The 71,323-nt window shown below is 44.5% G+C and overlaps 2 protein-coding genes across 2 annotated transcripts; both read left to right on the top strand.

Annotated features, from left to right (window-relative positions):
- Positions 1 to 7,230: 7,230 nt before the first annotated feature.
- ETFB (electron transfer flavoprotein subunit beta) lies at positions 7,231 to 24,061 on the top strand. The gene is made up of 7 exons (XM_070949875.1): positions 7,231 to 7,339; positions 9,676 to 9,834; positions 15,107 to 15,265; positions 16,627 to 16,689; positions 18,366 to 18,524; positions 20,036 to 20,215; positions 23,816 to 24,061. The coding sequence occupies exons 1-6, from the start codon at positions 7,277 to 7,279 to the stop codon at positions 20,204 to 20,206; spliced, it is 774 nt and encodes a 257-aa protein (XP_070805976.1). The 5' UTR covers positions 7,231 to 7,276; the 3' UTR covers positions 20,207 to 20,215; positions 23,816 to 24,061.
- Positions 24,062 to 27,421: 3,360 nt separating this feature from the next.
- Positions 27,422 to 60,858, top strand: VSIG10L (V-set and immunoglobulin domain containing 10 like). Its single transcript, XM_070949957.1, has 11 exons — positions 27,422 to 27,488; positions 37,166 to 37,495; positions 39,369 to 39,632; positions 43,382 to 43,669; positions 46,453 to 46,710; positions 48,709 to 48,984; positions 51,039 to 51,326; positions 56,036 to 56,149; positions 56,985 to 57,043; positions 58,028 to 58,156; positions 60,775 to 60,858. Exons 1-11 carry the CDS (start codon positions 27,422 to 27,424, stop codon positions 60,856 to 60,858), a joined length of 2,157 nt encoding a protein of 718 aa, XP_070806058.1.
- Positions 60,859 to 71,323: the final 10,465 nt, after the last annotated feature.

Here is a 71,323-nt window from a genome sequence, read left to right as displayed (position 1 = left end):
CTCACGGCTGAGTCTGGAGGATCATATCATGGCCGTGACCAGGGGGCGTTTGCCCAGGTTCACCTGGTGCGCCCATACTTGGACCGAGATGCCCTACACACAGTCACTCATGCGCTAGTCACCTCCTGGATCGACTACTGCAATGCTCTCTACCTGGGGCTGCCCATGAAGACCACCTGGAGGCTTCAGCTGGTGCAGAATGCGGCCGCATGGGTTATTGTGGGAGGGACCCGATACTCCCATATTACACCACTCCTGCACGGCTTGCATTGATTGCCAGTTGCCCTCCGGGTGAGATTCAAGGTGCTGATGTTAACCTATAAAGCCCTTCATGGCTTAGGTCCAGGCTATTTGTCGGACTACCTGCAACCAGCGTCAGCTTCCCATCGCCCGGTACGCTCTCACAGAGAGGGCCTACTCAGGGTGCCGTCAGCGAGACAATGTCGGCTGGCGACCCCCAGAGGTAGAGCCTTCTTTTGAGCACCCCCACCCTTTGGAATCAACTTCCCTTGCGGCTCCGGTTGGCCCCTGACCTTCATACCTTCTGCCGTGAACTGAAAACCTGGCTATTTATGTTCCCCAGTCTGGACTGATCGGGTAGTATATTTTAATTTTTTAAAACACTTTTTTGATATTTTTTATGTATATTTGTCATTTTTAACAGTCGCTTGGTCGATTGTTGTTGTGAGCCGCCCTGAGTCCTTGGAGATAGGGTGGCATACAAATTTTATAAAATAAATAAATAAATAGTGGCAAAGCAGCCAAAGCCATAGATGCCCATGCTGGAAGGAACACGCCAACCAAGCTTCTTCAGAACTTCCAGAACACTGGGGTTACTATGGAAACCTTGTCCTGCTTTACTACGGTACATTTCTCAAGAAAGGTTCCGAGTGAAAACCTGTGGAGATGTGGGTTTTATATGGTTCATCCACAAGGAAGCACCTCCTGAGGTTCAGAAGAGACCGTATTCGGTCTTGATCCTTTCATTGACCCATCATTATGGATCGCTTCAAGAAGTCCCTTTCCAAGTGGCCCATCATTGTGTGGTTCAAGAACTTGAAGGCCTATGACTGGGTCTGCCTGGGTGGGATCTTCTTCTCTTGCGTAGCTACTTGTCTACTGATGATAGCCATCTGCACGGAGTACTGGGTCAAAAGATTTGTCCGGGGCATCTTTGTCTTCCGGGGATTATGGACAGATTGCCAACTAGGGCATTGTTCCCTTCTGGGAAAAGTACCATGTAAGGCTATGGAATCTTCAGAACTTACGTTGCCACTAAAGAAGCCCAGGTTGTGCCACTACTCGGTTTGAGCAGGCCCTGTTCGGGGTGTTCCCTCTGCCCCTTCTCCTCTTTGGATCGCTCTCCCATCAGCTATTATTCTTTCACTCAGCCATGGGAAAGGCAGAGATGCCAGATTGCCTCAGAGCTAGCATGCTCTACAAAAGGAATGTGTAGCCAGCCAAATGGTCATGACTTCACCAACCCAGCCACTCCATGTTTAATAAATCACTTGAAATAACCTCCAGGTTTTCTAGGAGAGGTTTGGTGATAAAAGATGAAAAGAAAAAAATAGTTCCAGAGCAACAGATGGAACTAATCCAACTGATTGTTGGTTTGGACTGAGGTTGCAGATATATCTTATAAATAAATGTACAGTAATCCTCAATTTACAACCAAAATTGGGACCAGAAGTTCTATCACTAAGTGATGCAGCTGTTAAGTGAGTTACATCTTATTTTAGGACCAATTTCCCGTGGTTGTTAAGTGAATCACTCGGTTGTTAACTGAATCTGGCTCCCCCACTCATTGCTTGTTGGAAACCCCCTGGGAAAGCTTGTGAATGGCAACTGTGTGATCCTGAGTCACTGACACAGTCATAAATACATCAGTTGCCAAGTGTCCAAATTTTGACCATGTGACCATGGGGATGCTATGACAGTCATAAGTCACCTTTTCCAATACTGTTGTCATTTTGAATGGTTGTTAATTGAATGGTTGTAAGTCGAGGACTACTTGTAATAACAGTAAAAGCATTGGACCTCGAGCACAGAGATCCAGGCTAATGTTCTCTGTAACAATGGAGTTTACTGGGCAACATTGGTCAATCTTTTTCAGTCCACTCTAGGAATTGTTGTTTCGGGAATCTAATGAGGAGAATTGTCCCCTCTCCAAAGACACTTACCACCTTTTGCTTAGAGAAAAGATGGCAAAGGATCACAATAAATAAGTGTATTAATAAAAGTCAGGAATTAGAAGCAGGAGCATGGGCAAAAGGTAGATGCTTGCCTTGTTCAATGATATCAGAAGTGGAATCACGCTGCCTCCTTCTCAGAAAAAAGAACTTTTAAACAAGAAATTATGCAGTCACTGCTTTTTCAACATGTTGCTAGACTCTGGTATAGAGTCTGCACACCTTCACCTCATGTTTATAGTCTGCAGCTTCTGGTTCCTCTATCATTAGACACACTGCATTTGCAAAAGGGAGGCCCAAGACTGCCAGGTTGTGATATGAAAGAAAACAGTCAGAACACTGAAGGAATATGGAAGGTGATCTGACCACATATACATCTCCTTGTTTTATAAACAAGACATATTTCTTTCTTCCTTGGATGAGCTCTGAAGAAAGAACATCAGTGGGTACCATAAGTTTTCAAAGTAGATCTATTGAATAGGTAGGCAGAAGGTGCCAACTACTACCTACAATGCCATTCACATGCCCATCTAGTAAATCTGTCGGCCAATGTCGCATTCGTTTTAAGGGGTGCACCTATATATAACCGTATAGCAATCAGTTCTGACATTTCAAATAAGAAGCATAATAAGGCTCAGCTGGTGTTTAGTTTGCTGGTGGCATAAACCGGAGGGGTGGGGGAAATCCAAATATTTTTATTTGGGTTTACTAGAAAAGGTGAACCAGAACCCCAGTAAGTTTGTCCTTAAAATCCTAAACTTGCTGATAATCAGTTCATAAATTTATAGTCTTGCCTACTTCTCCATGAGTCTTTATCTCCATCTGCTGGTTAATTGGTAACATTCAAGTAAGGAAGCATTAGGAATTCATTCTGCAACTTTTGCTGGTGACTCTATTCTGTAGGTCCCTATTTTTAAACCAGAGGTGTTAGCAGCAAACTGATTACTTCCAAATGACAGAGATATGGGGACATCATGGCACAATCCCTATCCTTATGTCCTTCTGATCGCTGAGATAAATGCACAAATCACAGCTTCAGCATTATGACTTCCCAAACTACATTTCATCATCAGCATGCCCTGTGGGAATTTGAACCTGATTCCCCCATCACAGTAATTCTTTGCCATGCATATTCTCTTCTGAGAAGCTTTCAAAAGAGCAGCAAGAATCATCCAGTATTTCCTAAAAGCTTCCAAATAAGATTTTTATTTGGCCTAGAAATAGAAATAGTGTTTCTGCAGGCAGGAGGAAGTAAATTGATGCTCAGGTTAGAAGGTAAAGGAAAAAAGATTGTGGGTGCTCCATCACTGGAGGTTTTTAAGAAGAGCCTGGACGAACCATTTGTCTGGAATAATATTGGGTCTCCTACTTAAGCAGGGGGTTGGGCTGGAAGACCTCCAAGATCCCTTCCAACTCTGTTATTCTGTTAATCGGATTGAAAGCTGCAGGCCTGCCTGTAGTGATTCTAGAAGGCAATTCTAGATTTTTTTCACAATTTGCTTCCTCTTTCTTTTTCTCCTAGTCTATATTGCCATCTCTATCATTTTAATGCTGATCTCTGCTATAGCTTGCTATTCGGCCGTGATCTATGGCACACGTTCACTCGCTGCTACCGAGACGTCACAGAAGCTCTCCTACGCTGATTTAGCCATCACTCTGAGTTTCTTTTCAGGTAAGAAAAACAACAGCACACACTCCATTTCATTTTCCAGATGTTGCAGGAAGATGGAAGTGATTTTAAACTAGCTTCAATCTCAAAGGAGGAAAGACAAACTCAGAACCTGAAGACTAGATGCCATCCTTTCAAATGAGGTACAATAGTCATAGATAGATCCCACTAAGTTGAATTCACATCCACAATCTCATTGGTGATGTTTGATTTGGGTTTAGCAGAACCATACTATTAGAAATCATGGATATTTGCAGCTGTTCAAAAAAGCAGCGGGGGAAAAAATAAGTGTGAAAGAAAGGAAATGATATCCCCACCCCTGCCCTTCCCCGAGTTAAGGGAAAACACTGAACAAAAGACATGTAATTATGATGGAGTGTTGGTGGGAGGCTCAAAACTGAAAATGGTATTAGCTGGGCAAAAAGTTGAACCACAATGATCTTTTATCCCAGGTTACACTCTTGCGGTTCCCCCTTTCCATGTCCAGTTTTGGTAAGCATGATTATTGTGGCCATACAATTGAAAAAGTCAAAATCCTGACTATCGGATAATATCGGAGTTGGACTTTGGAGTCCAACTTTTAAAGACCTCATCTTTTGACCTTCATCCCTTTTTGTCTTTTAGGCTGCATAGGAGGAGTTGGACTGTTCATCTTCATGAGATTTGCAACTGATGAGCCCAATACCTTCCTCTCCTGGTCAATGGTCCCAGGATGGTTATCTCTTGTGGTAGCTTCCATGGCAGGTATGAGAAGCAGAGTAACAGAATAAGAGAGTTAGAAGGGACCATGGACATATTCCAGTCCAACTCCACTGCTCAAGCAGGAGACCCTATACCATTTTAGACAATGGTTGCCCAATGTCTTCTTAAAAACCTCTAGTGTTGGGAGTACCCATAACTCCTGGAGCCAAGCCATTCCACTGGTTAATTATTCTATCAGGAAATTTCTCCTTAGTTTCCATCCATTGCTTCTTGTCCTCCCTTCAGGTGCGTTGGAGAATAGGTTCACCCCCTTTGTGGCAGCCCCTTAGATATTGGAACACTGCTATCATGCCAACCCTAGTCCTTCTTTTCATTAAATTAGCAGCAAAAATCAGAATAATGGCCAAAGGTGAAAGGAGGGAAGAGGCCTGCACAAAGCCAAATAGAGAATGGTTAAGGGAGAACAATCTCTCATTTTGGCAATTCTTACGTAACACTTGGCCTCTCTTCAGGTTTCAGCATTCTTTTGAGCATGGCACAAGAAACAAAGCAGTGCAGCTCTTGAAGTGTAATAACCATTCAATTCCTTTTTATTTGTGTTTCCATGACTTTAATCCGAATATGAAGGTCTTCAGTTGATATTAGCACCCCAGGTGAGTTTGGCTGATCCCAAGAAAACAAGCTAAGCAGGGTTGTACTTTGTTACTGCTTGGATGGGAGACCACCAAGAGCTCTCAGAAGTTTTATGTTAAACTGTGAGTTGGAGAAAAAACTCTGAAAGAAGTTAATAGCAAATCACTTTCATATAGAGCAAGTTTGGTAAAGTGATTAAGCTGTTGATATAGAAGCCATGAGATGATGAATTCTAGGTCTCCCTTAGGCATGAAAGCCAACTGGGTGACTAATCACTCTCTCTTAGCCCAACTCACCCAACAGGGTTGTTCTTGAGGAAAATAGAAGCTGCAGAAGTATCAGGTATGTAGCCCTAACTTGATTGAATATAAAGATGAGTATGTTTGCTAGCTTAAATTGACCAAATATAAAGGTAGCATAAAAAAAATCTAATAATAATTTGCCAAGAAAACCACATGAAATCCTGAAGTATTGATCTCATTTCAAGGAGTATCCTCCTTTTAGGTTGATAAATATGAGACACAGAATCTTACTGGAAACTAAAGTTTGGGTGTGGTTTTTTTTTTTTTTCCTTTTTACTTTTTAGGGGTTTGCCACTTTGTGGCAAAACGATGGGAAGAGGAGGAAACCGCAGAGGCTCTGACGACTACAGAAGTATTTACACCCTGGGCAGAGGACCCTTCCAAGAAGAAAGCGGACTCCAGTAGCCAAAAACGGAAGTAGGAATAAAAGCGGGAATAGGAAAAGTAGGACTAAAAGCAGGCACCAAGCACCATGGGAATGGCATACGATTAGCAGAGTCTGATCAGGCACAGCATTTGTTCGGAACAGAGACAATTTTGTTCGTGCTGGGAGATGCTGTGATGTCCCCATGTGGGGTGACATCCCGAGTTTACTATTCCTAATCCTCAGTGTCATCAGGGCGGATGACGACATGCGGGTGCAAGCCAGGCTGCTGCCACAACAGCAAAAGAGAGATGCAGTCTGTCTGTCCAGGTTTTTTCTTTCTTTCTTTCTTTTTCTTTCTCTTTCTTTCTTTCTCTCTCTCTCTCTTTCCTTCCTTTCTCCCTCTCTCTCTTCCCCTCCTGTTTTCGTTTTTTCTCATACTTCCTTTCACCTAAACTACAATAAACTCATTTCATGCACTTGACTGACATTAATTCAGGTTCTTTTGCTCAAGGGAGAAAAAAAAAGATTCCCGTGGCTAAGGATGATGGGTGATGTAGTCCAGCCGCGGTGCAGATCCTTCATCTGAATGCGCTCTCCAGTGGGCTCTGCAGCTCTCCCAGAAACAGCATTTTCTGAAATCCCTCGGTTGTATTTTTATTACTGCCTGGGGGGGGGGAGGAGAAAATAAGACAGAACGCCAGCGAAGCAGAGAGACGTTTCTTGCCATCACGTACAAATATCCGGGTAACGCATTCAGACGTGCTTTGGGTGACGCGAGTTTAGAGGCTCGCACGGGCAGATGGTCCTAAAGAGTCACCAGAGCGTCAAGGAGACTCTACTAGTTTACAAGGGAGACCGCCAGTGCCAAAAAAAAAAATGCACGCCCCGATACGAAGCGGGTGCGTCAACAACCTGCCGCGCGAGACGTTTCCCGCCCTTTTGCCACTCTTCTGGGACAACGTCTCCTTCACCTCAAGAAGCCGCGGGGAGATGTGTGTGTGTGGGGGGGAAAGAAGCCGCACTTCCTATTGGCTACCTCTACCGGGGCGAAGAATGATTGGCCAAGAGGTTGATTACCGTCCTTTTCTTCCCGCCCTCCGCCACTCGCAGAAGCCCACTAGAATTGGCTCATCCTTAACGCCAATCATTCCCTTTCGGCGTTGTCCCATTCTCCCTGTTTTCCCCTCCCATGAAGTTGTTTTGCCGGAGAGAGACCGACCCCCCCCCGCCCCCAACTGTCTTGCACTGGGAGTAGTGGATATTGATCCGCTTCCTCGGATTGGCTGAGCCCATAGAGGGGGCGGGGAGTGTGTGTGTGTGTGGGGGGGTGTGAGTGAGTGACTGAGAGAGAGAGAGAGAGAGAGATGCGTGCGCAGGGGTGGGCGGAGCCGCTGACTTCAAGAGCGGCAAGATGGCGGCGGCCGGGCTGAGGGCAATGGTGGGAGTCAAGCGGGTCATTGACTATGCCGTTAAGGTGCGCGCTTGCCGGGCTTTTCGGGTTCTCCTCTTCCCGGACCGTGAATTTCGAAACTGCACACCCGAGTTTCGTGTCTGTTATTATTTAGGACCTGTCTCATCCCCCACAAGCCGCTTCTCTTGAATTAGGCCCCTCACAGGCAGCATCAAATCTCCCTCCTGCTTAGCCGTAGTTTCGTGTTGCTTCCTTGGCAACCATGAAGAAGCCGGTTTGCTGCACTTCTCTATCCCGGGGTTGTCTATAGGCGTTGTTGGTGGTGGTGGGGAGGGGGGGTTGTCTCCTATGGTGGTCTTTAGCCATCAACTATCGTGAACATGATGACGTCATCTGTTAGGGACTCCCAGAATTCCTCTTGCCTCTGCTCGCTAGGAATCCTGGGATCTGTAGTTCTAACTGCGATTTAGGGGGGAAAGTCTGGCTTTGGAGCCTCAGAAAATAGGGTTTGGGAAGATTTTTTTTTAAAGGGCCTAGTTTCTTGCCAATACTTTTTTTATTTTCTGTTAGCCTGATGAAGAGTTAGAAGGGATTCTTTCCTGCTCTCCCTTTCCGACTTTAGACAGAAAAGTAGTCCTCAATTTAACGACCGTAATCGAGACCCCAATTTATCTTACTGGGTGAGATGTTTGTTAAGTGGGTCTTGCCCTGTTTTACCGCTTTTCTTGCCCGAGTTGTTAAGTGGATCATTGCAGTTGTTAAGTTAGTAACCCGGTTGTTAAGTGAATCTGGCTTCCCCGTTGACTTTGCTTGTCATGAAGGGGGACAATATGACCCCCTTCAGACTTTGCAAAGGGGGATCAATATGACCCCTGGGACAAATTGACATACTAGAATAGGATGGTCAGAAACTATTGTACAACATTAGCACTGTTTAAAATAGTAAATGTTATTCCGTTTTTTACTTTTGTTTTATGGTAAGTGGAATGCCAGGACAATTACACTGTATTCAATATATTCATATGTAAACAATAAAAATATATCTTAAAAAAAATGACCCTGGGACACAGCAACAGTCGTAAATCTGAGCCAAATATGACTTTTAATCACGTGATCATGGGGATGCTGCAATGGTTGTAAGGGTGAAAAATTTTTTCAGTGCCGTTGTAACTTTGAACGGTCACTGAACGAACTGTTGTAAGTCGAGGACTACCTGGTTACCTTGCTCTCCCTCTTGAGAATGTGTGGTAGTCCCTGCTCCTGTTTGTGTCCCCGCCGCAAAGAGTTCTGTTGAATAATAGGTTGGGGTGACTAGCCTTGAATCACCAGGTGAGCTTCAGGACAGGACAGCACTATAAGACTACAGGATGTACTCTGGCTTGCAAGTGCTGCCTGCCACAACATCCACTGTGGGATAGGTTGTTCTTAAATATAGCATGTGGCTCAAACCAGGGGAAACCTCCATGGTGGTCGAGAATGAATTTAAATTTAAGTATCTGGTCCTAGTCCTCCGTGAGTTACACCTTTGTGACTAGTTTTGTTTTTTAATGTGCCACATCTCCTTGCCCATTGTGGCTCTTGCTTAGGGGTGTTGCATCACTGCACAGTAAATAATGAGAAGGAGAAGATGGGCTGTATTGACAGGCATGGTGTTTCGTGTGCATCTTAGTGTAATTTACTGTAATTTTCATGCCTGTTCAAGGATAATTATGTAGAAAAAAAGCAATAATCAGAAATAAATGCATAATTTAAAGAATGGCTGCAGATAAGTCTTGAGGTTAATTTCAACTTTACCCATCTACCATTTGTTGCTATTTTTAAAAAGATACTTTTATTTCCATACTGTAAAATGTATCATTGTGTGCATCTATGGAAATTTGACAGCTTTGACCTGTAAACTAAAAATAATACAATGAAATGAATCAGCTCTGAGGTTATACCAGAACTGTGTGTTTCTAGTAAACTGACACATGACCCAGATGGAAAAAGAGTCTTGCCTAAGAAATTTATTCTCGGTTAATTTAACTGAAATCTTCAAGGTGCTGTGCATTGTACATGCTTAGATGATCGGAGATCTGGTGAAATAGAAACTGCTGATTTTTCAGCTGGTAAAATGTGTGGTTTGTATTCTTTGGGCCAGACAAAGCTTGCATTAAGTTACCAAATCTCATTCTCTTAATGAGGGGGTTTCAGCCGCAGCAGATTTAAAATGAATGCAGCTCAACTCCCAGAATTCCCTAGCCAGCCTGGGGGATTCAGGAAGTCGAACTCCATACATCTTGGTGAGTTGCTAAGCTTGCTGAGAAACACTGCCCTAGAGAACTGGAAACGTTTTCTAAACGTTCTCTATTTTTGTGTTTCCCTGAGATTCTTTCTTAATAGATTGTCTCCTTTCGCAGGTACGGGTAAAACCAGACAATTCGGGGGTGGTGACCGATGGGGTCAAGCACTCAATGAACCCCTTCTGTGAGATCGCTGTAGAGGAGGCTGTCCGTCTCAAGGAGAAAAAACTTGTCTCGGAGATAATTGCTGTAAGCTGTGGCCCACAGCAATGCCAGGTAAGAATGCTTTTCCCTTGAGAAGGAGGAGGAAACAAGTATCAATCTGAGGTTCTCGAAGAGTAATTACCTGTAATTTGGTCTGCTTTGCCAATATGAAAAATATGAATGTTCCAGTTTGGTGCCCATCTCTTTAATAATATCTAGAAACTAATTGCCATGCTCTGGAACTGCTGCAGTTCCTTTCAGTGTTGCCCATCAGTTTTTATTTGCATAGTGTTGGGTGCTGAATTAAAATTCTGATCATCCTGTATGTTAAAAGAACTTAGCTTATATGAATGTTGTAGTCAATAATTGGAGGTTTTGAAGCCATCTTTATCCAGAAGTTTATTGTGCCCTCATTTGCGTTTTCCAAAATTTTAGTTTATTTCTGGGATAGAAGAGAGTGAGCAAAGTATTTCCATGTCACGTCATTTGGATAAATATTTTGGGGCTCCTGCTTCATTTGGGCAAGAAGGCTTCTTAGCAAGACAGGTGGATATAAGTCTATTTTCCACAAATCTTCTTGCTAAGACATTTGCTTTCTCAGGGTCCCTTGCGCTGCTGCATTTCAGATCAAGAAGGAATTGAATAGGATAAAGTACTTGGCATATTAATGATCAACCATATATAAATAGTTTCAAGAAGCAGGCTAAAAGCAGCAGATTGAAATTAGGAGCTTAAAGAAAATCAAATGCATAGAAATCTGCTAGGGAATGCATGACTCAGCAGTACTCTACATGACTTGGAACCATGACAAGCTGAAGATGAGTCAGCAGTGTGATGTAAATGCAGAAAGGCAAACACGAGTTAGGATGCAGCAATAAAAATTCTCAAAGCACCAGAAATAATAGTTCCACTATATCAGACTGTCCTGTACCATTCCTATTTCTGGGAATCTGACTTTTTAAGAATCGTTCAGACAAAGTGAAACAGGTGCAGAGAAGGACAATGAGGATGATCAGAGCACTGGGAACTAGGCCTCTGGGAGAACTCTGTGTTTAGCCTAAGAAGTGATGCATTATTCCTCAACTACCTAAGAAAGCACAGTCTATTATCTATTGTTGTAGAGCTCAGGGTACAGAATAATGGATCTAGAAAGCAGGATTCTAGAAAGCAGCCATGTGCAGCAGCTGCCAAAAAAGCTAAGACAATCCTTGGTTTTCTAAACAGAGGCATAGAATCAAAATCACATGAAGTATTAGTATACTTCATGTGATATACTTTATAAAGCCTTAGTAACACCACACCTGGAATACTACATCCAGGTTTGGTCACCACATTACAAAACAGATGTTGAGACTTTGGAAAAAGTGCAAAGATGATTAAGCAACTAAGATGATTAAGGACCCGGAGATAAAAACATATGAAGAACGGTTGCAGGAATTGGGTCTGGCCAGACTAGAGAAAAGAAGGAGTAAGGGTGACATGATAGGGGCTGCCTTGAGGGACTGCCACAAAGAATAACTTATTTTCCAAAGCACCAGAAGGCAAGGCAAGACAAACAATGGATGGAAACTAATCAAGGAGAGAAGCAACCTGGAATTTAGGAGAAACTTCCTAACAGTGAGGACAATTAACCAGTGGAACAGCTTAATACCAGAAGTTGTAGGTGTCTCACCACTGGAGGGTTTTAAGATAGTGGACAGCCATCTATCTGAAATGGTATAGGGTAGTGATAGTTAACCTTTTCGGCACCGAGTGCCAAAACTGGAGTGCGCATGTGCACATGTATGTGCACCCCAGAGGGCCGGAACCCGGAAGAGCAGCTGGCGATGGCGTGCGTGCCCACAGAGAGGGTTCTGCGGGCCATTCTGGCACACGTGCCATAGGTTCACTATCACGGGTATAGGGTCTCCTGCTTGAGCTGGGGGCTGGACTAGAAGATCTCCAAGGTCTCTTCCATCTATTCTGATTGATTTGACAAACCAACAAAGAAAGGATCTACCTAGCAAGGGGGTAAAGTAACTTTCACTGGATGTATTCAAATAACCATCTTTTAATGGTATTTGAAGTAGTCTGGGGTCCTGTACTAGCAGGCAGTTGAACTTTGAGCACCTCCAACTTTCTAATTCTATAAAACAAAAATTATCTCAAAGGGTTGTGCTTAGCTTACTTTATCAAACCTTTCTGATATTGAAAGTTATTATCACTTTTTTATTTAACTTCCTACATTTTAACCCAGTTTTATTTACTTAATAAGTAACTAAAAATGCAAGGCGTACTTAATACTTCATCCTCCTATTTTCCCCACAACATCAAGACTGTTTGGTGAGTTTGGCTAAGATAAGAGTAACTGGCCCAAAGTCACCCAGCCATTTTTTCCATACTTAAGGTGGGACTAGAACTCCCAGTCTCCTGATTTCTAGCCTGGTCCCTTCACCGCATACACCAAACATACTTCTTCTTTCCAATGCATTTCACCCTTTCCTGCCAGAAACTGGAACTCTTGATTCCTTCCTTTCATGCAAAGTTCTTGAGTCATCTTCATGCAAAGATGGAGTCAAGAGTATGTAGTGAATGAATGGCTGATTATGAAGGGAGAAGGGATAGGGTTGGCTTAGCTTCTCAAAAGGATCTGGTGGCCACCAGGCGGCACCAGCTGCACACAAGAGAACTTGGTGACGTACTTCTGTGCATTGTGTAGGAGGCATCAGTGACATAACTTCTTTCTCTTCAAATTCAGAAACAACGACCAAAGCAAGTGGGGAAGTGTAGCTTGTTCAAGGTGGGGTCGATAGAACAGTTGAGATTCGGACTGGGTTTTCATGTGCATTTAGTGGGGCTTTCTGATCTGAAGCACAGAAGGCCGTAAAACAAGCTTTTGAAGGTAAGGAATTCCGATTGGAATATGTGCCTTACAACAGATCCCAAGCAAGCAAACAGAAGGTTTTTTTAAAAAAAACAAAACAAAACAATAATCATGATATCTAACAAGCCAAAACCAATCGTAAAAATAGTTGTGCAGGGATGAAGTTAATACCAAGTGGTAGTTCAGAGGATAGGAAATAGCTCCAGGAGTGAATTATACCTTAGACAGACTTACACGTGAAAATTTAATACTGCATTTCAGTCCTAAAGAACAAGAATGTTTGCAGAAAGAACATTTTTCTTGCTTCTTTATAATAATTTGACAAAGGCTTATTTCCCTCTACTGAAATTCTTCCAGCTGTCAATAGAGTGAAGGAACATATGTTCTGCCCCCTTCTCTTCTAGGATTAAGTCAAATGCCAGTTTGATCTAGTGGTTAAAGCATCAAATTAGAAACCAGGAAGATTGGGAGATCCAGTAGTATTCTTGGACTCAGGTGTGATGCCAAAGTTGGATTATTTCCTGCTCTTTTCCTGCGGTCCCAAGATTTTTGTTGATATTGTTTCTCTGGTGTTTTCAGCTTTCAGCTTATGCCAGTACCTGACTCAGCCAGGCCTTCTTTTCTCCCCTGCCCCTCCCCTCCTCTCCCCAGATCTGGCTCTATTCTATTTTCTGTCAGTGAGGCTTCCTGACAGCTCCGCCGTCATCGGTTATTTTCTGCACTGCTGCTCCCACTTCCTCATGACCTTCACTTGCTGGGTTGCTCTTGTAGTCTTTTTTTTTATTGTTATTATTTATTTATTTTTGGCTGCCCTGCCTTTCCTCAAGCATTAGCCTGCTGCTGATAATCCCTTAGTCTCAAAGATTTGGGGGTGGGGAATATCTCCAAGGCTGCCTTCCCCTTCTGTTACTGATTATTTTCTCTGATAGTATAAGGGTCTGCCTGGCACCGGGTTGCCTTTACATCTGCTAGCTCAGCAGCTTCTGTGCATCTGATAACGGATGTGTCTTGCACCTTGGCTGTGTTCCCAGTGGGGAAGCATCCCCTTCCCCCCTAGACGTTCTAACAGTTGCTATCAACAACAACGCTGGAAAAGCAATCTCCGGTTCATTCATGCTAGCCTCGTACATCATTAAAACATCACATCAATTGTCTTTCAGCTCAGCGTAAGATAAATATTCCATATGGACAACATTTCCACCAAATGACAAGATATGGGGAATAGGTGTGCTTGGCGGGAGACACATGCCCACATTAAATCTCAGTCTTGGCTTTCAAGAGTCTTTAGAATAGCATTGTTCCTTTTATGTTAGCTATCTCTGTTGCTAGTGAAGTGAATAGATCTGATTTGTGAATGGGGACCAGTGCGGTGGCGGCTTATCTTATAAATGCTTTGCACCTTGGGCGAAACGATGGGGCTGTTCTCCAGCGTGAACATTCACAGGTTACTGCTGTACAGTTTCTGACACACTCTTTCCTCATTTCATTGATATGTTACCTACCACAGTGGAATTGCAGTTTTGGAGCAGAAGATGGGCATACGGATTTTCAAAGGATGCTCTGAGTAAAAATGCAACAGAGTTGATGTTGTAGCTCATCCTAATAAGGGAGTTGGCAAGTAAGCCCAATGTTAAATAGACACACGAGAGACCTGAATTCCAGTTTAACCATGATATTCATTGGACAGCCGTATTTTCAGCCTTGGCTGCCTGCAAGGAGGGTTGTGAAGGTGAAATAAGGTCGTTCCACATAGGTTGCTTTGAATTCCAGTATTTCTGTAAGCAAGGATACAAGGCAGCTCAACTCTGGAATCCCCAGGGCCCTGGGTAGATATCTGGGTATTGCTTTTACATAGTTTAAAACAATGTTTTTTTCAAATTTGGCATCTTGAAGATGTGTGGACTTCAACTCCCAGAATTCCCCAGCCCAATATTTGCTGGGGAAAGCATGCTGGCTGGGGAATTCTGGGATTGAAATTTCACACATCTTAAAATTGTCAAGTTTGCAAAACTCTGGTTTATCACATTTTCCATCTTAAGGGCGCAATGCAGTTACAATGTGATGGTTATTTGTCTTTAACTTTATCTCTGTCTTCTCTAGCTATCCAAAGTCTGCTGCAATAAAAGCATCCTATCCTGTTTTTGGCTGAGGGCTGAGTTATGAAATCTGTAACAGTAACAGAGTTGGGAGGGACCTTGGAGATCATTTAGCCCAACCCCCTGGTCTCGCAGGAGACCTATAATATTTCTGGTAGATGGCTGTCCAGTCTCTTCTTAAGAGCCTCCAGTGTTGGGGCAACCACAATTTCCAGTTGCCAAACTCCTATGTGGTTTCCCAGTTGTCATTAGGCGCTGGCTACCAAGTGCTTCAAAACAGAGAGAGAACTCTAAGCCAGACTCCAGCTCTAGAACAAAACTGGAGTTTTAGAAACACTGGGGAAACAACCACCTTTGGAGGCCTGTCTTTTTGTCGCATCTGCAGGAGACGATCCGCACAGCCCTTGCAATGGGAGCTGACCGGGGGGTCCATGTGGAGATTCCTGCAAAGGACTACGAGAGCCTCACCCCCTTCCAGGTTTCAAAGATCCTGGCAGCGCTTGCCAAGAAAGAAAGTGTCAATCTTCTGCTCCTAGGAAAGCAGGTGAGAGAAAAGGAAGGGAGGGGTTGCATTTGGAGATAAATATTCCATGCAGAAATCAGTGGCGTTCTGAATCTTGGGCAATCTCCACCCAAGGCTACGTTTCTACGCCTTAACATTTTTCAGAAGGCAGAAGGCCAAAGTATAGGTAGTCCTTGAGTAATGGACCCTGCCCACTATGGTCATAATTCATGACAGTCATAAAATGAGTCATATGACAGATCCAATTTTACAATCTTTTTTATGGTGGTCATTAAACAACTCCACAGACATTAAGCAAACCAGTAACTCACTATGGGCGTGGTTTTGCCAAAAACCAGAAGTAAATGCCGGTTTTGGACAAAACCGTTGTAAAACATGGTCACGTGACTGCAAACAGCTGACAACGCAGGGCTGTTGGAATTTCAAATATGAATCATACTGTAAGTAGCTCCAAGTAGGCCTGACAGAATTTCAAACAGTCGCTAAGTGACCGTCTTAAGTCATAAGTCGAGGACTACCTGTACCCAACCAGTCAGCATTTCATATATCGTAAAAGAGCAGAAGCTTACTCTGGATAGCAACAGAGCAGGGAGTAAGTGCATTTCCAATCTGATAAAACAAGCATGGCCAAGGAAACGGGCTCCATTACTCAACCGAGACAGATGGCAAGCAAGGAAAGGCCGGTGATGCCAAAAGGTCCAGGCCTGAGGCCAGAAGAGGCAGAACTGAGCCTTGCAAAACCGATGGCTTTCCAAGAAAATGCAGGAGTGGATCTCATCCGGCAAGGCTTATGCCGTCCTCCCTGATAGCTGGAAAGCTGGGCTATAAGAGCCATTCAGAGTTGAGGAAGGAATGGCAAAATATGGCAGGATGTTGTTGTTGTTTTTCCCTCTTGCTAGCTGAAGCTGCTTTTCTGGCCCCGAAAAATGGGGAGCCTGGTTTTGCCTTGGCCATCACTGTGCACAAGCATTTCTCTGTTGGTTTAATGTTGCGGCTGTTGACATTTCTCAGAAGGAAAGGGTGACATGAAAGTCAAACCAGCCCTACCTTGAATTGGAAAGGTGCGTTTATTTCTGTACATAACGCATTCTTGTGATCTTAAGTCAACATTCCCAAGCCAAATTTTGCAGCGAAACCAATCATCCCCACCTAACAGCGTCCTTTGTAGTACATATTTCCTGGCCATTATTGGGGAGTGGGGGTGGAAATTAACCTGTAAAACCAGCAATGCTTCCTGTGACGTTCTCTCTCTCCCTTTTCTCTCTCTCTCTCTCTCTCTCTCTCTCTCTCTCTCTCTCTCTCTCTCTCTCTCTCTCTCTCTCTCTCTCTCTCCCTCTCCCTCCCTCCCTCCCTCCCTCTCTCTCTCTCTCTCTCTACCACAGGCCATTGATGATGACTGTAACCAGACAGGGCAGATGACGGCAGCATTTCTTGACTGGCCTCAGGTAAATTAGAAGCCTCTCTGTTTGTGCCCCTGTGCTCAAAGGTACATAATTGTTTCCTTTGCTTCAGTGAATGAAACAGTCAGATGGACAATCAAATGGTGGTTTGATACTTTGATGTCCTAGAACAAATTGTCTTGTAGTAAAAGAAGGCAAGGGACATGGTGGCTTGTCAATTGAAAGATTAGCAATTCAGCTGTTCAAATCCCTAGTGCCGTGTAATGGGGTGAGCTCCCGTTACTTGTCCCAGCTTCTGCAAACCTAGCAGTTTGAAAGTACCTAAAAAAATGCAAGTGGAAAAATAGGGACCACCTTTGGTGGGAAAGTAACAGAGTTCCATGCGCCTTTGGTGTTTAGTCATGCTGGCCACATGACCATGGAGACGTCTTCGGACAGCGCTGGCTCTTTGGCTTTGAGCACTGCCCCCTAGAGCCGGAAAGGACTAGCACACCTGTATGGGGGGAACCTTTACCTTTACCTAAAAGAAGACGGGGAAAAAATAGGAGGCCAGCAGAGTGGGTAGAATAGTCTCTCTGCGATGTAACTCTGTTTGGTACCCAGTAATGAAATACAACAGCTTCTTGGCCAAGGAATTGAATTCTGCTCTTTTTTCCATCTCCCAGCTGACCACTGTAGGTCTAAGAAAGTTGAATGTGGAAAATCAAAAAATAAACTAAAAGCAGGAATTGTTCTCGAAAATATGGAGCTTGCACAGAAAACACAGTCCTTCAAGATAGCCAGCATTTCACTTTTGTTTGTGCATTCACTGCCAACTTGTTCGCACTGATAGATTTATACAAAAATGTATCTCTCTCTGCTTCCCCACAACCCGAGAATATAAATCCTTTTCTTTCGTTCGTTTGTTTTGTTTGGAATAGAAATCTCCGTGCCTTATTTTAAAGGCAGTTAGTCCTTTGGTCCTGTTTTCTTCATCTTCCCAGAGGGATAATCCTTCACGGAGACTCTTTTTTTTCTACTGTGTGACTGGATTTGTGGTCTAATCAGCGGGCAGGCAAACCTTGTTAGTGTCCAGCTCAAATTTTACGCTTTTGCACCGTGGCCACATTTCCAGAAAGATGGTCACGGCGATCTGTGGCTGCTTGACAGTGGAGTCGAGGACATGTGAAGTGTGCAGGCCTTCATATGATTCACTGGTGGGTTTTTGTGGCTAGGATCTGCTTTGCTTGGCAGGATGCGTTTGGAGCCCTTGAAGCTATATCACACAGGCTGGCAGATTCGGCTTTAGGGTATTTTAATTCTGGGATGCATTGTTGTTATTAAGAACTTAATTGCCTAACTCAGTGATCCCCAATCTTTTGGGCACCAGAGGCCGGTTCCGTGGAGAGAGGTTTTTCCCTGGACCAGAGGGAGTGTGGTTTTCTGTGCTGCCTGCATCCAGCGGATGGGGCTTTGTTTGTTTGCACAGCCCAGTTGCTAGTATGCTATGGTCCTGTGGGGACCCCTGGCCTAGCTGGTGTTGCCTGGAGTTTGAAGATGGCATTGCAGTAAAGCCACCTCAGTTGTGTGTAGACAGATGAGTATTGTCTCTCAATCCCCACTTATGACCTAGAATCGTTTTCTTTAATAGGGTGATTTGAAAAGACTGATACATACGTTGAGGTGTGCGCAACGTATGTATCACACTTTTCATGGAAGCAGCTCTTCTTTTTCCTCGGCAGGGAACCTTTGCCTCAGAAGTGAGCCTTGACGGGGACTGGCTGAAGGTTGAGCGGGAAGTCGATGGGGGTCTCGAGACGGTGCGCCTGAAGCTGCCTGCTGTGGTGACTGCCGATTTACGACTGAATGAGCCTCGCTACGCGACTCTGCCCAACATCATGGTAGGATCCTGACACCTCTTTCTTACTCAGCTGCTCTTTTACCTGCTCCAGCAAAGCATCTCAGCGAGTGTCCAGCTTTAAGATTAAGAGAAGGGCTTCCCTGGGCATCATTCTGGAGCTGCATGGCTTTGGAGAAGAGAGAGGTGGAACTTGAAGATTCTGGGAAACTCATAGAACATTTTTTTTTTAATTTTTAAAAAAGTATTTTATTAAATAAACATTAAAAACATTGCAACACAGCGTGACCATCCTGGTCTTGTCATATCCATACATATTTTTTAACATAACAACAAATATAATTACTTTTAATTTAATTTGTTAATTTAAATTTACTTGGTCTGTTGTGTGGATGTTTGGGTGATTTAGGGGTGGAGAATTGTGGTGGGTGGGAGTGTGTTTCGGGATTGTTTTGTGCGTTAGACCTGGTCTTTGGATGTTAAGTGAATTTCGTTGTATGGGTATACTGTGTATACACGTACAATGACAATAAAGTTATTTATTTATTTATTATTAAATAATTAGCATATATTGCTACTTTGTTCTTATTTACATATCCCTTGTCCTCATTTACATATTTGTCTAAATATTATCAGTATTAATTCTACAAACACTAAATCTTTTTTGTTCCAACTCCCTTTCTCCTTTCCAACCACTGGTACACTTCATTCCAGATTTTATAGTATTCTGTCTCTCACAGAACATTTTTGATAATGACATGAAAGTCTTCCCGATAGCTCTGGATGGAAATATAGAATAGGGGCCCAAAGGAGAACTCTATCACCTGCAGTCAGTAATGATACTGTTATACTTAATAATTTAATTTTACCATTAAATATAAGTGAAACAACCTTTGAATTTAATTCATCTTCGCCTTATCTTTTGCAATGCTTTCTACACTGAACAAGGTAAGTATTCAGCAGTTTGGAAGCTATACAGGTAATCCTCGATTTACGACCACAGTTGAGCCCAAAATTTTTGTTTGTTAAGTGAAACATTTGTTAAGTGAGTTTTGCCCCATTTTATAATCTTTCTTGTCACAGTTGTTAAGTAAAACACTGCAGTTGATAAGTTAGTCATCCAGTTTGTTAAGTGAATCCGGCTACCCCATTGACTTTGCTTGTCAGAAGGTCGCAAAAGGGGATTGCAAGACCCCGGAACACTACAGCCGTCATAAATATGAACCAGTTGCCAAGCATCTGAATTTTGATCACGTGAAGCATGGGGATGCTGCAACTGTCTTAGGTTTTTCAGTGCCTTTGTAATTTCAAACGGTCACTAAACGAACTGTGGTAAGTCGAGGACTACCTGTATTGACATCTCTTAAGTGTTTAAAATGCTCAAGTAACAGAAGGGGAGGTGCAGGTTTGCATGGAAGCGTTGACTCCCCCCACATCCCTTGTTGGTACTCATCCCAGGAACAGCCAGTCATAAAACTTCAGAAGAAACAAAAATCTCCAGCAAAACTAGACAGCGGTTGGTTAATTGTTCCCCGTTCCCCTCTTCTTTCCCAGAAAGCCAAAAAGAAGAAAATGGAGATGGTGAAGCCATCTGATCTTGGTGTGGATCTCACGCCTCGAGTGAAGACTCTGAGCGTGGAAGATCCTCCTCAGCGCAAGGCCGGAGTCAAAGTGGAAACGGTGGAAGATCTAGTTGCTAAATTGAAGGAGATCGGGAGGATCTGAGCAATTTAGGTAATTTTGGTAAGGGGTGGGGGGGAAAGGGTGTGGAGTAGACCGGTGCTGCATAAACTCATTGCAACTATAGTCCTCAACTTACAACCATTATTGAATCTGCCCACCACAGTCATAAGTCATGACACTTGTAAATTGGGTCAGTCACACGAACAACCCCAATTTTGTTAACTTTTTTGCAGTGGTCATTAAGTGAACTAATGGTTCAATGGAAGTGGTTTTGCCAGAAACCAGAAGTAAATGTCGGTTTTCAACAAAGCCATCATAAAATGTGGTCACCTGAATGCAGGATGTCAAAATGGCCATGAATGCAAATAACCATAAATTTTGCAAATGTAAGAACCTTTTTGACTCTTAAGGCAAATTTTGATCTATAGCATGATGGCGAACCTATGGCACACGTGCCCAAAGTGGCTCGTCGCGCAGCCCCACCTGCGCATGCACGCCAGCCAGCTGATCGTCTGGCGCGCATACATTCTAGAACCTGGAAGTTCAGTTTTCCCGGAGCGCCATCCCTTCACACGCGCTGCAGTGCCAAAAACCGTGCATGCACCGGTCAACTGATTGTCGGGCACGCATTCACGCTAGAACCTGGAAGTTCAGCTTTTCCTGAGCACGGCCCTGACGAGCGCTTGCACGACATTTCCGCACGACCTTTTCGGCACTCGGTGTCTTCTTCCAGTGTCCATTTATAGTGAGATGAATTCATAAAATCCAGGATTTTGGCCAGGGTGGGAAATGTAGACGACTCAGTTTCCCACCCCAGGTATGCACCAAAGTGGACCCCTTATTTTCTTCCTCCTTATAAGGGGAAATCTTAGAGCTGTCTCCTCTTTCTTCATGGGGAAAAAAAAAAAAAACATTAGTGAGGAAAGAACTGCGAAGGATTAAATAGTGGATGTTTGGGGCGGACTAGTATCAATATTCAATTAATTGTGTCCCCATAATTTAAAAGAATCTAACACATTTAATAGATTAATGGCTCAGTTGAGAGAATGGCCCTTGTTTCTCGCTTCTACTGATGAATATGGGGATTTCACACTTGGTAACGGCTCCCTGGAGGAAAGAGGGTTGTCACTGGATCCTGGCTTTATTCTCCCTGACATTGTGTAGCCTATTGTCTTTCCTGTTCCTGCCTTTTTGCCCGATATTTGCCATCAGGTTTCAAAGTCTTCCGAAGGCCTGAATTTATTTTTCCGGCAAAAATAAAAGGAAATAGATGCAAATCTGCTTTGATTTATTAAACCCCTGAGCGCTAAAATCAGGTTTTCTTGGCTCCGCAGAGAATCAAAACCATGAACTCACGTAGTGACTTTTTCATTTTTAAACACGGCTAAAATCTGCTCTGTTTAAACTGGAAGGGAACATGCAAGCAATATGTAAAGCGTGTTTGAGCTATCCTAAACATGTTTATCTGTGTAGAAGGCAGATAGGCCAGAAGATAGTTTCTCTTATTTATCGCCCAGGTCTTCCTGATCTCAAGATACACATATTATATTCGCCAGACCATAACTCTGGGATGTAGTTTGGGCTGCGAAGGAATGATTTTCCCAAAATTTGACTCAATTTGGAGTCTTAACCCAAATCCAGCATCTTTGTTCTGCCAGCTCATTCCTTTTTGCTTTCTCTCAAGCCTAGGTGAACTGGGTTTGATTTGCTTATCCGTTTGATCCATTCGGTTCAAAAAGTGTCAAGTTGAGTCCATTCATTTTTCCAAATTAGATTTTTTTGGGGGGAGGGGGCACCTTTTGTGCAGATATAAAAGCTTTCTGCATTGCCTCACCAATTTGAAACGCATTCAATTTGACAATTAAATCAGCTCAGTTTTGAATCCCCTTCAAACCGAGCCTCCAGATCAAGGCTTCGCGCAGGCCTGCATTGCCTAAGATGTTATGCATGAGTTTTCCAAGGGCCCAGAGGGAGAAGCAAGGGCCATTGACTGGTGAGTCATCCCTTGGATTCGTTTTTTACTGTCGGGCCTTCATCTCATTAAAAATGGAAACAAAGAGTGCAAGAGCTGTGTGGCTGGAAAAGACGAGCACCCATCAAATCCAGCCTTGTCCCCAGCTGTGGCTGGCCAGATGACCCTTGGAAAGACTCAAATCATAGCAGCCTCCAGTTCTCTTTGATGCATGCTGGTTTTGGAGCTGCACTGCTCTATCACATCCTGAGTTCCCATTCAGTGTCTAGGATCCTACCCTGAGCTAGGCCTCTCTTTCATGATACTCCCTAGCGCTGGCATTTTAGCAAGCGAAGTGAATGGTCAGCAGTATTTTAAGTGTTTAGGTTTTTCTTATTGATTAGATGAAGACATTTCTTTTAAAAATATCGCCAGTGAATGAATATATCCCTCCAACCCTGATGGATGATATTTTGTGGTATCAACATAAAAGAAAAGCTTCAGTCATTTATAATCGTCTAAGAAGGATATGTCCCGTCCGTTGAGGCTGCCTCTCCCAGATCCATCATTATGGAGCCTATTGTTTTGGGACTTCTTTTGGGTTTCTTCCCCTTCCACGGGATTTTTCACAGCATTTAGCAAGAAATGAAAACATGCTCCTAATGTACCTGTACCATAAATTTATATAAAGGTTGTAAGTTTTTTTGGAGGGTGGGTGGGTGGGGGAGGGTGAAAATAAACATTCATTTTATAAATCCCAGTAGGCTACAAAGTATGTCATTTTCCACGATATGCAAGCTATTGAAAAAAGAAATCCATTATATCATCAAAGATTAAAGAATAGGCATTTGTACATGAGAAAGATCCATTTTCTCATGTTAATTAACTTCCACAATGAGTTTTTCTTTATTTGAATTATAGGGCAGCTTTTCCCAGCCTGCTTGATTCCCACCATTTTGGTTTATTTCTTCCATCCTCCCCGGCTAACTGAGACTTTCAAGTAGCAATAGCAATAGCACTTAGACTTATGTATCGCTTTACAGTGCTTTACAGTTCTCTAAGCAGTTTACAGAGTCAATATATTGCCCCCAACCATCTGGGTCCTCGTTTTACCCACTTCGGAAGGATGGAAGGCTGAATGAGATGGGTTGGGAGCCTGGTGAGATTTGAACTGCCAAATTGAAGACAGCCAGCAGTCCGCAGAAGTAGCCTGCAGTACTGCACTCTAACCACTGCGCCACCATGGCTGAAATACTTATCGAGTTGTCATGTTTCATCATCATTTAATGACCCCATAATCCTTGTGAGGTGGAGTCTGGGCAACTGAATGGAGGTAGCAGAACATTTAATGGCCGGATGCCCTTCCTGTTGCCAATGCGGAGCTTTATTCAGTAGATATATCGAGTTGTCACATTTGTTATCCAAAAATATTTGACTTTGGTTAATAGCTGGTATAACATGCCTGAATTCAACTGGTTTTTTTTAAAGCTCTGAACATCCTTAATTGGCAAAGCACCGGCTTTTCTTTTTCTTTTTAATTTATAAAGTATCTCAATCTCTAGGAGCTATGCAAAAACTAAGAACTGACACCAGAGGCCAAGTTTAATGACTCATTTATGATGGAATCCACTTTCCGAGGTTCTATTGCCAAGTATAGTTCTAGTAACAGGCCTAAAGGAACCCTTTCTTTTCTCTTTCAGCCTTGCCTTGAGATGCTGCTACGGGTGGATCTCCTGCTTTAAGAATGGGTGTGGCCTTCAGAGAGCCCGTCTTCCAGTCTTGGAGAGCCCATCCTGTCGGGACCCGGGTCCCTCTGAAATCACACAACCATGCTGCCTTCCATCTCAGCTGGCCGCCGGAGAGAGCCAAATGAGAGTTTAATTCTATTTTCTGTACTAATGATGGGTTGGTTTGCAATAAACGTCACGTGATCTTTTGAAGGTGCTCGGAGCAAATGTCATGTCTCTGCTGTTTTCTTTGCATTCCCAATTAATTGCTTCAGTCCTCCTGCAGTAAATGATCTGCCCTAGGCATTCAGAAGGGTTTCTTTTGTGTGTGTGTGTTTTGTTTTTTTGTTTTTTTAATGGCCCATGGTTTGTAGATGTAGTGTCTGAAAGTTCACCTTTTTTTTTTTTTTGCAAAGCATAGTTGGAGGCTAACTTGCCTTCATTAAACGGGAGCAGGATTTCAGGACTAGCGCTGAGTTCTTGTTGGCTTTTAGGAAAAACAAAACAAAACCAAAAGAAAGGCACAACCACCGTTCTTTTCTCTATACTCCGTGAGGAGCCTTATATTGGGAGATATTCCATTTATAGCCCCTCTGTCTTTTTGTTGCCAATGACTTTGGCGTCTGAAAAAGGTAGTTAAACATTGTGCAGGTTTCTGCTCTATTCAAATCAGTCTCTAAGGTGTACAGCGCAGCGCAGCCTTTAAATAATAATAACCTGAAACTGACACAGCTGTCGATATCTAGAAGCCCGTTTCACGTCAGTTGCCCTTCGGTTGCCCTTCTATTTGTGTAGGCTAGCTCTTAAGCGAAGGCTGAGAAAGAGAAGACACACTTTGATTATCTAACAACCCTTTATAGATTTTTTCTTTTCCTGGTTCCCTAAAATTAGCATAGCGGGGTTTACGGCTCTGTCTTTCCAAGATGGACGTGAAATGCCCCTTTTCAGGGCTCATTGGATCAAAGGGCCCTTCAGAAGCTTTCTTTGAGGTCGGGCTGGGTCCAAAGCCTTCCTTGCATCTCATATTCATAAGGGAGGGAACAGCAGGAGGTTTATTGACAATGCGCATCTGATATACGTCAGTTCGTTTCTGACTAGGACAGAGAGGAATGCATATGTACGGTTCATCCTTTAAAACAATCCAGCGCGTTTTCTCTTCACAAAAGAGCATTCTGTCTCCTTTGAGAAATTTCCACTTGCACAACCATCGCAAAACAGTAAAAGGACTAGAATTATTTTTTATTCATTGCCTTAATGCAGGGGTCGGCAACCTTAAACACTCAAAGAGCCATTTGGACCCATTTCCCACAGAAAAAACACCGGGAGCCACAAAACCCTTCCTGTGCCTGATTATTTCCTGAGCGGCCACAGAATTAGCATATGTAGTTTAATTAAATGTTCTGTTTTCTTCTGAAACTTTTGTTTTCTTGGATTTATCCATGGTTGGCCTACTGGGGGTCAAAAAGCTCAAAAAATCGTGTGCCGGATGGTATCACACATCGGTGGTTGTGACGCATATTTTGAGCGACAGGGAGCCGCAACAGAGGGATGAAAGAGCCACATGCAGCTCCAGAGCCACGAGTTGCTGACCCCTTCCTTAAAGGAAAACAAACTTTCTTAAGTCTTTAGGTTGGGATGGATTAAGCTCTGCACGATTAACAAGTTGCCTTTTTTAAAACCAGAATTTACCATTCTGCAGTCAGTACTGAAAATAAAGCAAGATTGGGTAGTTTTATAGAAGCTAGTCTCTACAGACCTGGTTGGCTGGCTGAGGAATTTGAGGAGTTGAAGGCCACACACCTTAAATGTGGCCAAGGTTGAGAAACAAACACTGTTCTAGATGAAGAAAAGGCTTTTGCAAAAGGTGTTGGGGTGTTGATGCCAGAGATTGAGTGAGGGGAAGGTCTGTATTGTATGTTTTATTATGTATGATGATGTGATTATATTTTGCCACCTTTTCTGAGCCACCAGGAGTTTATAACTGCAGCAGGATCGAAATACGATTAATTAATCGATCCAGGGGTTATTTCACAATGGGATATAAATTGTGTACATAAATAAAATCAGTAGTTACGAGATCTGACACGGTCGTGCTGTTGCTGGTTTATCGGCACACGATGCGTTTTGTGAGCAGCCCTTGGAATTCAGCAACGTGAGATTAACATCTAAGCACCTTCAGTGGACTCAAAATCTTTGTGCTGAATTCTGCATTCAGCAGAATTTTCAGCATTCCAGAAAATCCCCCTTTGCACACACTTCCGTTCAGCGGGATTTTTCATGGCCCGAGTCTGTTTTATAGACTTTTTGCCAGCTGGTAGTATATAACCCTGTTTAATCAGCCTGTTTATCTATAGCTGTGTAGAGTTTCCCCAAAACCAGGAGCGGAGATTCAACAAAGAACCCTGGTTTTGTCCGTAGAGAATAGCGAAGAGCCAAATTTGCAGAGACAATGGTTTGTAGCCAACAGTGCACTGGGGTCTTTGCAAACTTGGTCAAGGGGAAAGGATTTTAAAAGAGATTGCAAGCGGTGCAAAAGGAAGAGTGCAGAAAAATGCCAAACGACACAAAACTCCTAGTCTTGGATTGACATCCGTTGGAGCAGAAGCCTCAGCCGTCTTTGAAAGAGCGATAATAATAATAAAAAAAAAAAACCTAAGCTTCCTTCGCCATTGGGAATTTTTCTTCCTGCTGTTTGCCTAGTGCGAACACAAGGTTGTTGGCAGAAGCGCTAGGAAAGGGATAAACGTGCCAATGAGCGATTTAATATCTTTAAAGGCTTTGGTGATCCCAAAAACACTTGCACATCATCCACATAAGTTTGGCCAAAATTTAGCTGCCCCGGCTCTCTTTAAATCCCTCCTTGAGCCTGTCAATCAGCATCTGCCACAAGCAGATAACTCTATTGTCATTCTGCATCAGATACGCTTGGACTGTTCGGCGGTTATGGAGGCCAGAAGGTAATCCTGATTTATAGACAGCACAAAGGGTGCCTTGAAACGAAGTCAGGGTTCGGCCCCCGCCCCCACCAATCATGCAGATTTATTTGAGGGAGGGGTGCTGGATTAGTGTGCATCCAATTTCCACTGGCCAAGAGCTGTGATTTTGGATAGCCAAGTGTCCTTTGTGAAATCCTGTTCCAAAGCCATGAGGTCCACCTTGGCCAGGACTCCCCCCACCCTTGTCTTGCCGCCAGTGCCCTGCTCCAAACCCTTGCAAAATAATTGACAGCTCCCCAGCTGACTTTTGAATACGCTCCTCCCCTCCTTTGTTGTGACTTTTCAACAGGTTTTGCTGGTGCATAACTTGAATAGCTGAACTGCTTTTCGCCTGGCCCACTGCCCCAAGGGGGAGGATTAGGTCTCCTCCTGGGCCTTTGGTTCGCTGCTGCTCTTTCTTTTTTTCTTCCTTCCGCTACCTGGTGACACACACACACACACATACACACACCTGCCTTCCGGCATCTCCAACAGAGGCCCTGCCTTTCCCTTGGCACTCGGGGTTGGGAGCCCTTCTTCGATCTCCGTGTCCTTCTGTGCCTCGACCTCCTCCCACTCCACCCCACCTTTGAGCCAAGCTGGCATGGCTTGCTGGCATCCGGGCGTCCGTTTTTCTTCCAGCCTGACCATCTGTCTGCTTTCCCTGCTGGGTGAGTTTAGGAAACTGGGCTCTTGGGTTTCTTTTTTCCCCTCCCCCACCAGCTGGTCTGATCCTTCTGGCTTCTGGCAGAATCTGAGTCGCTTTTGAGGAAGGAAGCAAAGCTCTTGTCCTATTCCTAAGGGGTACGAGGGTTGTCTCTCCCCATCAGCTGGGTTGGAACAAGAATTGAAATGCAGGGAAGGGAGCAGGGGCTGGCCCTGCTACAAGAGCAGCGTATTTGGGGCAACGAGGAGGAATTCGATCCGAGGAGGCTCAGCTGAAGGTGAACTTGTAGTGAGGTGCAGCGGACTAAAGTGCTGTTAAGTGCTAGCACTTAGCTGCCAGCTGCCTGCAATTAGTGCAAGTTCGAATCTCACCAGGCTCAAGGTTGACTCAGCCTTCCTTCCTTTCGAGGTAGGTAAATTGAGGACCCGGATTGTGGGGGCAATAAGCCAACTTTGTATAGAACAACACCGCTTGGGGGGGCCCAAAGCCCTAATAAGCAGGTATATACAAAAAAATATGCAGGCTATTGCTATAATGCATTGTAAGCCGCCCTGAGTCTACGGAGAAGGGCGGCATATAAATAGGACTAATAAATAAATAAATAAATGAACTGCCTTAAGACTCACCTGTGCAAAGCATCAAATCCCCCACCCCACCCCAGTTTAAAAGAGCCCTGAGAAAGATGGAGCTGTTAAAGGTAAAGGAAAAGGTTCCCCTCGCACATATGTGCTAGTCGTTCCCGACTCTAGGGGACGGTGCTCATCTCCATTTCAAAGCCAAAGAGCCAGCGCCATCCAGAGACGTCTCCGTGGTCATGTGGCCAGCATGACTAAACCCCAAAGATGCACGGAACGCTGTTTCCTTCCCACCAAAGGTGGTCCCTATTTTTCTACTTGCATTTTTTTTTTTTTAACGTGCTTTCGAGCTGCTAGGTTGGCAGAAGCTGGGACAAGTAATGGGAGCTCACCCCATTACGCGGCACTAGGGATTCGAACCGCTGAACTGCCGACCTTTCGATCGACAAGCTCAGCGTCTTAGCCACTGAGCCACCACTTAGTCACCAAATCCTTTTGATTTGCCACACCCGGCATACAGAAGTGGGCGTGTGACACACCTCCACTCCAGCAACACAAGATCCCCCCAGGTTGCCATCTTATTCTTACAAGCGTATTTATGCAGCACAGTTGGCTTTGGCAATCAGAACTGTGCCGTGGAAGCCGCCTCATCTAAAAATGGTCCACTTTGAGGAGAGGGGGAAAAAAATGAAACAAATATTTTGCTGACTTTTCAGCTTCCCCCGTATGAGCTGTCATGGCATTTTCCCCTCTAAATTTGGATGGTCTGTCTCAGAAATGGTACTTGTTTAAAGTGGTGATTTGAAAGGTTTAGTTGCTGCCTGAAAATTGCTGTGTTTTAACTCTGTTCCCTTTGATCCAGTTTTTTTAAAAAAAACTGAGGCAAGGAGCGTTGTGTATCTCTGTATGTGTACAATTTCAGAGCATAAGCCAGGGGTGAAATCTACTTACCTTCCTTACCGGTTCAGAAGTGCACACGCCATGTGCGCCCGCTCGCTTCACTTATGCATCCATGCGCATCACATGCATGCATGGACCCTCTACGCATGCACAGAGGGTAAAAAACACATTACTTCCTGGTTAAAACCAGGAAGTAACGACACCCAGGTGGGTGGGCCGAGCCTCGCGCCGCCATCGCTGCCGGTTCTCCGAACCAGCTGCCACAATTGCTACCAGATTGCCCGATCCGGTCCAAACTGGGACCATTTCACCCCTGCCATAAGCGCTCTGGGTTTCTGTGGGCCATTCGGAGCTTCTGGGCGTTGGCCAGAGATTGCTGGCATTCTGCCTTTCTCTGTTCAATAATCAAGAGGTCAGGGTGCAAAGCAGAGTTTCGCCCAACTTGCTTAACTTGGCCACTGACTTCACCTAATTGCAAGCTTGAGATTGGGCTCACCCAACGAGCGAAAGCCACAAAATGAATTGACCAAGGTTAACACTAACCAAGCTTAGAATGTGCAGCCTGACTTGCTCCATATTTATTTATTTATTTATTTATTTATTTATTTATTTATTTATTTATTTATTTATTTATTTATTTATTTATTATCTATCTATCTATCTATCTATCTATCTATCTATCTATCTATCTATCTATCTATCTATCTGGATTGGGAAAATGAAAGAAATACTCCAGAAGAACACAATGGCAAAACCTTCTGTATTTTCTACAACAAAACCACAACAGTGTGTACTTCTAATCACAGGTGGTTGAGCTCAACTCAAAGCAGATGTTATTTTTACCTTGACTTTTCAGATCCAGCCTGACTCTCATTAGGAAAAAGTAATGAATGTACTTTGGGAAAAGAAAGGTGTTCATGCAACTGGTTTATTCATCATCCAAGCCCCAACCCAGGGGTCAGCAACTTTAAACACTCAAAGAGCCACAAAGGTCCTAACCAGAAGTCCCCCGTTCAATTCTGAAGTCCAGTTCCCCCACCATAGAGTCTCCTCCTACCGTGGTGTCCTTTTTCCTCTGCCCACCGGAAGTCCGGTTCCCTCATCATAGAGTCTCATCCTAGCACGACGTCCTTTTTCCTCTACCTGTCCTAACCGAAAGCCCTATCAATTGTGGAGCCGACCAGCGACAGGGAGCTGCAGCAGAGGGATGAAAGAGCCACATGTGGCTCCAGAGCCGCGGGTTGCCTACCCCTGCCCAAACCTTTGGCTTAGTGATGTTGTGTGAATGTAACACATTCAGTAAATCAACCATGACTTATCTCCTTATCTCTGGGAACAAGGCAACCAACACTGATTTTAAAGGAGTTGCCTGATTGAACTACAGGCTTGAAAGCAATGTGAGGATAGTAATGGTGGCACATGGGTGATTGTCTAAGGCAAGGGTGGGGAACTATGGACCCTTTATTATTATTATTTTTTAAAAAACATTTTTATGAAGTTATAAAATATTATAAAATACAAAAGTAGAGCAGCGAGGGGGAGGGGAAAAGGGAAAGAAAAGTGAGGAAAGGTAGGGGAAAGAAAAGAAAAGAAAAAGCATTGACTTCCAACTCTCTCTGTTGCAGTAGAATCAGGCATTAGCATCAAATCACGGCTTTTTGCTTTTCCATAATAGTATGGATGAGTCATTTCTATATAGATCTATCGATCTAATCTGTAAAACCCAAAGTCAGAGTTTCATTCTTCGCCACATCAAGCATGAAGTTCAGAAGCGGTTTCCACGCGGAAGCAAAAATACTCGTGTTCTTTTCTTTAATCAAAGGGGTCAGTTTTGCCATTTCAGCCAACTCCATCAGCTTCTGCAACCATTCGTCCATGGCAGGTATCAAAGAGTCCTTCCAATTTTTTTCCCCACAAACAATAGTCTTGCTGTTGTCAACATCTATAGTAACAAAGTTCAATTTTTTTTTTTATCCATTATTAGACCCAAAAGGAACTATGGCCCCTTTATGACTTGTGGACTTCAAACTGGCTGGCTCAGGAATTCTGGGAGTTGAAGTCCACAAGTCATAAAGGGAGCCATTCGTTCCCCACCCCTGGTCTAAGAATAGCATTTCTACCTGCCAATCTCTGCTCTTTCCTGTCTCAACTTTCCCATCTTCAGTTGGCACCTTATTTTGGTGATGGATAGAAGTGAGCGGGTGGCTCCCTTAACAGCAACAGGACAGACAGCAGGGCTTCTTCCATTCCTTCATCCTAGCCAAAGTGTTCCCATGCTGATTTCCTCCTGTTAACCTCAAATGAAGACTCGGGGGGGGGAAGAAACCTTCGCAATTAAAAGATAGCCACCTTTCGATCAATGCCTTCTTCAACCGGAGCCCAGCACAGGGCTTCCTGTGTTCACCCCCTCCGACCCCTTCCTGCTAGATTTATGGCCTTCTCCCATCCCTACCCCTCTCTCTCTCTTTCCTCTTAGGGGGCTGGCCCATCCATTACAGCTTGTGGTGGCTGCTGAGCTCCCACTGAGCCAATTTTCATCCATCTTCTCCTGTCGTCTTCCCCCGCTGACTCCCAGCTTTTCTCACTCAGCTCCTGCTAATGCAGCCCCTGGCGTGTGGCCGATGCTGTTGTTCAGCTTTTAATTTACAAGGGCTCAGACCTGGAGGCCCTGCTGGCTTCAGGGTTTGTTATATGGATGGCTCGAAGGAGCTGGAGATGGAAAAAAGGAAGGGTTGGGATTTAGCCTGGCTCCACTCAATCGGAGGACATTGCTTCTCCTTGGTGGTGCTGACAGGCAATAAATGGACTTGCAAGAGAAAATGGAAGGAGGACGGGAGGAAGCTTTGGAGATGGGCTTCGTGGCATGGCATGCCACATTTTCAGCCAAACAGGGAGGAGGGAGGTGTCAATTTTCTCATTTTATGGCTCCCCATAATATGCTTGGGACAATAGCTTCACGCAATGTGGAAGCATTAAAAGGCTGCTTCTAAGTTTGACTGCTATTTTGTATTCTCAGTAGGCTAAAGACCAGGAAAAGAGAAGAGAGACCAAGCCACCCTATGAGCCTTCGAAGTTAGGCCTGTTCAGGCCTGTTGTGTCTCTTCAAAGGACGTAGGGAAAGGAGTAGAGTTGTGCTCATTCATGGATATCATTGTCTTAGTTGTCTATCCGTTTGGTCCTGTATTGGGTGGAAGATCTGATGCAGGAGAGTAGACGACTAGCAGCAATCTTCTCATGAACTTGCCTAAGTCCTTCAAGTTCAGAGTCCTACTTCTTTGAGGTGCTCAGTTGACGGACCATAAATGATTGAACTCATCTTGGGTCTCCATCAGACATTCTGCCCCATGTATATTAATGTGGGGATGGGGCCAGCCTATGCATTTCATCACTTTGTATGTGTGCCGATGAATTTCAGACAGGAGCTACACCAGTGGTGGGGTGCTCCTGGTTCTGTCCGGTTCTATAGAACCGGTAGTAAAACCGGTGGGAGGCTCTGCCCACCTGCCACGACATCATCATGGGTCATCTGTGCATACGCAGAAGGTTCTGGGCATGTGCAGAAGTGCACGCATGCGCACACTCCCGCTACAAACCGGTAGTAAAGGTAAGTAGTACCCACCCCTGAGCTACCCAGAGGGTGGAAACAGATTAAGACTACTAAAGCCGCTGAAGATAACTCACCAGATTGTAGTGAGGTAGATGAGGTGCTGGGGGGGGGGAGATTAAAGTGATTTGATTTCACGGGTTAAGTTATGTTTTAGTAGAACAGGTGTGAATTTGGCCAGGCTTATGTCAAAGGTTGGAGCGTTGAAATGAGAAGATGTTATAGCTTATTCCAATATCTATAATGTTACAGCTATTCCAATAATAGAATGATCCATTTGAATTGCCTGTTGACGGAGCAATCCCTCCGCACAGTGGTTTAGCAGGGAAATAATTCAATAAATAAAGCGATTCAGTTCATCCTGAGGCAACTTCAGGTGTCCGATTTAATCCTTTTTCTTCCTAGCATTCTCATTGTGCTAAGCCATGGTTTGTTGAATAAGCTACAAACTCGTTGAGTTCACACAGCATATTAAGTCAAAACCCAACCCAAGCATTTGAGTTGTGCAAAACATTTCAAGAGCTCTTGAGCGTGGTAGTAACTTGAGCTCGAAATGAAGGTTTTGTTTTGTTTTTTTAAAAAAAAATCATTTTGGAAGGATTTTTAAGGTCAAAATGTCAATCTTAAACTGAAAACACTTCTAGAATGGCCGCCAAGCCTGTTTCATTCTTAACATTCTTGTTTCCCAACCTGGCGACGAGTGTTTTCAGCTTCCACCCTTACAAAACACGGGATTTGGGAATAATTGAAGGAGGACAATGAAGTTAAAAGTTTGCTTCGGGAGTATCTCAGGTGTGTAAAAAGGTCTCCGGTGTGCCTTGAGGCAATCCTTTGATCCAGATGGTTCCATCCATTAACTCTAAGTGGTCCTTCCAGGCTGTAAACTGAGTCACTCCACCTTGATGCCTTGAGACTTGATTTGGCAGGCTGCTTTGTTTAATTATTTTTATTTAATTAATTACTAATTAAATTTGTTTGCCACCCATCTCACTGTAACATGATTCTGGGCAACTTGCAATGTTTTTTTTTTAAAAAAAGAATTTTAAAAGTACAAAAAAAATGCATACGATAAAAATAAAAGAGCTGTGGTGGCGCTGTGGTTAGAATGCAGTATTGCAGGCTAACTCTGCCCACTGCCAGCAGTTCGATCTTGACTGGTTCAAGGTTGACTCAGCCTTCCATCTTTCCAAGGTGGGTAAAATGAGAACCCAGATTGTTGGGGGCAACAAGCTGACTCTGTAAACCACCTAGAGTGGATTGTAAAGCAGTACGAAGCGGTATATAAATCTACACGCTATTGCTATAACTAAAAGTTGGGATGGCTTTACTTCTGCACCTGTCTTCCAACTTCATGGAGGGCTCTTTCTAACCCAGTGATGGTGAACCTATGACAGGCATGGCAAAGGTGACATGCCATGACATTTTGGGTGACACGCCAATGCTTTGGAGGCCCTCTGAAGGAGGCCTATTTTTCACCCTCCCTAAGCCTCCGCAGGCACCCTGCATTTACCTGCATTCAAAGCAGGCCATGTGGGGACTCCTGGGAGGGGCGGGGCAGGGTAGGCAGGGTAGGCGGGGCGGAGCCAGCCAGGAGTGGGATTTGGGGGTTCTCCGAACTGCACAGAATCTTAGCTAGAGGTTCTCCCGAACCCTTGTGAACCCCCAACAGCCCACCCCTGCTCTTGCCTTATAATTAATTACCAGGCAGAAGTCCTTCGTGTCATTAAATGTGAGGTTCAGAAGATACCTAAAGCATCATCTAATGCAGTGTTTTTCCAAACTTAGTAACTTTAAACATGTAAGCTTCAACTTCCGGAATTCCCCTGTCAATTCCTGGGGAATTCTGGGAATTGAACTGCATATATCTTAAAGTTGCCAAGTTTGAAAAACATAGATCTTTGCCCAGGGTTGGAATTCATTATTATAACACCCACTTATATTTGCTACGTACTGTAAGTATATACTTTTCTATTCTTCTGCATAAAAGAAACCAATCAAACATTCTATTGATGCATGAAGAGATGGGGGGGGGTTGTCTTTGGGAGCTTATCTCTTAGGGGAAAAAATCATAGAGGAATAGAATCGAAATGGCAATTCTTGATATTACTTATTAAGAAATTCTAGCTTTCTTTTTCTAGTAAAATGCCATGGTGATGGGCCTGCCTTGTAGAAGTAAATTATTTAACAGAAATTTAATTTATTTAAATGTATACAAATTTAAAACAGCTGTTGGCAAGCTTGGGGATTGCGTTTTAATATCAGTGCTCATGACTATATAATGTTCATTACAACTAATTAGGAGAGAAAGCTGAGGCTACAGAAATGAGGGTGGAAGGTGGCGGGGGAAAAAACCTTTTTTGTGTGTTTTTTTAAAATTAAATTTTATTTTTGTCTGACCACTTCAATCGGGTTCCCATGTTATGCTTAGCCTCAAACCAGCTTCATTCAGCCTAGGATCTTACAGAAAGGCAGCGTTTATCTTCCTTCTCTAGTTAAACTGAAGGTGGTAGTAAGGATTCTTAATATAATTCTTATTTCAGTATAGGGAAGGGAGGAAAGGAAAGGAAAGGAAAGGAAAGGAAAAGAAAGGAAAGGAAAGGAAAGGAAAGGAAAGGAAAGGAAAGGAAAAAGGAAAGGAGGAAAGGAAAGGAAAGGAAAGGAAAGGAAAGGAAAGGAAAGGAAAGGAAAGGAAAGGAAAGGAAAAAGGAAAGGAGGAAAGGAAAGGAGGAAAGGAAAGGAAAGGAAAGGAAAGGAAAGGAAAGGAAAGGAAAGGAAAGGAAAGGAAAGGAAAGGAAAGGAAAGGAAAGATCCAATTTTCCTTTCTCTTTAACTATAATAATTGGGCCCAGGAATTAGTAAATAGATAGGAAAATATTGGATGCACAAATATTGGATGCCCTGGGTACTTGCAGGATCACCTCCTACCGGCTTCCCACCGCCCAGTGCGTTCACATAGGACTGCCCTCCTCCGGGTGCCATCGGCCAGACAATGTCAGCTGATGGCACCTAGGATGAGGGCATTCTCTGTGGGCGTACCGATCCTCTGGAATGGGTTACCCACTGAGCTCCGGACGGCCCCCGACCTCCGCTGTTTCCGCAGTGACCTGAAGACATGGTTTTTCCAACAAATTGCCTGATCTGCTGGGAGTCTTAGTTTTAACTTCTTGGGGATTTTAATTGGATTATTTTAGTATTAATTTTATGGTTATGTTGTTTTATCTTTGTGAGCCACCCCGAGTCCTTCAGGAGAAGGGCGGCATATAAGTATGAATAAACTAAACTAAATTAAACTAAAATCCTATTCATTTTCAAATGTAGTACGTTATACACCCTGCTTTTCGCACAACTCTGTGAAACTGGCCATTTCTGGGGAAACAAAAGGCCAGTTGATTATACTTAAACAAGGTTTAAAGCTAACATTTTTAGGCCTGAGGCCCACTGCTCCCTTCCAGGGAGTGCAACATCATGGTACCAACTTCAGCGAGTTTTAAATGTGACCACGGGCAGCAATATTTGAAGCTGTCTTGACAAGCTTAAGTTCTTTTTTGAGATAATGATGCCTGAACATTGATGTTTGTACATGTTTTTTTTTAAAAAACTAGACATTTGGCAAGAGCCAAGTCGCATGGTTTATTATCCATTTTAAAAAATGTGTTCTTTGCGTGAACCTGGAACAGGGAAGTTATCTCTCTTCCACAGTCTTTAAGCAATCTTTATGGTTCTTTGATGGCCCATGGAAGGACAGAGATAATTGGGTGAGTGTCAGTGTAGGGAGTTGATGGAGAAAGTGGAAGGAATCTAAGAAAATTTATGTGTTGATTTGCTTATTTACTTATATTCACACGGACAGAAGCGATTGCTCGAGGATAGCCACTTATTTAAATTGGCATTGCTTGGATTTACGGCTCGGATGCAGATGGGGGAAGATGTTTTGATGTCTGCTGCAAAAACTCCATGATTGTTAGGAAGTTATTTGAAAAGTAAATAACTGACCATTTCCTTGAATGAGGGGTGAAGGCAGGAGTGGCTTTATATCATAATGGGAAGTTGATTAATACAAGGAAGAACTGATCCATTTAGCTGTGTGGCTGAGCCAAAGTGCTTTGTCTAGCTTCCTATCCACCCAAAATTCTCCACTTCATTTGCATTTAATTTTGATGTTGCCTTTTATAGCAGTCATTTCCCCCTCTGCAAGGGCTACCATATCTGGGCAGCAAAAATCTGAATGGCAATAGCACTGAGACTTATATATCTGTGCTTTTATAGCCCTCTCTAAGCGGTTTACAAATGTCGGCATCTTTGCCCCCAAACAATCTGCGTCCTCAATTTATCGACCTCGGAAGGATGGAAGGCTGAGTCAATTTTGAGCCGGTCAGGATCAAACTCCAGACAGTGGGCAGAGTTAGCCTGCAATATTGCATTTTAATCACTGCGCCACCACAGCTTTAAACACTAGAGTCATTCAAGGGTTGCAAGAAAACTCTTTGCTGCCCTCAAGTGGTCATGAAAATTTGTGCAATTTTCCCGTTGCAATGATTGTTGTGTTTCCACTGATAGCAGAGAAAATTATATTGACTGCTTACTTGTTCTCTCTGTTTTCAGCCCCATTATTCCCTGTTCTATCTTCATTCCCTCTGGCTGTGCTTGTTGGGAATTCTGTTTCTCTCCCCATTCCATTCTCTTTACCCTCTGCTCAGGTCCAAATTACTATCATCTGGAGAAGGAATGCGACCATCCTGGCAATGGGAAACCTGCGTCCAAATTTTACAGTGGAGGTAGATCCCAGCTTCCAGTCTCAGTTCAGCGTGGATCCCGTGCATGGCAACCTCAATATTTCTGACCTGAGGACCACAGATTCCGGCATGTATTCAGTGGAGATCTTCCCCCTGGGGAGTGTTGCCCAGAAGGGAAACATCACTATTAGAGTTTATGGTGAGTTGGACCAAGTTTAAATGCCATTGCTATGAAGCTGCTTTCTTTGGTGCCACTAATATCTCAACAGCCCAGTGGTGAAATCTAAAATTTGTTACTATCAGTTCTGTGGGCATGGCTTGGTGGGGGGGGGGGTAATGTGACTGGGCGGGCGTGGCCTTTTTTTTTTACTTTTAAAAGCATTTTTTCTACAACCTTTTCGAAGAGCTTGTAAAAAAAATGCTTTCAAAAGTCTCTGACGATCCCAACTGAGTTGCCTGATCGGCAGAGGCTTTTTTTTTCTTTTAAATGCCTCTGATGATCAGGCTACTCAGCTTGGATCGTCAGAGGCATTTAAAAGAAAAAAAAAACCTTTTTTTCTTTTAAATGCCTCTGACGATCCAAGCTGAGTTGCCTGATCAGCAGAGGCTTTTTTTCTTTTAAAAGCCTTTGACTATCCCAGCTGAGCCACGTGATCATCAGAGGCTTTTTTTTTTTCACTTTTAAAAGCATTTTTTTGGCCGAAGAGGTTGTAGAAAAAATGCTTTTAAAAGTGAAAAAAAAAAGCCTCTGATGATTGTGCGGCTCAGCTGGGCATGGGGGGGGCAGTGATATTTGCTACCAGTTCTCCGAACCACCCGCCTCCATCGCTACCGGATCGGGCGATCCAGTTCAAACCGGGAGCATTTCACCCCTGCAACAGCCCTATTAAAAAGGAAGTTCCTGATCTTGCTAGCCAACTCTTCTGATGCATTTATCCTCTCTTTTTTAATTTTTGCTCTGTCAAAAATTTGGAGCCAATAATTGTTAGTGTTGAACTTCAGTCCCCAACAGCTGTGGGTTGGCACACCAATGATCAGAGATTCAGGGAGCTGTAAGTCAGCTGTATTTTGAAGTCCATATTTTTCTCCCCAGCCCTGTGCCACAACCTAGTTAACAAAACACATTTCTGTGTCCATGTGGCATCACATGCTACATCCAAACAAATGTACTGATTAACAGATTAACAGAGTTGGAAGGGACCTTGTAGGTCATCTAGTCCAACTGTCAGGTTTCGATGTCATCTCAAATAAAATAAATTGCATTTCCAAACAAATAATCTTTGATGAAATCTTTCATTTATTAAGCACGACAATCTGTCCCCGATTGTGGCGTAGCCAACACTGACTTCCTGACCCCAAACTTTCCCTTTCCGTTCCCCAATTCTCTGCGTCTCATTGGCCATCTTCCAAATCACTCTCCCCATATCTACTATTTCAGCTCCCAGGAATGTCCCCCCTCCCATCTCATCTCCTAGGGGATATTATCTTCAGGGAAAATAAGTAGGTGAGAACCGTCCTCTTGCCAGCTGCCCCCTTCTTCTCCTTCTTATGTCAGCACTAGAGTAAATGCAGGTTGAAGTGCTGACACCAACCTCCCACCCAAGCAGGAGACCCTACACCATTTCTGACAGATGACAGTCCAGTCTCTTCCTGAAAGCCTCCAGTGATGAAGCTCCCACAACTTCCGAAGCAACTTCTGTTCGATTGGTTGATTGTTCTCACTGTCAGAAAATTTCTCCTTATTTCCAGGTGGAATCTCTCCTTGCTCATACGATATTCCAGGCTCACAAATACGCAAGATACTTCTGAAATCTCAAAGCAGTCACAAATTACCTTATCCCATTTTAACTTTCATCTCCTTTCCTGTGGGAACGCGCCTCCTAGGTTCTGGCCATCATGGTTTGCTGCTTGCCTTAGTCCTGACTTTTGTTGCACAAAGAACTGCAAGAAAAATCTTACTTCCATATAAGCAGGTCACTTCATTAACTTGAGGGACTTTTTTTGAGAGTCCTTGCCTTGGTTTTTTTGTTTGAAAAATACAATAGATAGCTCATACATGTGTGTTTCTTTAGAGAAGGTGAGCAACATCTCTGTGATCCCACCATCTGCAGAAGTGATAGAAGGAAGCAGCTCAGTGGCCTTCAACTGCACTCCAGTCCATGGTTCTGTTTCCTGGAGCAAGGATGGTCACCGCCTGGATGATGATCCCCATTATTTGCGTTCATCTGGCTACCTGCAAATCAAAGACCCTCTACGGACTGATGCTGGTGTCTACTCTTGTACCATCTCCAACCCCTTTGGCAATGCCACTGCTACTGCCAACCTTACTGTCTACTGTGAGTACCCTACCCCTACCCCTACCCCTAACCCGAACCCTAACCCGAACCCGAACCCGAACCCAAACCCAAACCCAAACCCTAACCCGAACCCTGACCCTGAGGAGCCTGAGTGGCGTAGGAGGCTAATGCCTCCTACTAAGGCAGCATTTAACATCCAGCTGGCCTGCAATTACTGCGAGTTCAATTCTCGCCAGGCTCAAGGTCGATTCAACCTTCCATCCTTTCTAAGGTGGGTAAAATGAGGACCTGGTTTGTGGGGTCAATAAGCTGACTTTATATAAAATATACAAAAGTATGAAGGCTATTGCTTAACGCCTTGTAAGCCGCCCTGAGTCTCCGGAGAAGGGCGGCATATAAAAATAAATAAATAAATAAATAAATAAATAAATAAATAAATAAATAAATAAATAACCCTAACCCTAACCCTAACCCTAACCCTAACCCTAACCCTAACCCTAACCCTAACCCTAACCCTAACCCTAGCCTTAACCCTAACCCTAACCCTAACCCTAACCCTAACCCTAACCCTAACCCTAACCCTAGTCCTAGCCTTAACCTTAACCCTAACCCTAACCCTAACCCTAACCCTAGTCCTAGCCTTAACCCTAACCCTAACTCTAACCCGTAACCATAACCCTAACCCTTGCCATAGCCAGTTTTACATGTTCTGTTTGATAGAGCTGTAGAATTGTAAAATTAAATGGACCCTTTTAGCCAGTGAATGTAATTCCTTGGCTGATGGCTCTGGTTGGACAAATCTCATGAATGGGAGCCAAACTTCAGTTGGAAAAAAAAAAATCTCACTGTTGCACAAATTTACCGTTAAAAAACTTTTCCTAACGTTCCATTGGTACCCACCATGTGCAAAGGATTGGATGGAATGACTTTATCCGTCCCTGAAGTTGGCATCTCCTTTCTCTGAATGTTTTGGGAAGAAGGAAGTTCAACCCAGATGCAAACCAAAGCAGATATTCCCAGCCTTGCAAACTCTTTGTGTATCACAGGGACTGGCTGAAAGTACAGAAGATACGGCTCCTTTTCTCTAGATAAATAGTTCTCCATCAAATTAAGTAGCTCCATCCATCAATAAGATCCATGGCCTGGGTGTAATAATGGTATGTGGGAATGACCTTGGGAATGGGAGAGAAGAGATTGCTGCCTAGGGAATGGTCAGATAAGAGGCAGCACAGTCCAAGGCTACATAGTAGGTGGGGCCACGGGTGGGATTCAAAAATGTTAGCAACCGGTTCTCTGCCCGGTTGCTTGGTGGGTGTGGCCTTCACATCCTCCTGCACCACAGCGGGGGGGGGGGGAGGGTGTTTTCACCCTCCCCAAGCTCTGGAGGCTTTTTTCAAGCCTCCGGGAGGTTGAAAATGGCCTCCTCTGGGCTCTGGAGGCCCTCCGGAGGCCGGAAACCATCCCATTTCTGGACTTCCGGAACTTCCAGGAGGCCCATTTTTTGCCCTCCCAGAGCCTCTATGTGGATCCTCCACTTGCCTGGCATTCCAAACAGACCACGTAGAGACTCCTGGGAGGGAAGAGGTGGGGTGGGCGGAGCCAGACAGTCCTTGCAACTACGGTTCGGCGAAGCAGATATAAAATTAGTAACCGATTCGCCTGAGCTGGTCCGAACCGGCTGAATCCCACCCCTGGGTAGGGCATTGGCTCAAAAGGGATCCTCCGATTGCCTCAGTACAACAACATCAAAAAGGAGATGGTTCAGCCTATTATCCCCTCGACACAATTGGCAGTACCAGTAACTACCAGAGCACAGGCAAAAGCCGAGCCAGAACTCACGGGAGACTTGCTTAAAAAATTGCAGGAAGCTCTGGAAACTGACGAGTGGTTTAAGAATCACTCAAATGAATGTACACTCCGTGATGGACTACCTTGGATTGGGGCGAAATTGTATGTTCCGGCCAAGTTAAGAGTAACAGTATTGCAATATGCCCATGATGCCAAGGCAGCGGGACACTTTGCATTTGTTAAAACTCTACATTTGGTTAAGAGAATTTTGGTGGCCTGCACTCAAGAAGGATATACAGGCGTATGTCGCTAGTTGTCCAGTGTGCGCCTCGGCTAAAAGACCTCCAGGGAAGCCACCTGGATTACTTCAAAGTGTGGCTAGACCGAATACCCCGTGGAAGGAAATATCCATGGATTTTATTGTAGACCTGCCAGAGAGTGAAGGGTGTACTGTCATTTGGGTGGTGACAGATTTGTTTTCCAAACAAGTACATTTCATCCCTTGCTCAAAGATCCCTTCAGCAAAAACCCTTGCAAAACTGTTTATTCGTCAGATTTACCGACTACATGGAGCTCCAAAAAGAATAATCTCGGACAGGGGTGTACAGTTTACTTCCAACTTCTGGAAGGAGTTTTTGAGCTCAAGGGCTAAGTTCCAGTCACCACCCCCAAACAAACAGGGCTTGTGAAAGAACCAATGGGGTTTTAGAACAATATCTGAGATGTTACGTAAATTACCAACAAGACAATTGGGTAGACTTATTACCATTTGCAGAAGTGGCATATAATAATTCCGTACACAGTAGCACCGGTTTCACTCCGTTTAAGGTTGTATCGGTCCAAGATTTTGTACCAATCCCCGAACTACCACAAGATGATCCCCAAAACCCTTCTTTGATGGACTGGATTGAACAATTAAAGAGCACTTGGGCAGTAACTCGAAAAGCATTAGATGAGGCACACCAAGCCCATAAGGCACAAGCCGATAAGAAAAGGTCCGCAACACATGTCTATAAAGTGGGTGATAAAGTCTACCTCTCCACTAAGTACTTACAAACTTCCCAAAAGTCAAAAAAACTTGGTCCCAAGTATGTGGGTCCATTTTGTGTGATTAGATTGGTTAATCCAGTAACAGTGGAATTAGAGTTGCCAAAAACGCTGAGACGTATACACCCTGTATTCCATGTTAGCTTGCTAAAACCTGAACACTCGTCTCCGCTAAGAGCTAACCAAAGCTCCCCTCCAGTTCCCATACTCGTAGAGGGGGAGCAACATTTTGAAGTTAAAGGAATCTTAGACTCTAGGAAACACCATGGTAAAGTGCAATATCTGGTGGCCTGGAAACATTTCCCTTTGTCTCAAGCTGAATGGGCAAATAAACGGGATGTCCGGGCTCCAAAGAAAGTACAGCAATTCTATACAAAATACCCAGATAAACCTTAATTCCTGTATATATTTTGTTTCCTCTTTCTCTTCTTTCCTTCTATCTAGGACTAACGTCCCTTCTGCAGAGGGGCCGAATGTCAGCCTCCGCTTTCACTGCTTCAGCTGCCATAAGAAACGGGGGGGGGGGGGAACCAGTCAGGGGGGCGAGGGGGGGAAGAGCGCAGGAGGTGTCTTTCCAAGAAATGAAACCTATTCTCCAAAGGAGCCGTTAGACCAACTGTCACACATTCCTGATGGATGTCATTGCCAGACGTGATTCCACCTGACCTTTGGGAGACCTTTGGATTGGATGATGGATGATGAACACGGGGGGAGGGGATGCTATCTAGATGCTATTTCGCGCGTTTTGCTCACTTCCAGCTTTACCTAGGTTGCGATCATTTCAATTTCAGTAAAAGTACTAATCTCTATAAAATATGGAGTTTGGGTCTTTCTTTCCTGGAATTTGAAGGAAGCATATCTGACACCAGGGCCCTACAGATGAGCCCGATAGGTTGTATATAAACAAACAGATATTGCATGAGTACAGTTAATGTTCTTTTGATTTCACCCAGATGGTCCCGAGACCCCAACAATTACTGTCTCGTCCTCTGAGCAAGATTCAAATGCAGGGAGTTTTGTGCTAGTGAACAGCACTGTCAATCTCACTTGTTTGGCACCTTCCAACCCCCCGGCAAAGATCTACTGGAATGTGGCCGACAATATGGACCTTGACGTCCCTTCCTCGCCTGTCCTGCCGCTCCACAGAGTGCAGCTGAATCAAGGAGGGCTGTATTCCTGCCTGGCTATCAATCAGAAGACGAAGCTACAAATTCGTAATACTCGTCTTATCAACGTTGTCCGTTAGTTGATTTTGCCTTTATCTTTCTTCCCTGCTGTGGGTGGGATGTGTGTGTGTCCAGAAGACATTAGCACATAAGGGTCTGAAACATATTTCTGGAAAGGTTTGCAGATAGTCCTCGACGTACAACCACAATTGAGCCCCAAATTTCCATCACTAAGCGAGACACTTTTTCAGTGAGTTTTGCCTCATTTTACGACCTTTCTCGCTACAGCTGTTAAGTGAATCACTGCAGTTGTCAAGTTAGTAACACAGCTGTTTCCTGACAGTTAGAACAATTAATCAGTGGAACAACTTGCCTCCAGAAGTTGTGAATTCTCCAACACTGCAAATTTTTAAGAAGAGATTGGATAACCATTTGTCTGAAGTAGTGTAGGGTTTCCTGCCTAAGCAGGGGGTTGAACTAGAAGACCTCCAAGGTCCCTTCCAACTCTCTTATTCTATTCTATTCTAAATACGTACATTCTCTCTCCATCTCTCCCTCCCATTTTCTGTCTCTCACATACAGAAACACCCATCGCCACAGCCAACTCATCATGGGACAACTCACTGCGGGACAGTTGAACAATTCTATTTAATTATTTAAAATAAATAAAACATTATTTTATTTTTTTTGCCACATTCCCATTTCATTCTGTCCCTCCTTTTGCATCCTTTCTTTAATGATTGTACTCCACCATTTCTTTGATATTAGTATAAACTATTGTCCTGCAGCGAGTTGGCCATGGTGAGTTGGCCGTAATGAGTTGGCCATGGTGAGTTGGCCGTAATGAGTTGGCCATGGTGAGTTCGCCATAATGAGTTGGCCATGGTGAGTTGGTCATCGTGAGTTGGCCATGATGAGTTGGCCGTAATGAGTTGGCCATGGTGAGTTGGTCGTGGTGAGTTGGCCATGGTGAGTTGGCCGTAATGAGTTGGCCATGGTGAGTTGGTCATTGTGAGTTGGCCATGGTGAGCTGGCTGGAATGAGTTGGCCATGGTGAGTTGGTTGTGGTGAGTTGGCTGTAATGAGTTGGCCATGGTGAGTTGGTCATCGTGAGTTGGTCGTGGTGAGTTGGAGAGGAACACTATCCTCTATAGATGAAAAGGTCTCCAAAGTTGTGTTCTTTGACAGAATTCCGGGAGCGAAGTTTCTTTCGTCAAATTGAATAGAACTGGAAGAAGGAAGAAGGGAGGGAAGGTGAGGAGAAGGAGAAGATATGTTGTATTTTCAATACAAAAGTGCCAGTTGAGAAATTATAGTACCCAGAATGCCTTGAAGAGCTTTCAGGATTGTATGTATAAATCTATCATGCTTTAAGCTCTTCAAGCAGAGGGTTACAGATGTTACCTTATGTCACACCCCAAGTTACAAGATTTTACATGACTGCTACACGCAAACACACCCTTGAAATCCAAAATGGAGCTCGGTCTGCCTGTATAGCAGGAGTAAAGACAACCTGTTTCAGGTTGGAAGCTGTATATCGAATTATCTATTGAAGGAGTCATACTAGTTATGACTAAGGAGGAAGTCAAAGAAATAAGAGATAAAATTATTTACTTTTTCTATCTCTACCATCGTTTCCTCCTTTCTCCACCCTATGGTCAACCAGATGAGAGAGATTCAAGGACTGAGCTGAGTGATAGCATTTAGACTTATGTACCTTTTCACAGTGCTTTTCAGCCCTCTCTAAGTGGTTTACAGAGTCAACTTATTGCCCCCAACAAATCCTCATTTTATTGACCTCAGAAGGATGGAAGGCTGAGTCAACCTTGAGCCTGGTGAGATTTGAACTGCCAAATTGCAGTCAGCCGGCAGTCAGCAGAAGTAGCCTGCAGTACTGCACTCTAACCCCTGGGCCACCGTGGCAAAGACCTATGGAAATTAAGCCCAGCATTGCAAACTGGGTTGATCTCTATTCAAAGCAACTGTTTTCATGGATTTTTCTCCCTCTTCTGAGCCAGCTGAGCTGCACTATACTGCTGCCATTGGAACAGAAAAGTGGCCCAGAACTCAGAATGACACTCATATAAATGACCATCCTGAAATGGGTTTTGAGTTGGGGTGATTGCGGATGTGCTTTGAGAACATAAACGCGGTACGTTGTTAAGAATAATGTCCCTGCACTTTTCCGGGAGACGTTGAGTTGGTTGGACTGGTAGGAAAGATTGAAAAATGCTGACTGTGAGTAACACTGAATTTCAGGAAGAGAAAAGTTAAGTGGCGATTGGGTTACGGGAAAGAAACTGCGAGCTTCAAGAAATGAACCAGCTCAGCTGTTCATCTCAATCTGCTCTTGAGATTGTGAAGAATTCCAACAAAAACGCCCTCTGTGGTCCTTTCTGGTGAACTCAGCCTTTGCGTCTTGCTCTGTCTTTCGTCTAGGAGCACCACAACCTTCACTCCACCATGGAACCCAGCATGGGTGGTCTAACTTGTAGTTTCCTAATAAAGCCCACCCCTCTAATCAATTATTGGAACTGGGTTTTAAAAGCAAAGCATGTGGTGGTCCATGGAAAGAGAGAGAGAGAGAGAGGGGAGGGAGGGAGGGAGGGAGAGGGAGAGGGAGAGGGAGAGGGAGAGAGAGGGGGGGGGAGAGAGAGATGGAGAACACCAAGAGAAAAATAGCTTATTGTACAGGTTGTTTGCTGTTTGACATGACAAGAATGGTCCATACAAGTATATCAAGCTTGTTTGCCTCTTTTTTTGCAATGTTAAAATATTCTGAGTTCAGAAAAGTGCATGAATGAATACTCATTCTCTTCTCTCTCTCTCTCTCTCTTTTTTTTGTTACTGCTCTCTAGAAGCTCCTTGGGGATCTCCGCGTTGTTCTGTGACTTCAGTGCAAAATGATTCTGCCTTACTTTTCGTCTGCTCCTGGACTGGAGGGTCACCTGCTCCCAGTCTCACTTTCCAGGGACTCCCTGTGAGCAAGACGGAAATCGGTGCCTCTAAATTGCAGAGCTTGCTGGTCCCCCCCTTCCCTGCTGGGATCAGTGGCACCAAAGTTACTTGTTTGGGTCATCATATAACTGGGCAAGCCAATTGCACCTTGATTCCAGGTAAGCTGAAGGAAAAAGCTGAGCTGAGACCTATCCTGTCTAAAATTGTATTTATTTTTGTATTTATTTATTTGTATTTATTATGGCTGTTCACCGCCCTGAGTCCTTCGGGAGTAGGGCGGTATACAAATATGAAAAATAAATAATAAATAAATAAATAAATAAATAAATAAATAAATAAATAAATAAATAAAATGGCGGCTGGCTGTATCCGGGTGATGGGATTGGAATGGTGTATTCTCAGCAGAGGTGAAATGCTCCCGGTTCAAACCGGATCATCTGATCCGGTAGCGATGGAGACGGGTGGTTCGGAGAACCGGTAGCAAAAATCCCTGCTCCCCCCTCCACCATGCCCAGCTGAGCCACACAATCATCAGAGGCTTTTTCTTTTAATTTTTAAAAGCATTTTTTCTACAACCTCTTTGGCCGAAAAACTGCTTTTAAAAGTTAAAAAAAAAAAAAAGCCTCTGATGATCATGCGGCTCAGCTGGGATTGTCAAATGCTTTTAAAAGCTTCTGATGATCCCAGCTGAGTTGCCTGATCGGCAGAGGCTTTTAAAAGAAAAAAAAAGCCTCTGACGATCAGGCAACTCAGCTGGGATCGTCAGAGCCTTTTGAAAGCATTTTTTTACAACCTCTTCGCCGAAGAGGTTGTAGAAAAAATGCTTTTAAAAGTAAAAAAAAATTGGCCATGCCCACCCAGTCACATTACCCCCCCTCCCACCAAGCCATGCCCACAGAACCGGTAGTAACAAATTTTAGATTTCACCCCTGGTTCTCAGGGTCTTAAAAGGTGAATGAAGTGAATGATTAATTTCATCCAGTTGAACCTCATCAATGTGAGGGTTGGCCCCAACCCTCCTGTCCTTTCATACGGGCCTGACTCTGTCAGTTGGTCTGGCCCCAATGGGGGAACAGCACAGCGGAGGTGGTTGATCAAGTCACAACAGATGCCACCTTCCCCATTCTACCCCTGCCCTCCTCATATAATATTTTTTACATGACTGTAAAGCCGCCCAGAGTTACCTTATGTGGTAAGATGGGCAGCCAATATATTTTATAGCAATAGCAATGGCACTTAGACTTATATACCACTTCACAGTGCTTTACAGCCCTCTCTAAGCGGTTTACAGAGCCATCCTATTGCCCCCCCCAACAATCTGGGTTCTCATTTTACCGACCTCGGAAGGATGGAAGGCTGAGTCAACCTTGAGCCTGTCAGAATCGAACTGCTGGCAGTCGGCAGAATTAGCCTGCAATACTGCATTCTAACCACTGTGCCACCATGGATGGATGGATGGATGGATGGATGGGTAGGTAGGTAGGTAGGTAGGTAGGTAGATGATTAGAGAGAGACAGACAGACAGACAAGCATGCAAGCAAGCCCCTGATCTGAGGAAATTAGAGGTTTAATCCCCCATGCATCTGAAGTATCATCATTTGTTCTTCATCCTGATCTAATTCAAAAAGTTGTGATTCTGAAGATCAGAGGGACAAATCCCCACATTTTTTTTTTTTAATTTGATTTATATGCCACCCTTCTCCGGAGACTCAGGGCGGCTTACAATGCGTTAAGCAACAGCCTTCATTCTTTTGTATATTTTATATAAAGTCAGCTTATTGCCCCCACAAACTGGGTCCTCATTTCACCTACCTTAGAAAGGATGGAAGGCTGAGTCAACCTTGAGCCTTGGAGAGATTCGAACCAGCAGAAATTGCAGGCAGCTGTGTTAATAACAGGGTGCACTAAACCACTGTACTATCAAGGCTCTTCCATTTGTTGGCTTGAAAAACCTGGGAAGAAAATAAAGGCAAAAGAGGCAAGGGAAATTGTAAAACAGAAAATTCCTTGAAACGACCCAAACTTCCCATTCCTGCTTTTCAGATCTGAGCTAGGCCTGCTATGTGCTGATGCAACATTTAAATCACAAGGGTCACTGTTCAGACTTTGAGACCATGTCTTTTTTTCATCCGTGTCTTTCTCTTCCCTGTCTCCAGAAGCCCCCTCAGGGGTTATATTGTCATTCCAGGCATCCGGTGACCCCAAAGGGCTGGTGACTATGCAGCTGCGTTGCCAGGGTACCTTCAATCCTGTGGAAATTGAATGGGTTAGAGATAAGCAGTCGCTGATTCCTGCCGGAAGCCGTTATCAGCTCAGTCCTGATAAAATGCATCTCACCATCTGGAATTTCACTGCTCCCCAGGATCTGGGAGATTACAGCACCATCTGCTCCAATCCACTGGGATCACAGCGATCTAACCTCACTATTATTGGTGAGCTATCCCCACCCGAGGACAGACAGCACTAGACAAGTTATATTAGTACCGGTTGTTTTTCGACTTATGAGCACAATTGGGTCCTGAATTTCCGTTTCTAAGCGAGGCAGTTGTTAAGCGAGTCACACCAGATTTTGCAAATGTTTGGGTGGAGGGTTTTTTTTGGCCACGGTTGTTAAGGAAACCACTTTCTTTGTTAAGGGAATCATACAGTCATTTCCCCCGGTGACTTTGATGTCAGAAGATGGCTGGGAAAGTTACAAATAGCGATCCCACGACCCCGGGAATGCTGCAACTGCCATAAATACACACCAGTTGCCAAGGGTCTGAATTTTGATCACGCAACCATGGCAATGCTACGATAGTCATAAGTGCGAGGACCAGTTCATCACATTTTTTCCAGTGGTGTTGTAACTTTGAATGGTTGCTGGACAAAGTTGAGGACTTATCTGTACGTATACGGAACGTCAGTTTAGTTGATGTCAAACTTTTAAGTCCTATCTTTCTCATCAAATCTATGATTTTGTTCTGACCCAGCTTTATCAGAAGCAAAACCCCTCTTTATTTACCTCTTGTGAATTCATTGCATTCACCCACCAAAAAGTCCAGGCAAGAGTCCTTCAAGGAGTTACTGTAACTGCAGTAGTAGACCTTATCAGTTCCTTGCGATAATTGCCAGGCCATGAGCTCCCAGGTGAAAGGCTGCAAATTAAGTTCTGGCAAGCAAGTCTTTGTGGCACGAAACACAATGAGCAAAATCTTCAGAAATACGAACGGTTGTCTCCTACGACAACCACTCCCCTTTCCTTCTATTTATTCCCCAGCCAGGGAGGGGCCATTCAGCGTCCACATGTGCTTTGCTTCCCGAGTTGAGTCCTTGTCCTCTGTTCTTCACCTCTCCTAATTGCTCTGCACATACGTGCATCTGGAACAGGCCCCAGCTGTTCTTCCTCCTCACTCATCTCAGCCTCCAAAGGCAGCTGCCTCTCCGGTGGCTGGGAAATGTGGGACGGCCCTGGCTTTATCTCTGCATCCGATGCAGAGCATCCATCAGAGCCTTCCCCAGACTCCAGAACTGGTCCAAGTTCCTCCCCAACCTCCTCATCATTCAAGTCTGCCACCAGCTCTGCTGGCATCTGGCAGGCCACAACAGGTTTTGAATAAGGCCCCAGTATTAAACTCTCTGCTCTCTACTATAAACCAGGATTACGGGGTAGGAAGGGGTACTTAAAAAAAAGAACAACCATAGCCATGATGCTTAATTCTTGAAACGAGGTGTCTAAAATTAGAAGATAGGTGCAATGATAGCAAGTATGAATTAAGAAGTAAGGTTGTCAGTTAGGAGTCTTTTTCAGTCTTCTCCTTGTTGTTGGGAAGCTCAATATGGAGCACAAGGGGATGTCCTCACAAGTCACTTGCAAAGTGAGCAGAGCTGAGAACTAGAGATGGGTGTAAACTTATCTAATGAGAATTTGAACTCGGATCTCTCTGATTCGAACACATTCACTAGTATGTTATTAATTAATAAATTTGCAAACTGTTGCACTGGATGCCAGCCCTTCCCAGGTAATCCAGACAGGAAACGTAAATTGATTCTACTTTACTATAAAGCTGAGTTAACAGAATCTTGCAAGTCTGAAAGTACAGTTCTCCCACCATCACCCTTCCAGTCCAGTAACTTAGGGAGGGTCCTTTCCAGTGGTGGGATTCAGCCAGTTCGCACCACTTCAGGAGAACCGGTTGTTAACTTTCTGAGCAGTTTGGCAAACTGGTTGTTGGAAGAAATAATTAGGGCAGAGAACCGGTTGTTAAAGCACCACTGGTCCTTCCTACACTCTTGCTCCTTCCAGTATGCAGCTGTGGGCTGTGCTATCTCTTATCCAACTGTCTCCTTGACAACATTTCTTCATCTGTCTCCCAAGGTCATTCCCACATGCCATTATATCATGCATTTGTAAGCCAATACACAATAGGTTTTAACTTGGGGAAGGTCTAATTGCTTGCATTTCATATCTATGGGAAAAAAACAGGGAATTTGCTTCTCTTGGCAGGCCCCTCGATCTCTGACTGGACTTTGTCAAGTGGAACCCATCCAGGCACTGCCTCTCTGACTTGGACAGTCCCAAATGGGTCAGCGGTGACCAGTTTTGCGATTCAGATGCGAGGTCCAAAACAACACCGTTCTGCTGAGGAGTGGAGTACGGTGGAAGTACTAGGAGCTGCCAACCGATCCACAACTGTTATAGGATTGCAGCCCCAAACGACTTATGCTTTCCAGATAGTGCCTTATCTGGGATCCCAAGCTGGGAACGCCACTCAAATTCACACCCTCCACCCAGGTAGGTACTCAGATTTAGTAGCCGCAGGGTTTGCGGGTGGTTTCGGGAATATATTACCAAACCACAGTAGGATGTACTATCCTATCTTCACACATGCAAACAAACACTAATGAGTATCAGAAACAACAAAATCTGCTCGGAGCTCTTATGTATTAAACTTCAAAAGCTGATAATATTTAAGAGCAACTTCTTGGCTTTTTGGGAGAAACTGTAATAGACCCATAACAAACAAAACTCCGAGGCAGGTAGATTCCTCAAAAAATAGTTTATTTGGATGTATCATATTGGCACAAGCTGGTGAAAACCGACTCTGAATGTTCCCGCGAATGTTTTCACCTAATTAAAAGTAAAAGTTTTCTCCTTTCCCCAAACAATCAGTCACATGGTCCAATCAGGGTTCTGTCTGGTTGCCTGGTAACTTCACTCCTCCTCTCTCCAACCACATGTTGGAATGTCCTTGATTCCCAGGAGAAAGTATTTTGTATTGGCTATAAAACTCCAGCTATTTCTATTCCCCCCTGCCTATTCCTCAGCTCCAGTGTGGCAACACTGAAGCCTCAAAAATGGCCTCAGTCAGGTCTGCTTCAGGCTTGACAGAGACATTTTTAAAAAGGGTATTTCTTCCCAGATTTGACCTATATCCGTGATGGCGAACCTATGGCACCCGTGCTACAGGTGGCACACGAAGCCCTCTCTGCAGGCATATGAGCAGTTGCCCAGCTCAGCTTCACCCTGCATGCGTGAGCGCCACCCACCGGCCAGCTGATTTTCGGGTCCCTGCTGTGCATGCTCAAGGGGGTGGCGCATGCGTGCAGGTGCAGGGGGTGGGGGGAGCATGGAGGGTGCAGCATGCCCCCCACAGCCTGTTTTGGGCCTAGCAGGCCTCCCTGCAGCCTCCTGGAACCAAAAACACCCCCCCCCCCGCAGCCTGTGTCTGCAGGGAGGCCTACTAGGCCCAAAACGGAGTGGGGAGAGTCCGCGTCCATGCGCAGAGTGGCGGGGGAGCATGGAGGGTCATGCACACCTGCATGGGGCATGGGGGGGTGCAAGGGGGGTGTCGCAGATGCATGAGCGGGGGGGCAGGGGGCGTGGGGGGGTCATACACTCATTGCATTATGGGTGCAGGCACGCGAGCGCACACAATTTCTGCCCATGGGCATTTCCTACCATTCATTCCAGCAGCCAAAGAAAGCGCAATGAAATATTTATTTAGCAACATGTAGGAAGAAGACTAAAATACCTAAGGGAAAGGCTAGCTCAATGAAACCAGAACTGTGGAAAATCAAAAACACCTCCGATCGTTTGTGTACCCACTGCTCAGATGGTACAGGTGTTAACGTGAGAGAGCCATAACATACTCTTTCCGTTCATGTTTGCTCACTTGAAAAATGATGCTTTTTTAAAAAAAAAAATGGTCTTTTTTTTTTTAAAAAAAAGGCACAAAAGAGTGAGATTTTTATAGCACTGAACAGACAGCAGAAGCGTTTGAAACGTGAAAAGTTTTTAATGCCAATTCAAAATATTCCCAGTTACCGTTTTTAAAGAAGCACATCTCAGCCATTTAAAGTGCTTTATTGTGGTTGTTAAAATTGAGGCTTATTAATTGGAGGTAGTAGAAGGAAGGGGTTTAATGAAATGTGTTCTCCTTGTGGTGCAACGTATGGCTTTCATGGAATAAGAAATATCTTTTCTTTAGCCCCCTAAATGACTGTTCCTCAGCTTTTGGCTACTTTATGATGTCTGGACTCGAACTCCCAGAATTCCCCAGCCATCATGGAGGGAGAATTCTGGGAATTGAAATCCAGACACTTTAAAGTGGCTGAGGTTGAAAAACATTGTCCTAAAGCAGTGTTTCTCAACCTTGGAAGCTTGAAGATGGGTGGACTTCAACTCCCAGAATCCCCCAGCCAGCGCTGCTCAGTGTTGAGAAACACTGTCCTAAAGGATGTAATTGTTCATCTTTTTCCTTGTTTACTGCCACTGCAGATCATTACGGCACAGAATACAGGTGGTATTCAGCCGGTTTGGATCGGTTCAACTGAACCCGTAGTGCTGACCTGCGGGTGGGCCGCCCACCTGCCCTGGCATTATGCCAACCTATTTAGGCATTTTTTCTAAGCCACATGCACAGTGGTGAAATCCAATTTTTTTTACTACCGGTTCTGTGGGGTGGCTTGGTCGGTGTGGTGTGGCTTGGTGGGCATGGCTTGGTGGGCATGGCAGGGGAAGGATACTGCAAAATCTCCATTCCCACCCCACTCCAGGGGAAGGATACTGCAAAATCCCCATTCCCACTCCACTCCAGAGGAAGGATACTGCAAAATCCCCATTCCCACTCCACTCCAGGGGAAGGGTACTGCAAAATCCCCATTCCCTTCACCACTCCTGGGGGAAGGATATTGCAAAATCTCTGTTCCCTCCCCACTCTGGGGCCAGGCAGAGGTGGTATTTGCAAAATCCCCATTCCCACTCCACTCCAGAGGAAGGATACTGCAAAATCCCCATTCCCACTCCACTCCAGGGGAAGGGTACTGCAAAATCCCCATTTCCTTCACCACTCCTGGGGGAAGGATATTGCAAAATCTCCATTCCCTCCCCACTCTGGGGCCAGCCAGAGGTGGTATTTGCCAGTTCTCCAAACTACTCAAAATTTCCGCTACCGGTTTTCTAGAACCCGTCAGAACCTGCTGGATTTCACCCCTGCGCGTGCATGCGTGCAAGCCGCTCGCACGAGCAAAGCTCAGTGCACAATGAACCAGTGAGAAAATTATGTGAAACCCACCTGTGCACATAATCAAAATCCAGATGGCTGGCACTGACCCATATTTATGACGGTTGCAGTGTCCTGAGGTCATGTGATCAGATTTGGCGACCTGCTGATGAGCGAAGTCGATGGGGAAGCCAGATTCACTTAACAACGGTGTCTGTTGCTATGTGAGACATTTGGTTTGCCCTATTTTATGGCCTTTCTTGCCACAACTGTTAAGTGAATCACAGCAGTTGTTAAGTTAATGACACCGTTGTTAAGTGGGCTCAGTTGTGGTCGTAAGTTTAGGACTACCTCAGTGGTGGATGATCCCAGGCATTTATAAAAGAAAGGATATATTTCTTAATGTGATGACATCACTGAGAGCAACGACAATCGCAGTACTGTGGTTACATTAGTAAACTCAGCAAACACTGATAAGTATTGAACAAATCCGCAGCTTTGATTCATTATGATGTTGCTAAAATCCAATAAAGCCAATTCAGTATAAGAACAATGCTTGCTGTGTACTTTAAACCCTTTTACAGTAATCATCAAAGTATGATTGAAGGAGTTCTGTATTTTTCTGCGCTGCCAAAAAATCTTTAGGAAAAAATAACTTACCGGGATTCTGGCTTCTTATAAAACTAGCCATGGATTTAAAAACTCAGAATTTAACTTCACTTTTAGCATGAAATTTGGGAATAGATAGAGCATGTCCCAAGTCATCTGAGAATAGAATATAATAACAGAGTTGGAAGGGACCTTGGAGGTCTTCTAGTACAACCCCCTGCTTAGGCAGGAAACCCTACACCACTTCAGACAAATGGTTATCCAACATCTTCTTAAAAACTTCCAGTGTTGCAGCATTTACAACTTCTGGAGGCAAAATGTCCCACTGATCAATTGTTTTGTCAGGAAATTTCTTCTTAGTTCTAGGCTGCTTCTCTCCTTGACAAGTTTCCTTCTCTTCTTGTCCTGCCTTCAGGTGCTTTGGAGAATAGCTTGACTCCCTCTTCTTTGTGGCAGCCCCTGAGATATTGGAAGACTGCTATCATGTCTCCCCTAGTCCTTCTTTTCATTAAACTAGACATACCCAGTTCCTGCAACCGTCCTTCATATGTTTTAGCCTCCAGTTCCCTAATTATCTTTGTTGCTCTTCTCTGCACTCTTTCTAGAGTCTCAACATCTTTTTCACATCATGGAGACCAAATCTAAATGCAATATTCCAAGTGTGGCCTTACCAAGGCATTATAAAGTGGTATTAGCACTTCATGTGATTTTAATTCTATCCCTCTGTTTATGCAGCCCAGAACTGTGTTGGCTTTTTTGGCAGCTACTGCACATGGCTGGCTCATATTTAAATGGTTGTTCACTAGGACTCCAAGATCCCTCTCACAGTTACTGCTATTGAGTGAGGTACCACATATACTGTACCTGTGTGTTTTGTTTTTCTTGCCTAAATGTAGAACCTTAAGAAGTTCTTGGTGGAACAAACCCTTGGCTTAAACCACTGACACAAATCTGGCTATTTCTACTTTTAACAGATTGTAGAGTGTTTTGAAAATCTAGCACAGTGTTTCTTAATCTGAATAACTTTGAGCTATGTGGACTTCAACTCCTAGAATTCCCCCCAACATGCTGAAGAGGGGGGGAGGATTCTGGGTGTGGAAGACTAGACATCTGAAAATTGCTGAAATTGAGAAACACTTGATTTAGGATTTCGAGGAAGCATTACATGGACGGATTACTGGATCTGAAATATTTCTGAGCGAATGGATTCTTGGAACAGTGGCTCTAACTAGCTCGACAGCAGGGTCCAAAATTAAGAAAGGAAGCAGGAATTGGGGTGGATTTAATCTTGCACGATGAATATGACATTTAGAAGCTCTCACTGAATAACAAAGCTTAAAAACTCCGCATGGTTTTAAATCTGGGTTCTCTCTCTTCCTCTGCCTTTCAGATTCATATCTGTCCGGCGGGGCCATTGCTGGGATTGTGATTGGCTGCATTTTTGGGATGCTCCTGATCATTGCACTTGTGTTCTTAGTGGTCTGGCTGGTCTGCCTTCGGAGAGGTGAGTTGGGCACTAGGCCAGTCAGAAACAAAGTTGAATTCACTGATAATCTGAGCTCAATCAGTCAGGAAACCATTGGCCATTATCATCCTTCTATATCAGAGGTGTCAAACTCGATTTCATTGAGGGCTGCATCAAGGTTCTTCTCCCCTTTTTAAATGTAAATTTTTAAATGTAAATTTTAATTTGTTTTAAATTATGGGGTATTTTAAATTTAGCCAAATTATTTAATTTGTTTTTAATTCATTTTAAATTTTTTGTATTTATGTGTTTTATCTCGCGGCTGTTCACCGCCCTGAGTCCTTCGGGAGAAGGGCGGTATAGAAATTTAATAAAATAAATAAATAAATAAATAAGGTTGTGTTTGACCTCGGGAGTGGGGGGGCATGGCCAGGGAGGACCTGGCCAGGATGGGTATAGTCAGCTCGACATCACTTGTGTCGGGGGGGACATAATCTTCTTTCCTTCCTTCCTTCCTTCCTTCCTTCCTTCCTTCCTTCCTTCCTTCCTTCCTTCCTTCCCTCCCTCCCTCCCTCCCTCCCTCCCTCCCTCCCTCCCTCCCTCCTTCCTTCCTTCCTTCCTTCCTTCCTTCCTTCCTTCCTTCCTTCCTTCCTTCCTTCCTTCCTGGAACCCTGGTGAGGCTGCAAACAGTTGTAAGTGTAAAAAACGTAAGTCATGAGTCACTTCTTTCAGTGCCATTGTCATTTTGGAGCATCGCTAAATGAACTGTTGTAAATCGAGGGTTTTCATTCCCAGTGCCCCAAATTGAACGAGGAAACAACTTGTTCTCACTGCAAAGTCAAAGTGATGTTTTGTCTGCTTTTACTCCTTGTAGCAAAGGAGAAATCTCCACCAACGCCACCAGAGATTCAGCACCACTATCTGTCACGCCAGGTGAGACCAAAAGTGATGGGAGCATAATGAGAGACTGGGGGCAATCTGAAAAAAAATGGCAGATTGTTGTTCTGTGAAACTCGCTGGGAAATGCCCATTTATAACTGCTCGGTCTTCTCGGCAGAAAGAGATTGTTGATCAAAGCAGTCAAGTGGAATTGACTCTCTGATCACAGAGATTGTAGTGAATATTTGCCCAGGAAAAGAAAGGGAAAAGGACTTCTGGCACAGGTAGTCCTCGAATTACGTCTGTAGTTGAGCCGCAGTATCAGTTGTTGTGATAATCAAAAACTGGCTCATCCTGTGACCAACTCAATCTTATTACCTTTTTTTTTTTTTGCCGTGGTTATTAAGGAATAGGATAGAATAACAGAGTTGGAAAGGGCCCTTGGAGGTCTTCTAGTCCAACCCCCTGCTTAGGCAGGAAACCCTATACCACTTCAGACAAATCAACAAGTCAATCCAACCTTCTAGGTCAGTGATGGCGAATGTTTTTGGCACTGAGTGCCGAAAAGAAAGCGTGCATGTGTGCGTGCTTCGTGTGCACGAGCGTGCTTGTCTAATCCGCAACCTGGAAGAGGAGCTGCCCAGGGCGCATGTGCATGCCCAAAAATAAACTTCCGGTTTCACCTACTGAACTTCCGGTTTCAGACAGCTACTCTTCCGGGTTTCTGGCAGGCATGCACACGTGACGATCAGCTGACCGGCACGCATGCTCATGCAGGAAAACGGAAGACCAGCTCTTCTAGTTTCCTGTACTGCCGCAGGCAAAAAGACTAGCTGATTGTCACACGCACATGCGCGCCAGAAACCCGGAAGAGGAACGGGCAACACCGCGCGTGCCAGGCAATATAGCTCCACATGCCACTTTGGGCACGCATGCCATAGGTTCGCCATCACGGTTCTAGGTGCAGAGTGACTTGGATATGTTGATATTAAAAGCTTCTCATTCCTGTCCCCATGCTTTCTTTCAACGTGGTTTTAGTTTCCAAATGGGAGGAAAGTCGAGCCAAGTGACTCTTGGGATAATCCTCGATGGTCATCAGGAGACTCCGACATCTATGCCATCACCTATGAGGAACATCTGCACAGATATCTCGGCCCAACCACCTTGGTAGGTCATGTAGTAAGAAGTATCTTGCTATGGAATAACAGCAATTAACTGAATCATGCAATCGTTAAGAGAATCCAGTTTCTACCCAGTGCCATTAACTTAGCTTGTGGGAAGCTGGATGGGAAGGTCCCATGAAGGTCCCATCACACAACCCTGGGACACTGCAACCATCTTATTATACAGTAGTGGCCAAAATTGTGGAAACCTTTTGGGAAAAGTGTATTTTCTAAAACTAGCTAATGACACCACTTTTTGGGGGGAGTAGTATCATAAAATTATACATCCATGGAAAGATAATTTAATCAAGAATGTAATGCAATAACTTTCATGAAGGATTTGCTATTAGAATAGTAGTTAGTTTAAAGAAGTAAAGTGAAACACGTAGAAAAAAACGAGATATACAAAAATTATCACCATGTCAGTTAATACTTCGTTGGGTAACCTTTAGCATGAATTACGGCCTTACAATGTCTTCCCATGGAGTGAACCAAGTCTTTGAGTTCTGCAGCTGTTATAATGTGAAACCAAGATTGAATGATTGCTTCTATTAACTGGGTTTTATTGCTGGGTCGCTTCTGACTAACAAGTTTCTTTAGTCGGCTCCATAGATTTTCAATTGGGTTAAGGTCTGGGCTATTCCCAGGCCATTCCAGCAGTGGAATAGAATTATCTTGAAACTCCCACCCCACCAAAAAAAAGTGGTGTTATTAGCCATCAAACCTCAAAAATACACTTTTCCCAAAGGGTTTCCACAATTTTGGCCACGACTGTAGATGTGGTTGCAAGAAGAGCATTTCCTGTTCAGATTCCCTGGTGGTCTCTGATGTGCTGCCAGAGTCTCTGACCAGCACAGACTATAATGGGGAATTTCCCTTCTGTTTTATTCTCCAAATACTTTCCCCCTATTTCTCATTTATTCTGTATACAAATTAATCTCAAACGCTCTTCTAATCCTACATGGAGAAACTGAGCACTGCGTACCAAAGGTTGGTATAGCAATATCTTCTGATATTATGTCATGCCTGGGAAAGAGGATGGGGTTTTGCAGCACCCCAATATTGCCTTAAATAGATTGCTGTTGGAGCTGATGTTGTTTCCAGTATTATGGGTCCTTCGTGCTGCTTTCCCCTTCCATCGTTCCTCACACTCCCTCTTTTCCTTTCTTTCTTTTCCGTTCTTCCTTCCTCCATGCCCACATCGGAATGACAAAGCCTGCCTTTTAACTTAAACTGGTTTTGCCTTGGTTCAATGAGCCAATTACAAAATCCGAGGGCTGGCATGACTCCGCTAGGGATTTTAAAAAACCTTGCTGAGAAATATTGCGACGTTTACAAAAACAATTTCAGCTCCCCATAAAATTACTGTATTTTTCAGACTATAAGATGCCCCGGACTATAAGACACACCTAGATTTAGAAGAGGAAAACAAGAAAGAAAATAGTTTTTGGCCTCCATTCGTCCTGTTTTTGCTCTCCCCGCCCCCCTCAGAAGCACTTTGCAGGCAAAAACAGGCCCATTTTGGGCAAAAACAGGATTCGCGGAGCAGTGGTGAAATCTACTTACCTTCGTTACCGGTTCGGAAGCACATGAAGCGAGCATGCGTGCAGACCTTCTGTGCATGCGCAGAAGGTAAAAAAACACATTACTTCCTGGTTAAAACCAGGATGTAATGACACCTGGGCAGGTGGGCAGAGCTTCACTCCACCATTGCTCCCGGATCACCGAACCACCGGCCAAGATCGCTACTGGACCGGGCGATCCAGCTCAATACGGGAGCATTTCACTCCTGATGCAGAGCACTGCAGAGTGCTTCTGGGGGCCAGGGAGGGCGAAAACATGATGCACGGACTGTTTGGGAGGCCAAAAACAGTCTATAAGATGCACCAAAATTTTCACCCACTTTTAGGAGGGGGGGGAAGTGCGTCTTATACTCCGAAAAATACTGTACTCATTTTTTTCTGAGTAAAACGGACCTCGTCTCCAAGCTTGGGTGCTCTCAGTGTTTGGATGGTAAATAATCACACAGTGGTCACCTCTCCACAGAGATATCCTTCCTCCCCCACTTCTCCTGAAAAGAAGGGGAAGTCAAAATTGTTGAAAGAAACATCGTGGGCTCTCCCCTGATACCACTAGATGAGATCGCTAGGGCTCACTGCCTTAGAAGAGTGAGGAAAATCCTCAGGGATGACTGTCACCCTGGTTAGCACTTGTTCACCCTCCTACCATTGGGAAGGAGATATAGAAGTATAGCCAGCCATGCAAACAGGCTGAAGAACAGTGTTTATCCGTGGGCTGTCAGACTCCTGAATGAGAAATAACATCATAACTACATAGTACGATGGACTTGCAGGGCCGGCACAATGTGTAACATGTTCACACTGGTGCAATAGGACTGGGTGTTTTGTTAATATGATTTATTGGGTTAGGGATTTTCTGTCTTCACTGTGAGTTGTCTTGTGTTTTGGGGGGGGTGCACTGAAGGAGCTCCACCCATCTCATTGTACATATGTTGCGCACTGACATAAAGCTTTGAATTGAAGAACAAAATCTGGTTTCTATCTCCATTCCAAACAGTTTGCTAATGACACTGTTGTTTCTCTTTTCCCCGGTTCTACCCAGCCTATCGGTATCAGGGAAGGCACTTCCTCTTCCCCAACTGGGCAACCTGGCAGGAGGATTGTGCGGAATGCTACCCAGGTCTGAAATGGTCACAATCACACACCCTGCCAGACGTGATCGCTAAAATGGGACTTGTGAAGATGACACCCAGTTGGTTACGGTCACTGAAATGGGACTTGTGAAGATCTCACCCAGCCAGTTATGGTCACTAAAATAGGATTTGTGAAGATGACACCCAGCTGGGTTATAGTCACTAAAATGGAACTTGTGAAGATGATACCCCGGCGGTTAGGGTCACTAAAATGAAACTTGTGAAGATGACACCCAGCGATTATAGCCGTTGAAATGGGATGCTGAGATCCTGAAATGGATTTGTGCCTTCGTCTCCTACCTTCCTTAGAAACCAACAGATGGATCTCATCAGCATGAGATGTGAACTTAAACATTCTCAGCGAGTGGAAATCTCACTAGTCTAGGTAAGAACCAGCAGACTTAGACCTTCTAAGAAGCTCTATTTTGCATCCTCAAAATTTAGACAATTATGTTTTGGATACTGAGATTTCCGATGCAGTTTTTGTGACAGAGCACACCGCAGTGCGACCCGATTTGCAGGCCTCCGATAAGTCTTCTAGAGAGCTGCTGAATGGATGGTATGTTAAAATCCCTAAAGCGCGCTTTGCTGCCAAGGACAACGGACAATGTAAACGAGATCGTAGATCTTACAGGGGAAATGCTTGGATACAGTGGCAGGTAGGGAAGGATAGGGCCGTCGTTGGATTGAGATGTGGCTTACTTTTCCAAAAAACCATTTTATCACATGAAGCTGCTTATATTCTGAGGTTGCACACACCTGCCAAAGCTCTCCATTCTGTTATCAAAAGCACGGCCCTGGAGTCTGGCCCAGTTTCTGTCTTGGAACCCAGTCAAGATCCCCTTCTTGGATACCAAGGGAAAACGACGGTGCTTTTAGAGCAGGGAAAGATATATCTTTCTGGCTTTTCTTTTCATTTGAAGATGGAGTCCATTCTTCAATTCTGAGATCAGTGTTTCTCAACCTTGGTCATTTTAAGCGGTGTGGATTTCAAGTCCCAGAATTCTGGGAGTTAACGTCCATGCTGCTTAAAATGACCAAGGTTGAAAAATACCACTAAGATTACCAAATGGTCTGGGTGGAGGGGGTTTCCATGAATTCTTACAGCCCCACTCGACCCCCCACTGGCACTAAAGCGAGGCCCCCAATCTTCAAAATAAGGAGAAAAAGAATTCTGGGAGAGAGGGGTGGTGGTTGGAGTACGAAAGGAACAGAAGATGCAGTTCAGTGGTGGGATTCAGCTGGCTTGGGCCGGTTTGGGAAAACCGGTAGTTAAATTGCTGGCTGGCTCCGCTCTACCCCGCCCCTTCCAGGAGTCCCCACGTGCCCCATTTTGGCTCCCGATAAGTGCAAGGAGGCCTCTTAGGCCCAAAACAGGGCGCAGGGAAGGGAGGGCGGCGTGTCCCCTCCATGCCCCATTTTTGCTCCCAGAAGGCTGCAGGGAAGCCTACCAGGACTAAAACAGGGCATGGGGAGGAATGCGTGTCCCCGCCCCCCACGGCTCGTTTTTGCTCCCAGGGGGGTGCAGGAGGCCGAGTACTGCCTGTCATACCTCCTGGCTATGCCCACCATGTCCACGCCCACTCAGCTGGTCATTAGGGCAGAGAACTGGTTGTTAAATTATTTGAATCCCACCACTGGTGCAGTTGATTAACTCTTTCCAACTTGACATATTCTTTGCCCGACCAGCCAGTAACTGGGATAAAATGCGAAGTAGGGTTGCCCAGACTTTCTGGACAGGTAAAGAGAGGGTGGTGCTTCATGGTTTCAGCTGAGTTGGAGAAGGCAACACCGCCTCCAAGAGAGAGTAAGAAAAGATTGCAACTTTCTTGTTTGGGATAGGCTTCAACAACCTGGAATGGTTGAAAAAAGACAAGCTGGTTTTTGATGGAGGGTGAGCTATTTGAAACCTCTTAGAAAGGATTCTGGAATTCTTGGTCTTTGTGATTCACTATATCTCTGAGGGCTTTAGGCCCACAAAAGATATTTTGCGCAGTACGCGATAGGGTGCGTGGAAATGAGAGCGCTCCATTGAATCAACTTGCAAGACTCTTCTTTTTTTGTCTAATAACATTCTCTGTTGCAATGATAGCTTTCATAGAACCAGAGGAAGAAGTTCTCAGGGTTGAGAAGAAGACGGAGGGATCCCATGGTCATTCTCGTTGGTTTTGCTCAATGAGGATGCAGGCTCCTCCCGCCCCACCCCCACCCCGGTCTCCTTTTCGTCATTATCTTCAGATTTTTCTTTGCCAGCTACAGGTAGTCCTCGACTTACGACCAACAACGGTGCCCCAAATCTATGTTGTCAAGGGAAACATTGGTTAAGTGACTTTTGCCCCATTTTACGACAATTTCTTCCCTCGGCTGTTAAGTGAATCACAGCCATTGATCAGTTAGCAACCCGGTTGTTCAGTGAATCTGGCTTCCCCACTGACTTCGCTTCTCAGAAGGTCTCCAAAGGGGAAATCCCATGATCTTGGGACACAGCAATGGTCGTAAAGACGAACCGGTTGCCAAACATCTGAATTTTTGAATTGTGATCATGGGGATGCCAGGAAAGTCATCACTGTGAGAAACAGTCATAAGTCACTTTTTTTCGGTGCCGTTGTAACTTTGAACGGTCACTGAACAAACTGTTGTAAGCAGTTTTAGCAAGGGGTTCTCTGCCTGGTTTCTGAGTGGGTGTGGCCCTGGTGGTTGTGGCCTAGTCAGCCTCCTGCACCATGGCGGGGGGGTGGGCTTTTGCTCTCCCTGGGCTCTGGAGGCTTTCCTTGAGCTTCTGGGAGGGCGAAAACAGCCTCCCCAGGCTCCAGAGGCCCTCTGGAGGCCAGGCCCGTTTTTCACCCTCTCCGAGCCTCTGCACGCACCCTGCACTTACCTGCATCCAAAATGGGCTGTGTGGGGACTCCTAGGAGTGGCGGGGCAGGTGGGCCCAGCCAGGAGTGGGATTTGGGGGTCCTCCAAACTGCACAAAATCTTAGCTAGAGGTTCTCCTGAACCCCTGCGAACCCCCAGCAGCCCATCCCTGGTTATAAGTCGAGGACTACCTGTAATCAGAAATTTCCAAATATGCACCCAAAGAAGAACCTTGCTAGTTCTTTAAAAAAAAAAAAAGAAAAACCACGATGACATATCAAATAAACTGTCTGAGAATGTGTTGGGTTACTGTTTTGTAAAACTGACTCAAAATCTCCTTATAGCTGGCACAAAGGAGGCTGCAGTTGCAAGAAAATTAAAACTGTGTTAATATATAACACAGTTTTAATTTTCTTAGCAATACTACAGTTCCCTCATGCCAGCATTAACGAGAGTACTTATTTGCTTCTGAAGGGTAATACGGAACACCTTTATTGAATTTCCTCCACAGTGGTGTAATTAAGGCGTAAGGGAGAGGGCCCAACCTGGATAAAGTAAAAAAAAAAACAAAAAAAAAACTGGGCACCGAAATTATGTAGTATGAGAGTTTTTAGGTAACACATTCAACGGAAGTTCTCAGGAAAGTACCCTGTTTCCCCCCAAATAAGACCTCCCCTGATAATAAGCCCAATCGGGCTTTTGAGCGCATGGAAATAAGGCCAAGCGCTTATTTCAGGGTTCAAAAAAATATAAGACAGGGTCTTATTTTCAGGGAAACGCGGTAGCTAAGGAAGAAAATCCGCTGAGTAGTGGGAACAGAGTTAGAGTTGTGCCAGATGAGAAGCAAGAAACAAATATGGATCTAATATGATCAAGATGCTTATTGGCAAGGTGGGATGTGAAAGTTTCAGCTGCTGCAGAGTTCAAAATGGAAATAGTTTGAGGATGTTTTGGGGTTCTACAGATGGACAGGGTCATTGGAAGCGCGGATACTCAACTTGCAAATTTTGATTGCTAAGTAAAGGCAGTTTTTAAGCAAAACATGCCTTATTTAAAAACCATTTTTTTGGGGGGGGGGTTGCCACATTGTTAAGGAAATCACTACAGTTCTTAAGCGAATCACACAATCCTGTGTGACGTTGCTCATTGGAAGGTCTGGGAAGGTCACTTTATGGCAATCCAGGAAGTTGCAACCCTGGTAAATACATGCTCGTTGCCAGATGTTTCAATTCTGGGAGTTGTAGTCCCACACAGTGTAAAATGGTTGAGGTTGGGAAACACTGATCTACCAAATAAAATTGCTCCCAGCAATGAAGATAACACGCCAAGCGATACACACCCAGGAGAAAGAAGCAAATGGAAAGTTCACATCCGTAATTCAGTTTAACCATCTTGACTTTGGAAGTAAATCTCAGACCAACGTATTTAAGTCTAGCAGCATTATTGGTGTGGAGAACGCTCCGTGGCTCCGGTTATGTTATTTGTGGCATTGAAATTTTATCATGACACAGTGGCGGTTCATTTCCCTGGAGAAATGGGGTTCTTTAAGACGACAGTGTTGCAAATAGTATTACAAACTGAGCAGAAACTCCACTATTTGAATGAAGATGCAAACTAGCATTCGGCTAATTTTGTACTTGTCCTAAATGTTCCAATGAAATTGTCATCTATTTTTTAAAAAATCAAAGTGTGTATTGTTTTTAGAAAGATACTTGTTGAATTTTGTATTGGGGAGGAAAAATAAAATATATTTTAATATATTTATGTTTGTATGGATTTTATTTTGAAAAGTGTAGCTTAATGGGGAAGGGAGGCATGGCAGATAAAATACATTGAATGAACAATGTGGCAAAGAGAGGCGGGAAGCAGGTTATCGGTCATTGTTCTGCCTCTGATGTCAAACAGGTCTAGGACAACTCACCGTGGCCAACTTACCACAGCTATCTTGCCACGGCCATCTTGCGGTGTCCAACTCACCGTGGCCATCTTTCCATGGCTAACTTTCCATGGCCAACTTTCCATGGCCAACGAAGTGCAGCCATCTTGTCATATGCAACTTGCTGTGGGACAAATCGCTACAGTGAACTCACCGTGAGACAATCCATGAGGTAACTCAATGCCATAAATGTTATCCGCCACTGTTTCTTCTACATTATTTCCATTTTTTTTGGGGGGGGGGAGTGTGTGAATGGAAATAATGTCTAAGAAACAGTGGCAGATAATATTTATCATGTTGAGTTATCCCATGTGGAATTATCTCGTGGCGAGTTGTTCCGCAGAGAGTGTTGTGGCCTGCTGGTGGCCAGCAGAGCTGGCAGCAGAATCAGACAGTGAGGAGGTTGGGGAGGAACATGGGCCAGTTCTGGGAGCTGGGGAAAGCTTGGATGAGGGCTCTGCGTCAGAGGCAGAGAGGGAGTTAGACAGCAGTGAGGCAGAGGAACAGCTGGAACCCGTTCCCAGTGTGCGCATGCGCAGAGCTGCCAGAAGACAAGAACAACTTAGAAAGCAGGGTCGACTTGGGAGTAAAGCCACATTTTGGAGATGATTGGCCCCTCCCATAGGAAACAAAAGAGGAGCGAACGGGGAGGGGGCTTTTGCAGGAATAAATTCATTTGTTTGATAGTTTCAAGAGTGGAAAGTTCTGTTCGTGACTCTAAGAGACTCTGTGCCAAGTTTTGCCTTACACTGCATTTGGTTACATGGCAGCTTGCCAAACGAGATAAGGTGTGTTGAGAAATATTCCTTTGAAAAACTGTTTGGACAAACCTGGCTGACTGTGAATGAAAGTAATTCACAGTAGTGTAAATAAAAGAGCTTTTGTAGGGACGAATTCCTGCTTCCTGCTTTTTAAGGGAGTCTAGGTCAGAACAGGCCGCAGCAAGTTTGCTGCAGCGAGTCAGCCATTGTGAGATGGTCGCAGAGAGTTGACCACTGAGAGGAAGGGTCCCATTTTGTATCAAATTACTCCAAATTCCATGCAATAATGCATTTCTCTAGAATAGAAATGGACACTTAAAAATCAACCCCACCCACCAAAGCCTTTGTTTGGAGAGGATTGTGGGTGGGATGGGCATGGGGTCAAGGGAAAAATACAATTCAAGGGGTACAATAGGGCAGGATATAGCTCCGTGCATGCCTATACTTCACATCTATGCCATTGAACTGGTCGTCCTCCACTTACTACCACAAGAGGGACCAGAATTTCTGTTGTTAAGTGAGTTGCACCTGTTTGTACAACCTTTGCTTTGCCATAGCTGTTAAGCAACTCAAACAGTCATTAGGCCCGCTGTAACTGCGAACGGTCATTTAAGCCAGTGGTCCCCAACCTTTTTATCGCCGCGGCCCGCTGAGCATGCGCAGGGGTGGGGGCACGGCCCAGGAGCTTTTGCGCACGGCCCATTGCGCACAGCCCAGGAGCCTTTGCGCTGCAGCGTTCATGTCCCCCGGCCGCTGCGCGGCCCGGTGCCAGGTACTCCACGGCCCGGCACCGGTCCGCGGACCGGGGGTTGGGGACCACTGATTTAAGCGACCAATTGTAAGTCAAGGTCTAGCTGTAGTTAGAAAGGGCCTCCTTCATAACTGAATCACCTTCCACATGTCTGGAGGATCCATCAAGGACTGGCAACCCAAAATGGTGGGATGGGAAGAGAGGACACTTCCACAAGGAGAAAGCTTCAAGAGCCCTATGCAACCTTTTGATCTTTCTCGATTTCTCCCACTCTTTAGAATGGAATAGAATAATAACAGAGTTGGAAGGGACCTTGGTAGTCTTCTAGTCCAGGGGCTTCCAACCTTGGCAACTTTAAGCCTGGAGGACTTCAACTCCCAGAATTCCTCAGCCAGCTGGCTGAGGAATTCTGGGAGTTGAAGTCCTCCAGGCTTAAAGTTGCCAAGGTTGGAGGCCCCTGCTCTAGTCCAACCCCCTGCTTAGGCAGGAAACCCTACGCCACTTCAGACAAACGGGTGTCCAATCTCTTCTTACAAACCTCCAGTGTTGGAGCAACCACAACTTCTGGAGGCGAGTCGTTCCACTGATTCATTGTTCTCACTGTCAGGAAAGTTCTCCTTAGTTCTAGGTTGCTTCTCGCCTTGATTAGCTTCCACCCATTGCTTCTATTCATGCAACCTGGGCTTTTCCTTTTTCATGCCTTTTGGCATCAGTTCTATTTATCTTTCTGCCCATATACACACAGCACAACTGATAGGCCGCAGTGGGTGTACCAGACCGACTGGAACAACGGCAGAGGGCTGTGGGCCCAAATGCTGGTGCAGGATGCTCTCTCCTCATGAGATAGTGACCTATTGTATGGTCCTGCCCCCCCCTTCCTCCCCCTCCATCCAAAAGATGAGCTTTTTGGTATTTAGCCTGCTAATCTGGCCTGATGGCCGACTCCCTCCTAGCTGTTCAATCATTTTTGTTGCTTTTAAATGGGAACCGAGATGAAAGCTAAATGAATGGCTGCACTGCGATGGGCAATTGCTCTGATTGTAGGCAGCCCAGGGGAGAAGAAAAGAGACCGAAAAAGAGAAAAACAGGTCCAGCTGGATGTAAGTCGAGGGAAAGCTGAAGGAAGACTGATAGGAATTCTTCTGTCCTGGAGACGAACAGATGACTTAGTGCAGGGCATCCCAAACTTTTTTCCTTCATTAATCCCAAACTGTCTCATAGATCGTTAAAGCTCTTTCCTTCAGCACTGCCGTAACTTCAAACAGTTGCTGAATGAATGATCGTAACACGAGGAGAACTCATTTTACAAAAATAGTATCGCTGAATCAGCTTTCTGCAAAGAAAGAGTGGGGGTCAACCTATCTTCCAAACCACCTGGAGGCAGGACAAGAAGCAATGGATGGAAACTCATCAAGGAGAGAAGCAACTTAGAACTAAGGAGAAATTTCCTGACACTGAGAACTATTAATCTGTGGAACAATTTCTGTCCAGAAGTTGTGGATGCTCTAACACTGGAAGTTTTTAGGAAGAGATTAGACAACCATGTGTCTCCTGCTTGAGGAGGGACCTTGGAGAAGACCTCCAAGGTCCCTTCCAACTCTGTTGTTCTGTAAATTCCATAATTTGATCTCTTTTCATCTTAATAAGAATAGAACAGAAAACAGAATAACAGAGTTGGAAGGGACTTTGGAGGTTTTTTATCCAACCCCCTGCTTAGGCATGAAACCCTACACTTCAGACAAATGGTTATCCAATATCTTCTTAAAAACTTCCAGTGTTGGAGCATTCACAACTTGATTAGTTTCCACCCATTGCTTCTTGTGCTACCTTCAGGTACTTTGGAGACTAGATTGACTCCTTCTTCTTTGTGGCAACCCCTGAGATATTGGAACACTGCTACCATGTCTCCCCTAGTCCTTCTTTTCATTAAACTAAACATACCCAGTTCCTGCAACCGTTCATCGTATGTTTTAGCCTCCAGTCCCCTTACTGAAGCCCAAGTAAATTATATCGACAGCATTCCTCTGGTCCATCCTCCAATACCTTTGTAGATTTTCAAATCTATTTCACTACACATGGCAATCTTCAAGTCAATGTAAATGTCCCCATTGTGATGGGTAATAGGTTCGTATGTCATTAGCCAAAGGGGAAAAAAGAACACTTTAACCCCATTTGGAGTAATTTATTGTGATTTGGGAAGCAGTGACTTAGTGGAAGGGTGGGACCTCAAATTTGGACTGCAATATATCAGCAATCACAACTGGAAGTGCCCTCCTCTCTTTGAAGATACTTGGAAGGTGGAAAGTTCACCTTGCTTTGTTCTAGGACTGTGCTGAGAATCGTTGTTAAGAAGGGTCCTGATACTTTCCTTTTAAAGCCACTAAATCCTTTTAAAGATTTAGTGGCTTTCATGATCTGAACTGCCTGTTGTGGTTCTCCAGCAGCCTGCAGAGCTGGCAGCGGAGTCAGACAGTGATGAGGCTGAGGAAGAACATGGGCCAGTCCTGGAGGCTGGGGAAGGCCCAGATGAGAGCTCTGCGTTGGAAGCAGAGATGGGGCCAGGGTCAATGGGGAGTGATGTGCGGACTCCGGAGCCTCCAGAGGCTGACAGTAGAGAGGCAGAGGAACAGGAGGAGCCTGTTCCTAGTGCACGTATGAGAAGAGCTGCCAGAAGGCAGGAGCAGCTAAAGCAGAGAGGATGACTCAGGAGTAGGGCCAAGAGATGATTGGCCCCTCCCATAAGGCTTAAAAGACCAGCAATGGCTCTTGGGCTCTTTGTCGGAAAACAATGTTGATAGTTTTGCTGCACTTATCTCTTGTCGGCATCTTCTGCTTTTGAACTTTTGCCAATTAGGCAAACTTTTGCCAATTAGGCAAACCTTTGGCAGTTTGCCTAATTATACCGAGGTCGGTGGTTAGACTGAAGAATTTGTGTTATGAAGAGTTTGTTTTAATTTAGTTTGGACTATGCTGAGAATGAGCTAATTCTCAGCTGTTCTAATAAAGTTTGTTTGTTTTGGAACTGCTTGCGTCAATTACTACCTACTAGGGGCTGGGTCACAACACTGCGTGATGTATTCCTCTGAAGCCGATGTCCACAGGAAGATAATAAATCTTCTGGCCTTTGTAAAATTTGATCATTGGGGTGTACGATCATGAATCTCTCTGGATCATCTAGGTAAACAGCATTGACATAAATAATAGAGAGCATCTGTTTTCCTCTGTCTATACATGCAAATACATAGGATTGCGAACAGGATCGCCAACCTCCATTGATCGATATGGCACAAGAAGAAGAAGAAGAGACATGCAAAAAGTTCCACTTTGTAGGAAAAGACCTGTGTTTTGCACAGTGCCATGTTTGCTCTTTCAGAAATCATTGATGAAAGATTTCCTCCAATTGCTTCTCAGGTAAGGATGGTTCTTGAAATCATTATGAATAAATAATGTCGGGGTGTTGGGTTTTTTTGCATTTTTCTTTTTTTTTCTTTTTGGCAGCTTTAAATTGGCAGTAAATGAAAAGAGTTCATCTCGGAGTATGTTTGTGTATCCTTGTGTGTGGTATAGGAATGGTAATCGTCTTCTACTGATTCAACAAGATTGGACAATAAATTACAACCCGAGATTAATTCTTTGCGCTGCAAAATCCATTTTGCTAATGCCCTGTCAAGGGGAACACCGACCTTCCGGGAAAATGGTTTCCTCTGTGATATTATCTCTACATCTCTATCACCTTTTCTTTCTATACACGCACTTTCTCCCATAATCTAGGAATTTCCTGGCCCAATCAAGCTACTAATTCAATCCAACCTTGTTTGACTTTTTAAGGTCAGCCAAGGTTACCTGCTGTAGGAATTTCATTTATAGGATGTGATTAACCGAGGATAATAGCACCTACCATACATCTATCATTCTCTTCAGTCTTCCTGTGTTGTGTATTGAGTCCTGACCTGGGGCTCACCATACATGGGGGGAGGGGATGCAGTGGGAGTGACGAGAGAGGTGGCGGCTCAGCAGCGGCGGTCCCACATCTGATGACACCAAATATCCGCGGTATTCCCCATCGACCCTGCGCCACCCAGCTGCCCAATCCTGGCTGAATCTGCCCTGCCCAGTTGCTTGATCCCCAGCTTGATGATGCCAATCAACTGCAG

The sequence above is a fragment of the Pituophis catenifer genome, unplaced genomic scaffold (genome assembly GCF_029215685.1).
Source record: "Pituophis catenifer annectens isolate HBS135680 unplaced genomic scaffold, rPitCat1.0.hap2 SCAF_9, whole genome shotgun sequence".
Classification (NCBI taxonomy): domain Eukaryota; kingdom Metazoa; phylum Chordata; class Lepidosauria; order Squamata; family Colubridae; genus Pituophis; species Pituophis catenifer.
Note: the sequence above shows the minus strand (reverse complement) of the source record. Positions and strands in the feature narration are given on the sequence as shown.

Bases quoted from the DNA above. Each gene is read 5' to 3' on its own strand.
- ETFB (XM_070949875.1), top strand. From the start codon at position 7,277: ATGGCGGCGGCCGGGCTGAGGGCAATGGTGGGAGTCAAGCGGGTCATT. The intron at 7,340-9,675 runs GTGCGCGCTTGC...CTCCTTTCGCAG, and splicing joins TCATTGACTATGCCGTTAAG to GTACGGGTAAAACCAGACAA. The intron at 16,690-18,365 runs GTAAATTAGAAG...TTTCCTCGGCAG, and splicing joins CATTTCTTGACTGGCCTCAG to GGAACCTTTGCCTCAGAAGT.
- VSIG10L (XM_070949957.1), top strand. From the start codon at position 27,422: ATGGCTTGCTGGCATCCGGGCGTCCGTTTTTCTTCCAGCCTGACCATC. The intron at 27,489-37,165 runs GTGAGTTTAGGA...CTCTGTTTTCAG, and splicing joins CTGTCTGCTTTCCCTGCTGG to CCCCATTATTCCCTGTTCTA. The intron at 56,150-56,984 runs GTGAGTTGGGCA...TACTCCTTGTAG, and splicing joins GCTGGTCTGCCTTCGGAGAG to CAAAGGAGAAATCTCCACCA.